This window comes from Phyllobates terribilis, unplaced genomic scaffold (assembly GCF_046119375.1).
Source record: "Phyllobates terribilis strain yellow unplaced genomic scaffold, ASM4611937v1 Scaffold_1__5_contigs__length_1240528914, whole genome shotgun sequence".
Classification (NCBI taxonomy): Eukaryota; Metazoa; Chordata; class Amphibia; order Anura; family Dendrobatidae; genus Phyllobates; species Phyllobates terribilis.
This window is the reverse complement of record NW_027362761.1, coordinates 1202501439-1202573527: the sequence shown is the minus strand read 5'-3', so window position 1 is coordinate 1202573527 and position 72089 is coordinate 1202501439. Positions and strand designations below refer to the sequence as shown.

Sequence of the window (72089 nt, the reverse complement as noted above, 5' to 3'; positions counted from 1 at the left end):
TGCAGGTGTCGGGTCCTGGTGTCGGGTCCTGATCCACACTACATCCTTACCTGAGAATGAGATATCACACCTCTGGGTGAGGTGCAATACCTCTGCAGCAACTGAGCCCTCAGGGTGATACAGTTCCATTTATCTTCAGCCTGGGTGACGTATTGCGATACAGGGCCGTGATTTTGGCTATAAAAGGGTCCCCTAGACCCCTACCCCAAGTTTTTAAGAGAATAATATATGGCGTGCCAGGAGACTCTATGGAATGCTTACTCAGCATCCAACGAGAGTATCTAATTACAAATTTTTAACTGCATCTGGCCCAGGAAATACTTTGTGCCTAGTAGCAGTGTCTGCTAGTCAGCGGATTATCCCGGCTGTTAAGCAAGCTACACCACCTGTAGTTTGGACACTTAATTTTTTCAAAGGAAATGCTTCGGGACCACGGGATACTCAGTGAAGAGCATCAGGAGGCACCCCAAGGCATAAGGGCTGGGACTGGCGGTAGGATGCCTTGCAGTGGACAGCCGAGCTTGATCCTTATAAAAGCTATTTAACTGCAACAGCTTTAGTGGACGCTACTGGAGCTGGAATTACCGCGGCTGCTGGCATGAGACTTGCCCTCCAATAGATCCTTATAAAAGGATTTAAAGTGTATTCATTCAAATTAGAGAGACAATTTAAATTAAAAAGTTTAGAGCTGCCTCCACCACAGGGGGGCTCGCTCGACCCACCAGCGGACAGGCACCAGTATTGGGAGACGGGGTCTGGCTGTCAGGGTCCACCGCGGCTCTGGCACAAACCCGGCGACACGGAGGTGGCAAGGGCAGGAACGGACTGGCCGTGTCTGCTTCTCACTTTTTGGACTTTAGAAGGCCATGACATGCCTATATCTGTGTCTCTCCCTCCTTTTACTCCTCCACCTCTTTTCTTTTTGCATGACTATATGTACTTGTCACTTTTCCATGTGTTATTTATGTCTTCTGAGCAGTTTGTCAGCTTTTGGACACCATTTTGAAGGTGTTTTCTATGTGTTTCTATGTGTTTTTGTTTGCCTTCCATTGATTTTAACGGTGTTCGAAGGTGTTCGACGAACAGTTCGACGAACAGTTCGGCGAACACACGGGTGTTCGACGAACCGAACCGAACTCGAACACAACGGCGGTGGCTCAACACTACTGATTAATTGCCCACCGGCTTATTTAAAGAGATGGGTGCATGAAAATCGGAGGGCACTAGTGTGTTCCAATTGAACTGCTATGTTTTTCATGCATCCTACTATATACCCTGCCTGCCTGTCTGCCTATATATTCTGCCTGCCTGATGTATAATTGAGCACCGTTCCCATCGATTTGGGCAATTTTTGACCATCTGCAGACCGCCGGGGGGGACCGACAGAAAAATGCTCGAGTTTCCCGTAGACTTACTTTGGGCTCGTTGCTCGGGTCGAGCACCCGAGAATTACAATGTACTCGACCCGAGCTTCGAGCACCCGAGCATTTTAGTGCTCTCTCATCACTAGTCCTTAGGGCACCATGATAGGAATCAGGATACCAGCCGGATCGTGTGAACGTATAGATTTATTCAACACTACACGTCGAATATAAGGTATTAATTTGTATTTGTTTTTTTTTCTTATTATTTGATTTGTATTCATGTAATATTATGAATTTTTTACTTTTTTACATAATCCACTAATCAACCAAATGCATCATTACATCAGTGCCGGTCTATTTAAAGTGCTGAGTAAAGTTTATGTTCTATACTCACCTGACGAGGGCGATGGATCGTCCCTGAATCCTGTAGTGTCAAATAAATCTATACGTTCACTTGATCCCTTGGGTATCCTGATTCATAGTGTTGGGCCCTAAGAATTTCAGCTGCCTACTACTTCCATCATTTTTCCTATCATACGGCTCCTGCGCTAGACACCAGGGGCAGACGGAAAGTGCTGCAGTGCCCCAGGATCGCCGGCATTCAATGTTCATTCTCAGTGTTGTGTCTTGTTTGCGCAACCACCGGAAGTGAGAGTGATACTTTTCCCTCCTTCACTTTGTCTGGGGTTACCTTCACGTTGAGGCAATAGTCATCAGTATTGTTTAGCCACCTTCTTGTTAGCCAACTGCAAAATCGTAAAGGGGTTGGCTACAACAAGAACAACACCTACTTGATCTAAATGTTTGGCACTGATAAAATAAATACACTTATAGTCACCTTCTGTGCCAGTGCCTTTCTAGTGGTGTTGGCACCCGCATTGTCGAGGTTCTCATGCAGTTGTTATGAAATGTGAGCCCTGCACCCAATGAGCCCTGACTTCACTGTCCATGCCTTCGGATGTATTGAGCATCATCAAATAGTCAGAGTTGCGGATGCTCTCTGATAGAGATGAGCGGTGTTCGAATCGAACTGTTCGCCAATCTCAAATTCGAGCTGTTTTGGGGCGGTGTTCGAGCCGTTCGGCGAATACTAGCGATTTGAAAAAAATTTGGCTGTTCGAGGCTATGTTCGATAACTGTTCATGCACCAAAATCATAACTGGATTTTTTCTCAGTAATGATGAAAATTAATGTTAATACGCAGTTTGAGTGTACAGCGGGGGGGGGGGGGCAGGGGATGGATCTCTGCAGAAATAATGAAGATCTCCATTTTTTTTTCTCTTTCCCGCATTTACAGTGGGGAGGTGGAATCTGTCAGCTTATCAGCAGCAAACACACGGAGCGAACTGCTTTTTTTCACACAAGCAAGGGCATGTGTCATTGGCAGTGTATGTCACATGTCCTTGCCCTATAAGACCCAGCCATTTTCCCCGTCGCCACCATTTTCTCACTGCTGCAGCTGCATGTTAGACGGCACCGATGTTGCGGTGTGCGATATACTTTGTTAATTTCAAGCGAATTTTCGCACAAATCTACAGATATCTTGGGAGTAGGGAATAGTTGTGATTGCAGTCCTTTTAAGGACTAGGTTACATAATTTCCTACGACTTTTATCAGGCAGGTCTGTGCTCTTAAATAGATAGGTTGGGAGTAAAGACTAATTATAATTGCAGTCCTTTTCAGGGCTTGGTTACATCAGTTCCTATCACTTTTATCGGGCAGGTCTGTGCTCTTAAATAGATAGGTTGGGAGTAAAGACTAATTGTAATTGCAGTCCTTTTGAGGGCTAGGTTACATCAGTTCCTATCACTTTTTGCCAGGCAGGTCTGTTTTAGTGTTGTGCAAGTTTTTTTCACAGCATTTGGCTAAATCTAGCAAAGCAAATCCTTTTTGGCCTCTTGCAGTGTGTGTTAGTCAGTGGAGTAGCCTATCTGTGTTGCAAGCTACACCACCTGTGTATAGAATACCAATTTTTTTACTGCACCTAGTGAAGTAAAACCTTTTGGGCTTGGCATAATTCTATTAGTCCATCTATACTAACCTCCACCAGGTTGCAAATTCAATATAATTTTTATCAGCATCTAGCTCTGAAAAAATATTTCGGCTTGTAACAGTGTGTGGGACTACTTCTATTAGTCCATCTATACTAACCTCCACCTGGTTGCAAATTCAAAATAATTTTTATCTGCATCTAGCTCTGAAAAAATATTTGGGCTTCGGCTTGTAGCAGTGTGTGGGACTTGTTCTATTAGTCCATCTATACTAACCTCCACCAGGTTGCAAATTAAAAATAATTTTTAGCTGCATCTTGCCTGTAAACTAATTTTGGGCATATTAGCTGTGTGTCGGACTCATTCTATTAGGCCATCTAAACTAAGCTCCACCAGCTTTCAAATTACTAATAATTTTTAGCTGCATCTTGCCTGGAAAATAATTTTGGGCATAGTAGCAGTGTGTGGTACTCATTGTATTACGCCATCTATACCAAGCTCCACCAGCTTTGAAATTAATAATAATTTTTAGATGCATCTAGCCCGGAAAAAAATTTTTCTTTCCAATAGTGGTAGCAATAGAAATATGGGGCGCGGTCCTGACTAACAAAAATATACGCTTCATTACAAAAAACACCAGCCAAGCGCACTGCATTAATAAGATGGCATCATTGTCTCTCCCGTCTACGCCGGCTAGCATTCCTGCGCCTTAAACACAATGCATGGGTCCGCGCTAGCCACGATGCTGAGGGGTCTAAAGCTGCTGCTAACGCTTTATCACAATTCAATTGGCAGATTATCATAGAGCTCCTCCCCAACGCCCACCCATCGGGCAACAGTTGCCCACCCACCCTATGGGATCTAGTGGCGAATAGTTGATGCCATTAATCAGAGCGTCAGTTGCCCCGTCGACATGGCAAGCATACGGTAAGGCATGGGAAGAGTTGACACGACTAGTAGCAGGCAGACGGGTTGACCAATGTGAACAAGCCAGATTACAAGTCACCATAGAATTTCTCCACCAGCTAATGATGAGGGGCATATCAGGGGCTTCAGCACAGCGGTGTCTGACCGGAGTAGCATTTCACTTCCAACTATTGAATTGGGGAGATGTGACAAAGAGATTCATCATCAGACAATCCATAAAAGGGTGGAGAGGGGTCAGCCAAGTCAGGAGTGTAGACGTCCCGTCCCGTGTCACTAAAACTGATTTCTCACATCATATCCCTAACACCATTAACATGACACTCACAATTTGAAGCAACACTACTGTCTACTGCATTTGCGATCACCTTCTTCGGGGCGCTATGCATAAGCGAATTAGTCCCTCAATCCAAAATTACCACCAGTGGAGGCTTATTACCCCAGGACGTAGTCATAGCCAATAATGCAATATGTCTACGCATACGCCAGTTGAAAACGGTTCCAGTGGGCAGGGGCACTGGGGTACTTCTACAACCCACAAACGGTACACTAAGTCAGGTGACATTAGTAAAAACATATACAACCATCAGATCACAAAGTAATTTCTTCCTATCACACATTGATGGAACGCCATTATCAAGATACCAGTTCCAAGCTATATTTAATAAATGCATAACATCGGCAGGGAACCACCCCAAAGATTACGGGACACACTCATTCCGCATTGGCACGGCCACGGAAGCAGCAAGAGCAGGTCTGTCAGAAACGGAAGTTCAGAGGATAGGGAGATGGCGATCCACGTGTTTGGCGAGATACATAAGACCGGACTTGTTATCCTAACGTGGTTTGTTTCTTTTACAGGTGACGCTAAGCCAACAGTGTGGGTGATAGGCCACTCGCATATATATTGGGTGGAAAAAAGGGCGAAAGTCCACCCAGGTGGGAGGAAATTAGAGTTTCATAACACATATTTCAACTGGAGAGGTATTAGAGGCCTGCTATGGCCACAGGTACTAATGGAGGTAATCAAGGTAGGGAGAGAGGCAAGAGGTCCGGTCATCTTAGTTATACAGGCCCGGGGAAATGACCTAGGTCAACACCAGAGCGCATAACTAATGGCAATAATGAAACTAGACACTGAGCGCTTCAGAGAATTTTTCACAAAACTAACTATAGTATGGTCAGAGATTGTGCCGATAGTGGTATGGCAAGGTGCGCGAGACATCACGGCCATCGAACGGACAAGGCGGGTAATAAATATTCCGAAGGCAAAATTTAGAAGAGACTGTGGCGGTGTAGTTATACAACACCGACAACTGGAGGGAGATAAAGCAGGCCTCATGTGGCCCGACGGTGTTTACTTAATGGATATTGGACTTGACATATTCCTGTAAGTACTCCAGGACGGAGTGGAACAAGCGTTAAGAGTGATGGATGGGGGTCAGAGTCCTGCATACGAGTACGCAGGATCCTCCATGGCCAGGAAATAGAAAGGAAATGTTGGAGAGTTACACTTATTGGCCAATTTGCTGGTGTGGAGCCCCAGGGCATGCTGCAACAAGCTGAATTATTTTAGAAATAAAATGCCTTTCTAATGGAATGAGTATAAAGAGTTAATAAAGCTGTGACTGATCCTCACCCATCCAGCTGTAAGAGTTACATTATTGTATTGTCAAGGAAAGGGGGGCGGTAGGGGGGCTGAGAGTCTGGGTTTGGTTGGGGGTCCCCACAGTCTGCCTAGGCTAGATGCATTTAAAAATTCTTATTAGATACACAGGCGGTGCAACTTGGTACGCAGCTGGGCTACTACGCCCAAAGTATTGCCTGGGCTAGTTGCAGTTAAAAATTCTACACTGAAGCTGGGGGGGGCGACCCAACCCACCTGGAATTGACGATGCCAACGTCACGTAAAACACAGCAAGGGGACTCCAAAAAGAGTCGCCATTTTTTCCAAAAATTGTGGCACAGACACCACTTAAGTGGCATCAATTGCCCCAGAGTTGCTTAAAACGGTTGGTGAAGTGATTTTACCAAATTCTCAAGCTTTTAGTCTCCCCATGATGACACAGGGGTAGAAAAGTCCTTGCGGATCCATGATTTGTTCATCTTTATGAACGTGAGTCTGTCTACATTCTCAGTGGACAGCCGCGTGCGCTTATCTGTCAGCACACGACCAGCAGCTCTGAACACACGTTCAGAGAGAACGCAGGCTGCAGGGCATAACAAGATCTCCAAGGCGTGAGTGGCGAGCTCCGGCCATTTTTCCAGATTGGAAGCCCAAAATGAGCAAGGGTCCAGTGACACAGTCATAGCTTCGATGTTCACTTGGAGATACTCCTCTACCATCCTCTCTAGGCGTTGACTATGTGTCAGACTTCTTGTCTCCTGTGGCCTTGCAAAGAATGGTCTTAAAAAGTGGTGAAACGATTCCACAAAATTGCTGTTACCAGCAGATACTGTGTTACTGTTACTGTTTGAGTGATGAAGACTCGACAGTCCCACGGTTTGCAAGTTAGAACTGTGAGATTCACTACGTGCATGACTGGTGTTTTGTGGAAATGCACATGTAAGTTTCTGCAACAGCCTCTGCAGATACTCCTGCATGCGTGAATCCCTTTCTATGGCAGGAATTATTTTGGCAAATTTACTTTTGTACCAGGGATCTAAGAGTGTGGCAACCCAGTAGTCGGGACTACTTCGAATTCTGACAATCCGAGGGTCATGTTGCAGGTAGTGCAGCAAGAAGGCACTCATGATTCTTGCGCATCCAGGAGGACCAAGTCCTTGTTGTGTTGGTAGCGAGGTAAGAATCATGCTTCCTTCCTCTGCCCTCTCCCCCCAATCTCGCACAACAGAAATGTGATCAAGATCTCCATCATCTGATGACTTTTACATGCCCATCGCCAGTTCGTCCTCCACTTCTTCCTCGTCTCCTGCACCTTCCTCAACAGTTTGACTGCTACCATGTGCCCTTGTTAATTCCTCTCCCACACCTTCCCATGCCTGACGCCTTGGTGCTGCCGACCGTCTGGACCTTGGAGATGTTATCCCTTCCGCATATGACTCCTCCTCTACTTCCTCCACCTCCTCTTGTCCCACCACCTGACTCTGAATTCTGTTTAACGTGTGCTCCAGCATGTAAATTACAAGAATAGTCACGCTGATAATGGCATCATCGTCAGCACTAAACATCTTCGTCGCCATTTCCAAACTGTGCAGAAGGGTGTGTGGTGCCCCTGAGGGTTCAGTCACTACAGAAGTACTGCATCTCACCCAGAGGTGTGGTATCTCTCCCTCAGGTAAGGAAGGAGTATGGCTCGGGACCCTAACACCTGCATCCAACACATACCTGCAGTGGGGGTAGGGCGAGATTGCTCCTAAGGGAGAGCACAGTCCCAGGTCCCTAGCTGGTGGGAGGGTCCTATGTAGTGGGTGTGGGTGGAGAAAACAGCTTAGGGGAGCACATGACAGGGAGAGTATAAATAGGAAGCCATCTTAGAAAGAGCAAGCCAGTCAGAGGAGGAGAAGTGACAGGATCAGAAGCTCTGCATGAGCTCTGCTCCAGAGGCGGGCCTAGCCTGGGAGGCCCAGGACAGAAGGAGAGAAGAGAGGAGTGGGAGCAGGAAGGCTCCAGGAACCGAAGGGACCCTAGGGGTACGGGCCATGCAGAAGGCCACCCGTACACCCGCTGCTACCAGGAGGTAGAGGGATCAGGCCAGATAAGGGGAACCGGTCCCTCAACTAGCGGAGAAACAGCAAGGCTCAACTAGAAACCGCAGGCTGCAGCATTTCATGTACTGCAGGCCAAAGTCCACACCAGTCTCACTAAGAAGGTAGCCACATAGGACCCAGGGGACGGAACACACATCGCCCGCCAAGGCCCGAGGGTACCGGATAGAAGTGTCACTGGGTGTGAGGTGCAGGGAGAAGGCCAGAGAAAGGACACACAGAAGGGGGTCCTGCTAAGTACTCCGGAGCTATCTGGGGGTGGACTGAGCCCCTCACTGAGTGCGCACAGCATGACGGGGGAGATTGCTCTGGTACCTGTAATTTGGACTGCAACAACTGTGAGTAAAGATCTTGGGACTGCATCACACGGACTCTGTGTTCATTACTGACTCCCTGCACTACAACCACCATCATCCACCTACACTGCCCTGAAGCTACACACTTCCTGTGGGGAGTAATAATATCATTGCTGAAAAACCGCCAGCTTCAGAGGACTGTTCCGCAGCGGTGGCCCCATTGGCCGCACTCCACAGGTGGCGTAGTTGGACATTATAAAACCCATATATAAAAATTACCCTTGGATTGACAGCTCTGGGTCACGGACCGGGTCACCGCCACAGTGACTACAACCCCCAGCGTCTACAGGCCCGGCTCCGGGTACCCCATGGCCCAGGGGGCACGTCAACTTCATGGGTCCCTGATCTGAGACCACTCCTGCAGCGTCATTTGCCCCACCTCTGGATCTCGTTGGCCAAGGCTATACGTCAGAACGTATTGCACCAGGGCTTGTCGGTGCTGCCACAGTCGCTGCAACATGTGCAGAGTTGAATTCCACCATGTCGGCACATCGCATTTCATCCTGTGAACTGGCAGGCCCAACGACTTCTGTAGAGATGTAAGTCATTGAGCTGTGGGATGCAAACGGCAGAAGTGAGCACACAGCAACCGTGCCCTCTGCAGAAGGCCATCTATTCCAGGATAGTGGGCTAAAAATTGCTGGACAACCAGGTTCAACACGTAAGCCATACAAGGCACGTGTGTGATATTGCCCCGGCGAAGGGCCGCACCCAGGTTTACAGCATTGTCGCACACGGCCTTCCCTGGTTGTAGGTTCAGTGGAGACAACCATTCATGAAACTGGGTCTCCAGAGCTGACCACAACTCCTCAGCTGTGTGACTCACATTTCCCAGACATTTCAAAGTAAACACCGCCTGATGCCGTTGAGCGCTGCTGCTAGCATAGTAAGGAGGTGTGCAGGATTCCTTCTGCACAGTTAGAAAGCGGGTGGCATTACCAGACAGGCTTTGGGTGCAGGTGGAGGACCGAGAGGAGGTCGAGGAGGCAGAAGCAGTGGAGGAACTTCAAGATAAAGAGGATTGACGCACAACTCGTGGGGACGGCAAGACTTGGACAGCAGCCCCTTGTCCTCCTGTCACCATAGTTACCCAGTGCCCAGTCAGCGACAAGTAACACCCCTGTCCATGCCTACTCGTCCAAGTGTCTGTGGTGAAATGCACCTTATCACACACAGAGATTCTCAAAGAAGCGGTGATGTTGTGTGTGACATGCTGGTGGAGCGCAGGCACACCTTTCTTTGAGAAGTAGTGCCGACTGGGCATCTGGTACTGGGGCACTGCGACGGACATAAGGTCTCGAAAATCCTCTGTGTCCACAATGCGGAAAGGCAGCATTTCGGTAGCCAAGAGCTTGCAGATGGTGAAATTCAACCTCTTAGCTTTGTCATGGCTGGTCAATAGAAAATGAAAGGATTCATCCAGTCTGTTCAGTTCTCCCAGGAGACAGGCACCAGGCAGAGGTATTAAAAGTCTTCAGAAATTTACTTAGATAAAAATCATCATAAAAAAAGATACATAGAACAACGTGTTTCGGCTATATACTTGTATACAATAACCTTCCTCAGGTAAGATATTGCTTGACAGTCTGATAGAGTTATATAGTCTATATAGGTTCACTTGAATAAATTAATTATGTTAAATGGTCAAGACCTGGTGGTTCTTCATTAGCTTAATTGCTGCTTGGTGGTTTTCAGTATGCAGCTTTAGCTTGTCCTTGTTTCTTTTATTGTTACAAGTATATTTGGAATACATGATAAAATATATGGTGAAAAACACACACACATAAAAAACATTACAAACATTGATTTGCGTGTATACAGCAAAAGTGGATGTATAAAAAAAAGTAAATCTATAGCATTATCCACACATACAACATATATTCAATGATCATATTAGGACTATTATATTATACTTCTTTTACTAGAAAAACTTTTCTTATGAGAGAAAACACAACACAAAAAAAAATAAAAATAAAAAAAAAAATAAAAAAAAATAAAAAAAATAAAAAATAAATAAATAAAAAAAGAATAATCATATTACATTAATCTAATCGTATTGTGAGTTCTATGTCTTTATTTGCTGTGGGAACTTTTTAGATAAGTTAGTTTTTTCTACTGGGATTGAACTCGTGTAGTCCACACTCCAGGGTCTATTGTGTTTCTCTCATTGGTATTTATCTCTATGCTGTGGATGTCCTCATGACGCTGGCTTCACTATTCAGAGGTTTATGGGCAAACCAAAGAATATATCATAAAAAATATATCTAGCCTGGGTTACCATATATTCTATTCTTTCTATACATTTCTATTGGTCAGCAACACTGTCCTGATCTAATTCGATGTTCTATATGTTCTCCAGTCTATCATTGACGCCGTTTGGATGTAGAGAGCGCAATCTGTACATCCAGAAATCCTTTTTCTTATTCAGTAGATGGATTCTGTTTGATATATTCTGAGGAATTTCTTCGACAGGAGTCAAAGTTATCTCAAAGCTCTTATTATGATTTAGTAAGAGATGTCTCGATAGGCTATGTGTTAGTAGCCCAATTTTCGAATTATGTCGGTGTGCGTTTATACGTGATCTGACCATCTGTGTCGTCCGGCCAACATATTGCATTCCGCAACTACATGTAATTACATATATAACATAGCTGCTAGTGCAAGTCAGGTGATGTTTTATGGGAAAGGTTTCTCCTGTACTATTGGAGGTGATAGATTGATGGCCATGGGTTATTGTTTGGCAGCATTGGCACTTTTTCTGGTTGCATTTAAAAGTGCCATTGAGTGTATTGGTTGTCTTTTTTGTTATAGGATTAGTAGTTTTAAATTTGGGAGACACTTGTTTTTTTCCAGAGCTTTTCACTACAGATTTTTTCAAGCGACTACGTGCTATTATGTTTCTGAGTGTTTTACCCCTTCTAAAGGTGATGCCTGGTCTCTCTGGTAGTACATCCCGTAGAAGGGGATCTTGTCTCAGTATCTACCAGTACTTTTGTAGTATTTCTCTAATTTTTTGGTTACCTTTATTATAAGTGGTGACAAAGTTGTGTGCCCATCTCCTGGGATTGTCTATTTCCTGAGCATTTCTTTTTTTGTTGTCTGGTGAGGTAAGATTCCCCAAACAATCCTTCTGAGTTTTATTTAAATTAATCCTGTATGCCTCATTGACAATTTTTTTAGGGTATTTTTTCATCATAAATCTTTCCTTTAGAAGATCAGATTGCTGTTCATAGTCCAATTCCCTCGTATTATTCTTTCTAATACGAAAGAACTGGCCATAGGGGATATTGTTCTTCCATTTGGTATAATGGGCACTCCTGTAATCCAAGTACCCATTCACATCTACTGATTTGAAATGAGTCTTGGTGATTATTCTGTTATTTTCATGCATAATTTCAAGATCTAAATAAACTGCTTTCTCTTTCTCTATATTTGTGACAAATTATATGCCCCAAGTACTATCATTCAGATCTTTTACCAATAGTTCAGCATCCTCTCGGGTACCGTTCCATATGATGATCAAATCATCAATATAGCGTCTATATAGTATTATATTCTGTGCATATCTGGAGGAGCATAGGGGTGACAGGGACTCGAATAGCCCCATGAACAAGTTAGCAAAACTTGGGGCTACCTGAGTCCCCATCGCGGTCCCGTGTCTCTGTAAGGACAACTGGCCCTCAAACTAGAACAGATTATGCTTGAGTATGAAGTCCAGAGCCGTCACAAGAAATTGGATTGGGTGGAAGACGGTTTGCAGGAAATCAAAGGCTGCGATCTCCTGATGGAACATTTTAGCAACAGACTAGTAAAAAGGCATGAAGCCTTTGCTGCTATTAACCCATATAGAGAAACATACGTTAGTACAGCACCCGTATTGAATGACATAGATTTGGAAACAAAAAAGAAGATCAGAAATGTCTTTTTTAATTTTGAGAAGAATATAAAAATGGAGATTCGCCACCATTTGGATGCTGAGTTTCTGGACTTATGCATTAAAGAGAAAATTATACCCAAAGGGCTACAGATATATTTTAATAGTACATTTCCAACGGATTTAGAGTACTCAAAAAAGTAGTGTGACACTATAGACACATGCTCTTATAACCTAATAATAAGTTTGATAGAGAAGCGCAAGGAGCTTGCACTCCTTGCAACTCAAGAATGTGAATCTTTGATCAAGGAACGTGAGATTTACAAAACGGTTCCATATTATGATGCATTAAACTCTGACACAAATATCAATCAAAAAAAATTTGAGAATAATCTCATGGAAATAAAAACTAAAAAACTAAGGAGAGATGTCTTCCTAAACAAAAATAAAAACCTTTCAGGTAAGGATGATAGCAGATCCAAAGAAGGATCTGCAAATCATTCTACCCCATTAGATTCTTTCTCCAAAAAACAAAGAATTACAGCTAATCAATTACGCACTTTTTACAACTCTAAGCTATCAAATAGTATTGAAATGAAGAAATCCCGGCACTCATGTGTATTCGATCAGTTCATTTATTCCACATGTAGGAAAACTACAACAAGACGTTTCAGCCCCTCACAGGCTTTTTTCAATTGTGAATAACAAAAAAACTTTCACAATATATAAAGGAATTCAAAGGAAATGACATCATAAAAAGTTTTTACAAAAAAATTTCAAAGGAATATACAAAAACCACAACAGAATATGACACAAAATACAACATATAATAATAAAGTATCATAAAAAACAAGTAATATCTCCATACTGATACTAAAAGGAAAATCAAGATGTCCCATTTTAAATAGTCCAATCAACCTAATCAAAATATATAAGTGAACAATCCACAAATTACTATAGATGGAATAATTTTATAGAATATTTTTATACATCACTAATTATAGTTTATATATAAAAAACTGTCTTTCCATTTTTTTATATTTTTTATATATTATTATTTTTATTAATTTTATAATTTTTATTATTAATTTTATAATGCTCACTCTATTTAATTGTTAGCCCCAACATATTAACTCCAATCGTTAAAATATTACCAATATTTAAATCATATCATATATAATATAACAAAAGAATTTCTTGGCTGAAGAATTTTTTTATTTTTTATTATTATTATTGTTATTCATCTTATGATGTTCTCTGGATTGAAAGGAGACTAATCTCTAGTATATATACTGAATAACGAAATCTTTCAATATAGAATCGAATCACAATTATGGCATCACAAATCATACTAATTATCATCCAACTACTAATCCTATTATAAGGATAAATAAGTTCCAGGTGATGGAAAGTCTCAAAAACATGTAATTTCATGTCTCAAATAATATACTAGATTACTACAGGATATAGCCGTATCAACAGATCAGCTCTTCACAATATCAATAATCAGGCAATATCATGCATAATCAAACTATGATAGTTCCATGAAGATTTTTTTGCAGATAAATACCCTTGGTTATAAAGGTTTTTTTATTATTATTTTCTATTTATTTATTAACCCTATGATGTTCTCAAAATTCAATATATGAAAAGACTGATCTTATGAAATGTCACCAATAATAAATCCTATAATAAAAATAAATTAGTTCAAAATAACAAATAATAAAAAAGTCTCAGAAACACATAATTTCATACCCCAAATAATATGTAACACTACTGCAGAGTATAGCCATATCCGCAGGTTGTTTTTTCATTGACCTCCTCCATTATTGTAATATCCAGAAAAAAATGTTCATTGATTTTGAATAGTCTAAAGAGGAGGAAAAAAAGAGTAGAGATTTTAGAACATTTGACTTACATTATAGTCCCTATTCAGATCATTAGGAAATAAACTATTAAGTGTAAAAATCCAATATGCCTCTCTCTTCAAAAGAAGTTTTTAGAGGCTTCCCCCTTTTCTAGGTGTGTGGACTTCCTTAATTACTTGGTATTTTAATTGTGCCACAGAATGGTTTTTTTCTTTAAAATGTAATGGCAATGGGAGTGTGACATCACAGCATCTAATTGTAGATTTATGCTTGTTAATGCATACACCGACAGCCTGTGTAGTCTCGCCTATATAAATAGAACCACAGGGGCATTTAATTAAATAAACGACATTGGTAGATTTACAAGTAAAAAAACCTTTTATATTAAATCTCCTCCCAGTGTGGGGATGGCAGAAATATTCTCTTCTGATGACATTATTACATTGTGCACATCCCAAACAGGGATGCGTGCCTCTATTTTTTGTACTGAGGAATGTCTGTCTGGGGATCAATAAATCACTGCCTACATCAGCATGTACTAATTTATCCCTGATGTTGGGAACCTTTTTGTTACAAATTCTGGGAAGCGTTTGAAACTCATTCACATTTGGAAAAGCTTCCTTCAAAATATGCCAATGTTTTTTAATGATTTTATCAACTTTAACATTAATCGGGTGATATTGTCTAACAAAAGATATCTGGGGCATATTGTCATCTCTTTTAACCCTGTCCAATTCCATATCTCTCTCTGCCTGATTCAGAACATGTTTTGGGTAACCACGGCGTTGAAAATTATACCTCATTTCTTTCATGCGTTGTTCATAAATTATAGGATCTGTAACAATCCTTTTAACTCTTAAAAGTTGTCATTTATGAATCGCTTGTTTCATAGAATACGGGTGGGCACTTTTAAAATGTAAAAAACTATTTCTATCTGTGTTTTTTTTGTATAGATCAATATTCACACGTCCAGTGCCAGTCTTAATAATCATTGTATCAAGAAAATTCATGTGCTGACCATCGTATGATAAAGTAAATTATAATTCTAGCCATATACCATTTAAATAACTCTGGAACTCTATGAGTGTATCATGTGGCCCCTCCCATATGCAAAAAATATCATCTATAAATCTTAACCAAATTTTAGCATGGGTTTTAAATAATTCATGACAGTAGACGAATTTTTCTTCAAAGAATGTCATATATAGATTTGCATATGGGGGGGCCACTTTAGCACCCATCGCCGATCCCCTTTTCTGTTTATAAAAAACATCTTGAAATAAGAAATAATTCTCATATAAAACAATTTCAAGTAGATCAATTATAAACTCTAGCCGTGTTTCAGGGACTTGGAATTCTTCCAATGTCCAGTTAACTGCATTTAACCCCTTCTGGTGTTCAATGGAAGTGTATAAACTAACCACATCAATAGTGGCAATAATGGCATTTTCAGAGATATCGTCAATATTTTTAATCTTTTGCAAAAAGTCGCCTGTATCAAGTAAAAAAGATTTACTTCTTTGAGTAAAAGGAGTCAAAATTCGTTCTAAAACAATCGACAAGGGGCTCAACATAGATTATGAGGAGGCAACTATTGGTCTCTCGGGGGGGTCAATTAAAGTCTTATGGACCTTAGGCAACGCATAGATCACAGGGGTAATGGGGTCCACCTTAATCAAATATTCAACCAATTTAGTATCAATAATACCCCTGGATCTATGTTTGTCAACCACATTTTTAATCTTAATTTGTATTTCAGATAATGGATTCTTTTTCAAAGGCATATATGTTTCAATATCCATCAATTGGCTTTGAATCTCACAAGTATATTTATCACGATCCATTATGACAATTGATCCCCCCTTGTCGGCAGGTTTAATTTCAATCTGTTTGTCCCCTTGCAATTGTTTCAGAGCTTCCTTCTCTTCAAATGTTAGATTACCATAAATCTCAAAATCTCCTCGCTGTACTTGGTTAAGTAAACTACTCACATCCCTTCTGACAAAATCAATATACGTTTCTATCGGGTGGTATATCTTTGGGGGTACAAAATTACTTCTGTTCCTAAGACCCAAATCAAATAACTTTAAAGGATCATTTCCACCACCTGAAGTCATCGCTGGCAAAGACGACGGAACATTAGAAAAATGTGATTTCAACCTAAGATTTCTATAAAAACGATTTAAATCAATGTTCAATTGAAAACCATTTAAATCAGTCAATATGCCGAAGGATAAACATTTTTGCAAGGTCTGAATCTGCTTCTGTGATATAGTTTTAGACAAAATGTTTATATTCAATGATTCTTCAGTACCTGAGACCTGGTGATCATTGAAGGTGTAGTGTCTCCTGTGGTGGCAGGATATAGCCGTATCAACAGATCCCCTTTTCACAATATCAATAATCAAGCAATATCATGCATAATATGACCTTTATAACTAGGGGTATATATCAGCAAAAAAATTCTTCATGGAACTATCATAATTTAATTATGCATGATATTGCTTGATTATTGATATTGTGAAGAGGGGATCTGTTGATACGGCTATATCCTGTAGTAAGGCAGTATATTATTGGAGACATGAAAATATATGTTTTTGAGACTTTCCATCACCTGGAACTTATTTATCCTTATAATAGGATTAGTAGTTGGATGATTATTAGTATGATTTGTGATGCCATAATTGTGATTCGATTCTTTATAGAAAGATTTCGCTATTCAGTATGTATACTAGAGATTAGTCTCCTTTCAGTCCAGAGAACATCATAAGATGAATAACAATAATAATAATAAAAAATAAAAAAATTCTTCAGCCAAGAAATTCTTTTGTTTTATTATATATGATATGATTTAAATCTTTGTAGTATTTTAACAATTGGAGTTAATATGTTGGGGCTAAAAATGATTTAGAGTGAGCATTAAAAAAATTAATAATAAAAATTATAAAATTAATAAAAATAATAATATATAAAAAATATAAAAAAATGGAAAGACAGTTTTTTATATATAAACTATAATTAGTGATGTATAAAAATATTCTATAAAATTATACCATCTATAGTAATTTGTGGATTGTTCACTTATATATTTTGATTAGGTTGATTGGACTATTTATAATGGGACATCTTGATTTTTGTTTTTGTATCAGTATGGAGATATTACTTGTTTTTTATGATACTTTATTATTATATGTTGTATTTTGTGTCATATTCTGTTGTTGTTTTTGTATATTCCTTTGAAATTTTTTTGTAAAAACTTTTTATGATGTCATTTCCTTTGAATTCCTTTATATATTGTGAAAGTTTTTTTGTTATCCACAATTGAAAAAAGCCTGTGAGGGGCTGAAACGTCTTGTTGTAGTTTTCCTACATGTGGAATAAATGAATTGATCGAATACACGTTAGTGCCGGGATTTCTTCATTTCATTTGTAATCTCTCCACGTGCACCACTACTATTAACGAGGACTACGGAGTGCTGACTATTTCTTTGTATTTGTATTGCTTGGAGTACGTGCACACGTTGGATATACATGGCCGCAGTGAGTAAAGCCTTTAATGATGAGGAAGGTACAAGGATTATTTCACAATCTACAATGTCTACAGACTTTTTAAAGATACCTGCAAGTGAGTTCAGAAAACGAGACTTTGATAAGGAGTCTAAGAGATTATTCTCATGTGAACTCCATGCTGTTACTTTAACAGAGTATTATCGTGAAAAATGGATCCCACGTGGATTGAGAGCACATTTAAGCCCCACACTTTTTTCTAATGATCCAGTCTTTTGTGATGAATTTGAACATATTATTAATAAATGTTCTTTGGATTTGATTCTTTTAACTATGGAGAGATTACAGAAAGCTATTATTGAATTGAAGAGCGAAATACAAAATGTTGAAATACAGCTCAGCTCCTGTATGAAACCGGATGAATTGAGTGCTTTGAAGGACTCTACTAATACTATGCTGGAGAGTTTTCGTAAGGAACTGCAAGATAAAAAGCGACGAAAGTTCACCAGAGACACTGAGGATTATTTATCCAACAGAGTTTATAGGTGGCGTGACCCGAGATCTGGCTTTGAAAGAGGATTTAAATCTTTCTCTCGGACTGGCTATTATTCATCAGACTCTGGGAGTGACACTTCCAGCTCCTGGAATCAACAGTGTATTACTTTTTTCCGAAGAGGGAGAGGACGCTACTCCACAAGAAAACGCGGAGAGGGGGCTGCCACCACAGGAGAAACTACACCTTCAATGATCACCAGGTCTCAGGTACTGAAGAATCATTGATTATAAACATTTCGTCTAAAACTATATCACAGAAGCAGATTCAGACCTTGCAAAAAGGTTTATCCTTCGGCATATTGACTGATTTAAATGGTTTTCAATTGGACATTGATTTAAATCGTTTTTATAGAAATCTTAGGTTGAAATCACATTTTTCTAATGTTCCATCGTCTTTGCCAGCGATGACTTCAGGTGGTGGAAATGATCCTTTAAAGTTATTCGATTTGGGTCTTAGGAACAGAAGTAATTTTGTACCCCCAAAGATATACCACCCGATAGAAACGTATATTGATTTTGTCAGAAGGGATGTGAGTAGTTTACTTAACCAAGTACAGCGAGGAGATTTTGAGATTTATGGTAATCTAACATTTGAAGATAAGGAAGCTCTGAAACAATTGCAAGGGGACAAACAGATTGAAATTAAACCTGCCGACAAGGGGGGATCAATTGTCATAATGGATCGTGATAAATATATTTGTGAGATTCAAAGCCAATTGATGGATATTGAAACATATATGCCTTTGAAAAAGAATCCATTATCTGAAATACAAATTAAGATTACAAATGTGGTTGACAAACATAGATCCAGGGGTTTTATTGATACTAAATTGGTTGAATATTTGATTAAGGTGGACCCCATTACCCTTGTTATCTATGCGTTGCCTAAGGTCCATAAGACTTTAATTGACCCCCCCGGGAGACCAATAGTTGCCTCCTCAGAATCTGTGTTGAGCCCCTTGTCGATTGTTTTAGAACGAATTTTAACTCATTTTACTAAAAGAAGTAAATCTTTTTTACTTGATACAGGCGACTTTTTACAAAAGATTAAAAATATTGACGATATCTCTGAAAATGTCATTATTGCCACTATTGATGTGGTTAGTTTATACACTTCCATTGAACACCAGAAGGGGTTAAATGCAGTTAACTGGACATTGGAAGAATTCCAAGTCCCTGTAACACGGTGAGAGTTTATAATTGATCTACTTGAAATTGTTTTATATGAGAATTATTTCTTATTTCAAGATGTTTTTTATAAACAGAAAAGGGGATCGGCGATGGGTGCTAATGTGGCCCCCCCATATGCAAATCTATATATGACATTCTTTGAAGAAAAATTCGTCGACTGTCATGAATTATTTAAAACCCATGCTAAAATTTGGTTAAGATTTATAGATGATATTTTTTGCATATGGGAGGGGCCACATGATACACTCATAGAGTTCCAGAATTATTTAAATGGTATATGGCTAGAATTAAAATTTACTTTATCATACGATGGTCAACGCATGAATTTTCTTGATACAATGATTATTAAGACTGGCACTGGACGTGTGGATATTGATCTATATATAAAAAAACCACAGAGAGAAACAGTTTTTTACATTTTAAAGTGCCCACCCGTATTCTATGAAACAAGCGATTCATAAATCACAACTTTTAAGAGTTAAAAGGATTGTTACAGATCCTATAATTTATGAACAACGCATGAAAGAAATAAGGTATAATTTTCAATGCCGTGGTTACCCCAAACATGTTCTGGATCAGGCAGAGAGAGATATGGAATTAGACAGGGTTAAAAGAGATGACAATATGCCCCAGATATCTTTTGTTAGACAATATCATCCGATTAATGTTAAAGTTGATAAAATCATTAAAAAACATTGGCATATTTTGAAGGAATCTTTTCCAAATGTGAATGAGTTTCAAACGCTTCCCAGAATTTGTAACAAAAAGGTTCCCAACATCAGGGATAAATTAGTACATGCTGATGTAGGCAGTGATTTATTGATCCCCAGACAGAAATTCCTAAGTACAAAAAATAGAGGCACGCATCCCTGTTTGGGATGTGCACAATGTAATAATGTCATTAGAGGAGAATATTTCTGCCATCCCCACACTGGGAGGAGATGTAATATAAAAGGTTTTTTTACTTGTAAATCTACCAATGTCGTTTATTTAATTAAATGCCCATGTGGTTCTATTTACATAGGCGAGACTACATAGGCTGTCGGTGTACGCATTAACAAGCATAAATCTACAATTAGATGCTGTGATGTCACACTCCCGTTGCCATTACATTTTAAAGAAAAAAACCATTCTGTGGCAGAATTAAAATACCAAGTAATTGAGGAAGTCCACACACCTAGAAGAGGGAGAAGCCTCAAAAAACTTCTTTTGAAGAGAGAGGCATATTGGATTTTTACACTTAATAGTTTATTTCCTAATGGTCTGAATAGGGACTATAATGTAAGTCAAATGTTCTAAAATCTCTACTCTTTTTCCTCCTCTTTAGACTATTCAAAATCAATGAACATTTTTTTCTGGATATTACAATAATGGAGGAGGTCAATGAAAAATCAACCTGCGGATATGGCTATATTCTGCAGTAGTGTTACATATTATTTGGGGTATGAAATTATGTGTTTCTGAAACTTTTTTATTATTTGTTATTTTGAACTAATTTATTTTTATTATAGGATTTATTACTGGTGACATTTCATAAGATCAGTCTTTTCATATATTGAATTTTGAGAACATAATAGGGTTAATAAATAAATAGAAAATAATAATAAAAATCCTTTATAACTAGGGGTATATATCTGCAAAAAAATTCTTCATGGAACTCTCATAATTTGATTATGCATGATATTGCTTGATTATTGATATTGTGAAGAGGGGATCTGTTGATACGGCTATATCCTGTAGTAATGTAGAATATTATTTGAGACATGAAATTATATGTTTTTGAGACTTTCCATAACCTGGAACTTATTTATCCTTATAATAGGATTAGTAGTTGGATGATTATTAGTATGATTTGTGATGCCATAATTGTGATTCGATTCTATATAGAAAGATTTCGCTATTCAGTATATATACTAGAGATTAGTCTCTTTTCAATCCAGAGAACATCATAAGATGAATAACAATAATAATAATAAAAAATAAAAATATTCTTCAGCCATGAAATTCTTTTGTTATAATATATATGATATGATTTAAATATTGGTAGTATTTTAACGATTGGAGTTAATATGTTGGGGCTAACAATTACATAGAGTGAGCATTATAAAATTAGTAATAAAAATTATAAAATTAATAAAAATAATAATTTATAAAAAAAATGGAAAGACCGTTCTTTATATATAAACTATAATTAGTGATGTATAAAAATATTCTATAAAATTATACCATCTATAGTAATTTGTGGATTGTTCACTTATATATTTTGATTAGGTTGATTGGACTATTTAAAATGGGACATCTTTATTTTTGTTTTTGTATCAGTATGGAGATATTACTTGTTTTTTATGATACTTTATTATTATATGTTGTATTTTGTGTCATATTCTGTTGTGGTTTTTGTATATTCCTTTGAAATGTTTTTGTAAAAACTATTTATTATGTCATTTCCTTTGAATTCCTTTATATATTGTGAAAGTTTTTTTATTATCCACAATTGAAAAAAGCCTGTGAGGGGCTGAAACGTGTTGTTGTAGTTTTCCTACAAGTGGAATAAATGAACTGATCGAATACACGTGAGTGCCGGGATTTCTTAATTTCATTTGTAATATCTCCACGTGCACCACTACTACTATCGAGGACTACGGAGTGCCGACTATTTCTTTGTATCAAATAATATTGAACCTAAATCTATGAGCAAATTCCCCAATAAATATCAAGGGAACACAGGAGCAATACCTAAACATAAACAAACACATGGTACACCGCTATCAACTATACATAGATGTGATAGGTTATTGACTTTGAATAAAAACAATAAGGACACAAATCATAGTCTAACTTTAAAACAAAATTTGCCTATCCATAATCCAGGATTACCATCTTTAAATATTATATCAACTAAGAAACAACAAGCTCTTTTAGAAAAAAACAACAGACAGAACTGAAAATGCAGATGAGACCAAGACTAATGACAATATTTTTTTTGATCTACATGATCTCACCACACATAGCATTGAAGATACTTCTTCAATGTTCACCACAGTGATACAGGCGTCCACCCTATCACCAATATCTTTAAGCTCACATGTCTCTTTTTTAGAGATCGGCCCCTTATGCCCACCCCCCTTGGTGGAAACAATTGTCTCCTCGATTTTAAGTCAGTCGAATCTGGCTCTAAGTATGGTCCCCAGAGGAAACACGATTACTGCTTCCCAACCTCAGATTACAAAGTATTTCACTCCAGTAACCATTCACCCCAAAAAAAGAAAAGGAGGACCCGAGGTTCTAGAGGGGGAAAAAACTCCCCAAAAAACATCAAAAGATCCAGATACCTTGGAAACAGTGGAAATACAGGGTCAAAGAATAATCTGATAGTTGAAACAGATCTAAATTGACATAATGGAAAGGTAGATAACAGAAAAAGGATTTTTAATCTCTCCAAATACCCACTAGATCCGATAGAATGAAAAGTCCTCACAAAAGGCCTCAATTTCTGTCCAAGCCAGGAGGCTAATAATTTTGTCCTCTTTATTGATTTAAACAAATTTGTGAGGAGATTAACACTTACAAGACACTTTACTCTTAAAAAGAAAAATTAAAATACCTCAAATCCGAAAACCGCTAAATGTTCAGAAACCATAGATAATAGAGCTACCACTATAGACTCTAATCTACATCTTGAATTAAAAACAAAGTCAAACTTTAATCCTGTCCATAATAGGGGGAGCTACATAGAAACGTTCCTCGCACTAACCGGCGAGGAATTTCGTACTCTTAAGTCACAAGAATTTTCAAAAAAGAAAAAGAAAAATCAAGTGACTAGAGAAACCAAAAACCCCATCCAGAAGGCTAATATAGCAAGGAAAGAACAAATGGGGATCGCTAAATTAAAAAATAATAGAGAAATTGTAATCCGTGAAGCCGATAAGGGGGGAGGGGTAGTTGTCCAAGACAGAGAAGCCAATATTAATGAAGCATACAAAATTTTATCCGATGGTAAATACTACCAAAAACTATCTACAGATCCATCAAAAATCTTCACAAAAGAATATCATGATCTAATTGATAGGGCTTTCTCCGAAGGCATTCTGAATAAAAAGGAAAGGAATTTTTTAGTTAATAAAGAGGCTTCCACTGCCTTTTTTTACCATTTGCCTAAAGTCCATAAGGACCCTATCAACCCTCCGGGACGCCCTATCATCTCAGGGATTAATTCCCTGGCTAGTCCTCTATCTCACTTCCAAGACCTTCATCTCCAAGAACATGTTAAGGAATTACATTCTTACCTTAAAGATTCTACCCAGCTAATCCATGAATTAAACACAATATCTTGGAATGAAAATTACTGGATAATCACATTGGACGTAAATGCCTTGTACTCCAATATAGATCATGAGTTAGGAAAAAATGTGACTAAATATTATTTACAAAAAAATGGAAATATGCCTGAAAAACAGGTAGAATTTCTTGTGACGGCTCTGGACTTCATACTCAAACATAATCTGTTCGAGTTTGAGGGCCAGTTGTACTTACAGAGACACGAGACCGCGATGGGGACTCGGGTAGCCCCAAGTTTTGCTAACTTGTTCATGGGGCTATTCGAGTCCCTGTCACCCCTATGCTCCTCCAGATATGCACAGAATATAATACTATATAGATGCTATATTGATGATTTGATCATCATATGGAACGGTACCCGAGAGGATGCTGAACTATTGGTAAAAGATCTGAATGATAATACTTGGGGCATATCATTTGTCACAAATATAGAGAAAGAGAAAGCAGTTTATTTAGATCTTGAAATTATGCATGAAAATAACAGAATAATCACCAAGACTCATTTCAAATCAGTAGATGTGAATGGGTACTTGGATTACAGGAGTGCCCATTAAACCAAATGGAAGAACAATATCCCCTATGGCCAGTTCTTTCAAATTAGAAAGAATAATACGAGGGAATTGGACTATGAACAGCAATCTGATCTTCTAAAGGAAAGATTTATGATGAAAAAATACCCTAAAAAAATTGTCAATGAGGCATACAGGATTAATTTAAATAAAACTCAGAAGGATTGCTTGAGGACTCTTACTTCACCAGACAACAAAAAAAGAAATGCTCAGAAAATAGACAATCCCAGGAGATGGGCACACAACTTTGTCACCACTTATAATAAAGGTAACCAAAAAATTAGGGAAATACTACAAAAATACTGGTACATACTGAGACAAGATCCCCTTCTACGGGATGTACTACCAGAGAGACCAGGCATCACCTTTAGAAGGGGTAAAACACTCAGAAACATTATAGTACCTAGTTGCTTGAAAAAATCTGTAGTGAAAAGCTCTGGAAAAAAACAAACGTCTCTCCAATTTAAAACTACTAATCCTATAACAAAAAAGACAACCAATACACTCAATGGCACTTTTAAATGCAACCAGAAAAAGTGCCAATGCTGCCAAACATTAACCCATGGCCATCAATCTATCACCTCCAATAGTACAGGAGAAACCTTTCCCATAAAACATCACCTGACTTGCACTAGCAGCTATGTTATATATGTAATTACATGTAGTTGCGGAATGTAATATGTTGGCTGGACGACACAGATGGTCAGATCACGTTTAAACCCACACCAACATAATGCGAAAATTGGGCTACTAACACATAGCCTATCGAGACATCTCTTAATAAATCATAATAAGAGCTTTGAGATAAGTTTGACTCCTGTCGAAGAAATTCCGCAGAATATATCAAACAGAATCCATCTACTGAATAAGAAAGAGGCTTTCTGGATGTACAGATTGCGCTCTCTACATCCGAACGGCCTCAATGATAGACCGGAGAACATATAGAACATCGAATTAGATCAGGACAGCGTTGCTGACCAATAGAAATATATAGAAAGAATAGAATATATGGTAACCCAGGCTAGATATATTTTTTATGATATATTCTTGGGTTTGCCCATAAACCCCTGACTAGTGAAGCCAGCATCATGATGACATCCACAGCTTAGAGGTAAATGCCAATGAGAGAAACACAATAGACCCTGGAGTGTGGACTACACGAGTTCAATCCCTGTAGAAAAAACTAACTTATCTAAAAAGTTCCCACAGCAATTAAAGACATAGAACTCACAATGTGATTAGATTAATGTAATATGATTATTCTTTTTTTTTATTTATTTTATTTTTTTTTTTTTGTGTTGTGTTTTCTCTCATAAGAAAATTTTTCTGGTAAAATAAGTATAATATAATAGTCCTAATATGATCATTGAATATATGTTGTATGTGTGGATAATGCTATAGATTTACATTTTTTTATACATCCACTCATGCTGTATACACGCAAATCAATGTTTGTAATGTTTTTTATGTGTGTGTGTGTTTTTCACCATATATTTTATCATGTATTGCAAATATACTTGTAACAAAAAAAGAAACAAGGATAAGCTAAAGCTGCATACTGAAAACCACCAAGCAGCAATTAAGCTAATGAAGAACCGCCAGGTCTTGACCATTTAACATAATTAATTTATTCAAGTGAACCTATATAGACTATATAACTCTAACAGACTGTAAAGCAATATCTTACCTGAGGAAGGCTATTCTGTACAAATATATAGCCGAAACGCGTTGTTCTATGTATCTTTTTTTATGATGATTTTTATCTAAGTAAATTTCTGAAGACTTTTAATACCTCTGCCTGGTGCCTGTCTCCTGGGAGCGCTGAACAGACTGGATGATTCCTTTCATTTTCTTCTGACCTTCATTCCACGGTCCCCTGGCTGAGAGATCCGTTGTATCCAGACTATAGCTGCACATCAAGGAGTCAAGGCATCTCAGTCAGACCTAAGAGGTCGATACGCTATGCCACAAGCTACATCAAAGGTGAGCAAATTAGCTTCTGAAAATTTGCTGAACCTAATAATCTGCACTTAGATCTGCGCCTGTGTTTTCTGTCTTTTCCCCTCTCCTAGACGCTATAGCCTTGGGGTCATATACCTCTGAGCTTTGTCATGGCTAGGAACTGAATTACAGACAAAGGGAGGACAACAAAAGGGTACCTCTTCTGGTCACATACAACCCCCACATGAACATCCTAAGGAAAATTGGTGCTGATCTCCAACCCAAATTCCACAGAGACCACAAACTGAAAGAAATATTCCCAGAAATACCACTTCTCTCCTACAAATTGCCCCCTAAGTTAAGGAATTTCCTTGTCGGAAGTGTCCTCTCATCACCATCAGTGAGGGGCACATTCCCATGTAAAAACAAAAAATGCAAAACTTGTACCCACATATTACCATCAAATACAGTCTGCATACCTAACACAAATCAGGACTACAAAATCATGGATGTCTTTTCATGTACATCCTCCAATGTGGTGTACATGATACAATGTACAAAGTGCCCAGAAGGAGTTTATATTGGAGAAACTATGCAAAGACTGCAAACCAGAATGAATTTACACAGACACACAATTAAGAATGAACTGGATACACCTGTGGGAAAACATTTCTCTGGCCGGGGACACTGTATGAAAGATCTAAAAGTTTTAATACTAAAAGGTCACTTCAAGGGCAACAGAGAAAGAAAAATTTGGGAATTCAAATTTATAAGGATGTTCAATTCACTGACAACAGGACTAAATATAACACCGGGCTTTATGAGTCACTATATGGACATAATTCACACCTTCAGATAATTAAACATTACCAAGGCCTCTCATTTTGCAACAAAAAAAAACTAATTAGCTCTCCCTAACTTATCAGTAGGAGGCATCACAACTTACACCTCATGAACAAATGTCTTGTAACATCTCTCAAATGCTGTGCCTTTTGTCTTATGAATTCATTTGTAATCTTGCCTGAAGAAGGAGCCTCTGTGCTCTGAAAGCTTGCATATATATATATTTTTTTTTTCTGGTTAGCCAATAAACGTATCACCACAGGAATACTTCTGTCATTTTTGGCATAAAAGTATTTACATCGATTTTTCTGGCTAACACGGTACCACAATATTACTTTGTATTGTACATCATCATGGTTAGGAGGAAATGGTCTTTTACATGTCCACATCTGAGGGACTGAGGGCTGGCTGTTGTGTTTAGATGGGGTTGAGAAGGGTGTCCCCGGCAAACTGCGGGTCTGTGAGGAAGATGCAGGCGGACATGTTATGTTGCCTAAATCCAAAGGTGGTGCTCTCGATGTCGGAGAGCGCTCTACACCAGCAGGTGTTTCCACTTCCTAATGAACTGACGACCTGCCAATCACACTGGCTGTTGCGGGTAAAGAGGTGGCAAGTCTGTGTCCAAAAACATGTGTGACTGCTGTCCCCCCAGTGACAGAGGATGAAGAGGCTGCGGATGCACAAGATGGGGCAGACGGTGGTTGGCCCGGCCCGCTAGGCCGCATTGCAGCACAGTGAGCTTCCCACTGTAACTTATGCTTCATATCCATGTGACGGTTCATGCATGAAGTACTCAAACTATGGATTTTTTGGCCTCTACTTAGCTTTTGGTGACAAATGTTACAGATAACATGAGTTGGGTCATCCTTATCGATCTCAAAAAATGCCCAGGCTATGCAAGGCTTAGAGCCCATGCGACCTGAAGAGCCTCCACGACTTGTGGTCATAGGCCGAGTTGTGGTTGAGGATGCAGTTGTTGACGTGCTTCCAGTACTCCGTCTCTGTCCAGGAAGGCGCAACCTAACCTCGTCGTCAATAGCATCCTCCTCCACCTCCTCTGCTGACCTCATCGACTGGCTGACTGTGGGTTCACAGTAAGTGGAATCTCCAACCTCGTTATCATCACCCTGTGTGTTCTCACACCTGTTGTCCTCAGAGCCAACCTCTTCCTGCCCTGACCAAAATGTCAAGTTGTCGCTTCAATCAGGTATCTGAGTCTCATCATCGTCTTCCTGATTGTCTCCACCAACAGGAGTTACAGTTTGGGAATGAGGGTCTACATTATGCTCAGAACCTTTTTCATCTGGGCCTGGATCCGACTCATAAACATCCTGGGCATCAGTGCAGATCATTTCCTTATCTGTATTCACAGAAGCTCTGGAGCAGACCTCTGATTCCCAGGCTATAGTATGAGCAAACAGCTCTGCAGACTCAACCATCTGTGTTACCCCATACTCAGACGGGCAGCTGGAGACTTGGGAGCTGTGAAGAAGCAAGTGCGATTGGGGTGACACCTCTGAGGACTGGAGTATTTGTGATGTTGAAGTTGAGGTGGAGGAGAGCCAACTTGAAGGAGCACTTGATATCCATTGAAGCACCTGCTGTTTTTGTGCCTCATCTGGAATTTGTAGCGATGGGCGTGTCCGTAATAAAGGGATTGTATAACATTGTCCACGAAAAGAAGTAGACATCTTAGTTTGGCTGGGAGATGATCTTTCTTCTGCAGATGTTACTCACCCCCCACCGCGGGGGGCTCGACCCACCAGCGGACAGGCACCAGTATTGGGACAGGGGGCTGGCCGTCAGGGTCCACCGCAGCTCTGGCACAAACCCGGCGACACGGAGGTCGCATGGGCAGGAACAGACTGGCGGTGTCGGCTTCGCACTCCAGCGTAGTCCCTCTGCCCGCTCGCGTCCGTAACCACAAAGGGACGCGCAAGCGTCTTTTCTTCCCAGGGCTGTTCCCCACACCCAGCAGGAACGTGGGGGAGCTCAGGTCGGCCTTCCACTGTACTCCCTTACCTCCCTCGCCCTCTTTCCTTCTCCATTCTCCATCTAACCACTCGGCTCTGTAGTGTCCGCTCTCCCTCCAGCTCTCTCCTTCTCACAGGTGGACTACCGCGTGTATTCACACTGTGGCAAATCTTTTGGGCCCAGGCATAAGAAGTTGTCGAGGTAATGGATAATATGTGGCCCCTTAGAAACGTCCAATACAACCCTTTCGAGGAAGCAACTAAATGCCTCAAATTGTGAGCAGGATCTGGAGCACCCCATGGGCAAACAGTGATCTATATAGTATGCTCCTTACCAGAAGCAGCCCAATAGGTGGACACTATTCGGAGGCACAGGTAGTAAGTAACCGGAACGCCGCTTCAATGTCTGTTTTGGCCATTAGGATGACCTTTCGCAACTTCTTGATCCGCCTGATTGCCTTGTCAAAGGATGTACAGTATATACTACTGTACTTGGTTCCGCGTCGATGTTGTCGTTTACTGACCTGCCCCTTGGATATGACAAATGGTGGATTAGTCCGAATGTATTGGGTTCCTTTTTTGGCACAACTCACAACGGGGATACCACTATGTCTTGTAAGGAAAGTGTTCTGAATGGAACCGCCATTCTACCTAAAGATATATATTTTTTAATTTTCTTGTCACGACATCTGGGTGTTGGTAGGCTGATTTTAGATTTTTACTCCAGCCTTTCTTGATTTTAGAAGGGCATGACATACCTATTTCTGTGTCTCCCCCTCCTTTTACTCCTCCACCTCTTTTCTTTTCGCATGACTATATGTACTTGTCACTTTTCCATGTGTTAGTTGTGTCTTCTGAGCAGTTTGTCAGCTTTTGGACACCTTTGAAGTGTTTTCTATGTGTTTTCTATGTGTTGTTATGTGTTTTTGTTTGCCTGCCATTGGTTTTAATGGTGTTCAAAGGTGTTCGTCGAACAGTTCGACGAACAGTTCGTCGAACACACGGGTGTTCGACGAACCGAACCGAACTCGAACACTACGGGGGTGGCTCAACACTACTCTCTGACTACCTTTTGATGTTTGGTTTGTCTGGAGTTGCAGACCGTGACATCGGCGCTGACTGGGCACAGAGCTCACGTGTCATAACAACTGCATGAGAGACCCAGGAATGCGAGTGCTGAAAGCGTTGCAACGGTGCTGGAATGGGGGGTGAATAAAAAGGTTTTTATTTTATGGACACCAAATATTCTGACCGAGAAGGTGTTGTCCAAGTAGCAATCCTTTTAACCTGTTATTTTTTAGTACATTTTATTTTTTAGTTTGACAATATTCAATCTTCAACCAAAGAAAAACCTTATTTCAGGAAACCAAAAACGTTAGGGTGAGAGGCTGCTACACATAGGTTCACATCCAGAAATCAACATGATATAAAAGCAGGGATGTTTTTTTTTAAAAGTGAAAAATAAAAGGCCAAGTGCCTTTACTAAATAGAATGGGATTAGAAAATCTAGGTAGAATCACATCATAAAGCAAGCAACTGCAATTGGCCCTGTAGTCAGAGTAATGAAGCCCACTGAAAATTATTTTAACCAACCCCCTAATTTTGGTAGATAACAGTTGTGTTTAAGGTTCAGGATTATAGATATTTCTCCTTTTTAAAGAATGCATTGCGACTCTCAAAACATAAAAATCACTCTTTCACTGATACACAAGCCTTGAATTCAGAATTTGATTTTATTTGCTAAATTAGCAATGAAGGGTTCAATACTGCCCTTCTTGCTTGCATTGTGTTAAAAATGCATCTATTTAGGTGATGTTACTGCAGGATCAACGATCATTCAATTCACATTCACAGTTACATTGAGTGGATATACAGTACATCTACAGCAGTTCCCTGTATGTCTTTTGAATCTTTGGATTAGTATTCACAGATTGAGACTATAATTTTAATTTGGTACATCACCATTGAGGTAGTACCCACAACTACATCAGGCATTTTTCTCTCCCTAAGCAGTGTGTTTGGTCCTCCTATCCCTACATAGAACAAGTGTAAAATGATGTCCATTGGCCAGCCCTAATATTTTATATTGGCTGTGATATCCCCCTTCACCCCTGATTGGCTGGGCTAGATTATTTAACTGATTGCTTAATTTTTGCATTGACATAGTAATATGCAAGCTTGTTTTAGCAGGATGAGGTGTATATTTAAATTAAACCATTTATTTTAAAATATATTATACTGAAAAACAGAGAAAAAAATGTGCAGATTAATTGCGATAAAGGAAAATTCTTTTTTTTGTGTGTTTTGATTTTAAAACAATAATTCTGAAGTAAAAATTATAGCAGTTTGATACTACAAGTCAGTATGATAACAGCAATACCAAACGTTTTGTTTTATTGTTGAAACAGTAAAAAAATGTTAAATTGGTAAAATCATAAAAAATGGTTTGTGTCGCAATTTTCCAAGACACATAACATTTTCATTTTTCTCAGTGGAGCTGGTTGACAGCCTATTTTTTACAAGGTAAGATGATGTTTTTATTTATACAATTTTGAGGCACGTATAATGTTTTAATAACTTATTGACTTTTTTGGCATAGTATATATGGCTAAAAAAAACAATTGATTCTGGAATTTCAATGTATTTATCTCTTTATTAATTTAACTGTATGGAATAATTAGTTTTATATTTTGATAGAGAATACTTTTATAAACGCAGTGAGTCCAAACATGTTTATTTTTCTATTTTATTATTTGTAATGGAGGAAAAGTGAATGATTTGAATTAGAATTTTTTTTATATTTTAGCCTTCCTGGTGGACCTTCCCCATGCGATCGCTTGTTCTACAGTGTATACTAAAACACCAAACTATTACAGTGTATGTTAAAAATCAAAAGAATAAAAAATGTACTCAAAGGGAATCATACTGTATGGGGAAGAATGTAATGGGGAGGCTTTATACTGCGTATGGGGGAATTTAATGTGGAGGTTTTATACTCAGTGTGAAGGTAAGACCTTTGGGTACATCATATTGTGTGTGGAGGAATGAACTGTGGAGGCTTCATACTGTATGGGGAAAGGTACTATGGGAATATCATACAGTGTGAGGGGAATTTATTGTTGGGATATCATACTGTATGTTGGAGAATGCACTGTGGTGACATCATACTGTGTGTGGGAGAATGTGCAGTGGGGGCATCATACTGTGTGTGGGAGAATGTGCAGTGGGGGCATCATACTGTGTGTGGGAGAATGTGCAGTGGGGCATCATACTGTGTGTGGGGAATGTACTGTGGGGCATCATACTGTGTGTGTGGGAATGTACTGTGAGAATATCATACTGTGTGTGGGGGAATGTATTGTGAGGACATCATACTGTATGTTGGAGAATGCACTGTGGGGACATCATACTGTGTGTGGGAGAATGTGCAGTGGGGGCATCATACTGTGTGTGGGGGAATGTACTATGGAGACATCATACTGTGTGTGAGAGAATGCACTGTGGGGACATCATACTGTGTGTGGGAGAATGCACTGTGAGGACATCATACTGTGTGTGGGAGAATGTGCAGTGGGGGCATCATACTATGTGTGTGAGAATGTACTGTGAGGACATCATACTGTATGTGGGGTAATATACTGTGGGACATCATACTGTGTTTATAGAATGTACTGTGGGGGCATCATACTGTGAATGGGGATGTGAATGGGGAATCTACAATGAACCTTGAAATGTACTGTGGGGACATCATAATATGTGTAGGAATGTACTGTGGAGGTATCATCTAATATAACCATAGATGTGTCCCTCTGTCTTTAGCCTCTATAAACTGCGGAGTCTGGCTCCAGACAGAAGAAAACATCTGCCGTTACGGGTGAGAGGAATGAGGACATGGCCAGGGTGAAGGACTGTGGTGCCGGAGATCGTGGTATGCGGAAACGTTCACTGCATACCGCTATCTCCTGCGCCATTAGGACACAAGCCTCGCTCTCCGGCGAGTCTGGAGGAGGAGTGTGGCGCTGGAGTTCGCACATGCGCTCAACGCAATCTCCGGCGCCATTATGTTGAAAACAAATTTGCAGTGTGCAAATTTGTCTTCAACAAAATGGTGCCAGAGATCGCGCAATGCACAGGCGTGAACCCCGGCTCCACATTCCACCTTCAGACTCGCCGGAGATCGAGGACGTGCTGCAAGGGAGAGGGGAAAAGGTGAGTAGGAATGTATTATTTTTTTGTATGGATGGGGGCAGCACATAACAGGATGGGGGAGCACATGACAGGATGCGGGCAGCACAATTACCAGGATGGTAGGCAGTACAAATACCAGGATTGGGGGCAGCACATAACAAAATGGGGGCACAGGATGGGAGCAGCACATAACGGGATGGAGGAGCACATGACAGGATGGGGGCATAGGATGGGGGCAGCACAAATACCGGGATGGGAGGAAGCACATAATGGGATGGAGGAGCACATGACAGGATGGGGGCACAAAATGGGTGCAGCACAAATAGCGGGATGGGGCAGCACAAATACCAGGATGGGGGCAGCACATAACAGGATAGGGGTACTGGATGGGGGGCAGCACATAACAGGACTGGGAAGCAGTATGGTGACGCACATAACGGGATGGGGGTGACCACAACAGGATTTGGAAGCAGGATGGGGGCGCACATAACCGGATGGGGGTGACCATAACAGGATTGAGAAGCAGGATGGGGGCAGCACATAATGGGATGGGGCAGCGGATAACAGGATGGGGGCAAACATAACAGGATTGAGAAGCAGGATGGGGGAAGCACATAATGGGATGGGGCAGCGCATAACAGGATGGGCAGCGCATAACGGGATGGGGTGCACATAACAGAATGGGGGTGCAGGATGGGGCAGCACATAACAGGATTGGGGAACAGGATGGGGGCACACATAACAGGATTGGGGAGCAGGATGGGGGTAGCACATCACAGGATGGGGCGCAGGATGGGGGCACAAGATAGGGGCAGCACATAACAGGATGGAGTCGTCAGATGGGGGCACAAGATAGGGGTAGCACATAACAGGATGAGGACGCAGGATGCAGGCAGCACAATTACCAGGATGGGGGCAGCACAAACACCTGGATGGGGGCAACACAAACACCTGGATGGGGGCAGCACAAATACCTGGATGGGGGCAACACAAATACCAGGATTGGTGCAGCACAAATACCAGGATGGCGGCTGCATATAACAGGATGGGGGGCAGCACAAATGCCAGGATGGGGGCTGCACATAACAGGAAACGGGCTGCACATAACAGGATGGGAGACCATATACTAATAAAAATGCTCGCCACCCGGGCATAGAACGAGTTCAATAGCTAGTACTATATATGAAAGGATGTACTCTAGAGGCTTCATACTGTTTGGCAGGAATGTGCTGTAGGGCATCATACTGTATGTGGGGAGTTGTACTATCAAAACATAATAATGTGTGTGGGGAATGTACTGTGGGGACATTACACTGTATGGGAGGATTGTATTGTAAAGCATCATACTGTATTTGGTGGCACTGAAGGGACCATATAACATTACCATGATGTGTTGGAACACTAATGAGCTTCACTACTAGCAATATTTATGTGTTGGCTCATATGAAAAAAACTAGGAAAGGTTAGGATAATGGATTAAAATTATTATAATTTAAAGTTGGAAGATATGCATATGTTATAACTATATATCCTGTATATATATATATATATATATATATATATATATATATATATACCGTATATTCCGGCGTATAAGACGACCTGGTGTATAAGACGACCCCCCTACTTTCCTGTTAAAATATAGAGTTTAGGATATATTCACCGTATAAGACTACCCCTTTTCCAACGCATACCAAACACCGGTAAAAATTTTAAAAAAACAGATTTGAATTTAACATGGTCCTTTTTTAATTTAAATTCTTATGACATGCAGGTATATAGCAGGAAAACTGTCACTCATAAACATATTAAAATAGGGGGGACCCCACGTCATTTTTTGGGGGGGTCCCCCATTCTAATAGCTAGTAAAGGCTAGGTATTCAGCTGGGGGCTGATATTAGTAGCCTGGGAAGCTCCGTGGGTATTACCCTCTTCCCAGACTTCAAACATCTGCCCCAGCCGTCTGCTTAACCTCCGCTAGAGACTATAATGATGGTGGATCCCACGCCAATTTTCTTTTTAAAAAATCCTTTATTTTAACACTAAATGACAATTGAGGGGTTAATAAAGATGCAGTCCCTAAATTATTAATTTTGTAATTAATTTTTCCCAAAAATGTTGACGTGGGGCTTCGCCATATTTTTGTGTCCAGCCAGGTACAGCAGGCAGGAACGGGCTGCCCCCAACCACCAGCTGCCTATTTGTACCTGGCCGGACACAACAATATAGGGAAGCCCTTTTTTTTTTAATTATTTCATGAAATAATTAAAAAAAAAAATACGTGGGGCTTCGCCCTATTTTTGTGTCCAGCCAGGTACAACTAGGCAGCTGGGGACTGGAATCTGCAGCGCAGGGAGGCCCAAGCTTTCTGGGCCCCACCCGCTGCAAATTGCAGTCCGCAGCCACCCGGAAAATGGCGCGTTCATAGAAGCGCCATCTTCTGGCGCTGTACCCAACTCATCCAGGGCCCTGGTGCGGTGGCTCACTGGGTAATAAAGGGGTTAAGGCCAGCTTGGCATTATCAGCTGGCCCTAAGCCCGAAATTCATGGGGTCACGCCAATATTAGACATGAACACCATGAATTTCTAGTAAAGTAATTAAAAAAAACACAACACCCAGAATAAAGTCCTTTAATTGAAATAAAGACACAATTTTTTAATGTTCTAAATTAAACCATACTTACCATCACACCCATTCCAGCTGAAGCCAACGATCTCCTGCAATAAAAGTAAAATAATAAAGCAACCTCATCCTTACCTTTCCATGGTTCCCAGGACAGCTTCAGCTCTGCTACATTCACATGACAGGCTGCACCGCAGCAGAACGCTGCCGTTCAGCTTGCCATGCGGCAGACACTGAGAAGCGCAGGCATGCTTGTGCTCCTCAGTGTCTGACTGTGACGGCATCCAGATGAGCCGAGATCATGTCCAATGAACTCGGCTCACCTCATGCACGTCACTGACAGCGTGGGAAAATTCTCCTGCTCCCCGCATGCGCAGTAGAAGTTTCCCACGCTGTCAGTGACGGACGTCCAGGAGGTGAGCTGAGTTCATTGTCGGCTCATCTGGATGCCGTCACAGCCAGACACTGAGGAGCGCAAGCATGCCTGCGCTTCTCAGTGTCTGCGGGATGACAGGCTGGATGGCAGCTTTCTGCTGCGGTCCAGCCTGTCATCTCGATGTAGCAGAGCTGGAGCCGTCGTGGGAACCATGGAAAGGTAAGGATGAGGTTGCTTTATTATTTTTCTTTTATTGCAGGAGATCGTTGGCTTCAGCTGGAATGGGCGTGATGGTAAGTATGGTTTAATTTAGAACAATAAAGGAATGTGTCTTTATTTCAATTAAAGGACTTTATTCTGGGTGTTTGTGTTTTTTTTAACTTTGACTATGGGGTTAGTAATGGGGGTGTCTTATAGACGCCTCTCCATTACTAACCTGGGCTTGATGTCAGCTGGCATTATAAGCTGACATCAACCCCAGCCCTATTACCCCACTGCCACCGCTACAGGGCAGTGGGAAGAGCGAGGCTAAGTGCCAGAATTGGCGCATCCTATGGATGCGCCATTCCTGGGGCGGCTGACGGCTGGTGTTTGTAGCCTGGGAGGGGGCCAATATTCATGGCTCCCTTCCTGGGCTATTAATATCAGCCTCCAGCTGTCTGCCTAGCCTTTGCTAGCTATTAAAATAGGGGGGACCCCACGTCATTTTTTTGGGATCCCCCATTTTAATAGCTAGTAAAGGCTAGGTATTCAGCTGGGGGCTGATTTTAGTAGCCTGGGAAGCTCCGTGGGTATTACCCCCTTCCCAGGCTTCAAACATCTGCCCCAGCCGTCTGCTTAACCTCCGCTAGAGACTAAAATTAAGGGGAACCCCACGCCAATTTTTTTTTTAATAAATCCGTTATTTTAACACTAGATGACAAGTACAGTAACCAACACTATCACTGTACTTCATATATATGTGACTGACATGTTTCTATCTATCTAATCTATGTGTGAAGCTCTATTCTGTCTGTTATAAATTGTCGGGTACAGATGCTGAATTGCCGGCCGGCTTTTTTAAAGAGACAGTGCATGAAAACACTATTATTTTTTTAAATAAATCCTTTACACTAAATGACAAGTACAGTAAGCAACACTGTCACTGTACTTCATATATATGTGACTGACATGTTTCTATCTATCTAATCTATGTGTGAAGCTCTATTCTTTCTATTCTAAATTGTCGGGTGCCGGCTTATGCCGCTGCTGAATTGCCGGCTTTTCATATATTGTCACAGAAGCGATGCGAACTTCCCAGCTCCGGACACAGCGCAGCGCTTCTGTGACAAGTGAAAGCTGTCGGCACAGAAGCCCTGCGCTGTGTCCAGAGCTGGGAATACGCAGCGATGTGTCCGTTTCAGCACAGAAGCGCTGACCGTCTGGACCTACCGCCACCGTATCTTAACTCCCTCCACCTTATATTAACTCCGACATGGCAGGGATACGGCCACGGCAGCTTATTAACACCCCCAGAGTATCCCCGCATGTCAATTTCTGAAAGCTCAAAAGCATTACCGGCGTATAAGACGACCCCAGACTAGACAGAAGATTTTTCAGTCTTCAAAAGTCGTCTTATACGCCAGAATATACGGATATATATATATATATATATAGATATATATATATATGTGTATATATACATATATCACAATTTTAAGTTTTGCCTATGTTTTCTTGGATAAACTACTTTTACAATTTAAATCTGGTCTCAGTAGTATAATATAACATTTTGGAAAAAATATGCAACCTAAAATGCCAATATTTGATGAAATTATAGCAAAAATTTCTACAAGAACAGTATTTTTCCCAGTAACGCTCATATAGGATGAGATAAAAGCCACCCAGACACTGCACACAACCAACATGCTGAATGTGATGTTTTTAGCTTCATTAAAACTATCTGGTAAATTTCTAACCAAGAAAGCAACAATGAAACTAATCGCCGTAAGTAACCCCACATAACCAAGGAGTATGGAAAAGGCCAGCATTGACCCCTCATTACATTGAAAAATAATTTTCTCTTTAAATAAGTGAGTGTTCATTTCTGGGAATGGAGGAGAAGTAGACAACCAAATGATATTGAGTAAAAGTTGTATAAATGAACAGAAGAAGACCACACAGATTGCAGTTTTCACACCAATAAATTTCCTCCAGGAGCTTCCTGGTTTGGTGGCTTTGAAGGCCATGTAGACCATGATGGTTTTATCCAGAACACAAGAAATAGCTACTGAGAAGATGATCCCAAATGAAGTCTGTCGAAGCATACAGGTGATATGTGTAGGTTGATGAAGGAAAAAAAATACACAAAGGTAATTAAACATAATAGAAACCAGGAGAATAAAACTTAGGGACTGATTATTTGATTGAACAATTGGAGTGTACTTAAAAAAAATGAAAATGCCAAAAATTATAGCTGTCTTGAAAAAACAAATAGCAGAAATTACAGAAATTATTAGGGCCACAGGGTCGTTCTTGTAGGACAAAAATTCAATAGGTTTCGGTACACACTGATGAAGATCATTTGGCCATTGATCTTCTGGACATTTTTGGCATGATAGAATGTCTACAAAAGAAGAAAAAATGTAAACTTATAGACAACAGAGATCTGCCCAAAAAAAGAAAATAATAAAGTGTTGGTAATATTGGTGATAATCACATAATAGGCACAGACGTCAGTTAAAGAGGTACTCTCATGTACAATGGTCCTTGAATGTTTGCAAAGCCTTTTGAATTATTCATATTTCTGCATAAATGTGACCTAAAGCTGCATTAGATTTTAACTCTAGTCCTAAAAATGGATGAGAATCAAATCAAATAAATATGTACAAATGATTAGACTTTGTATTTTTTTTTATTGTGGACGATAATCTAATTACACATGTCTGAGTGCCAAAATATGTGAACCTTTGCTTTAAGATACTTCTGTGACCCCCTTGCGCAGGACTAACTGCATATAAGCATTTCTAATGTAAGTGTTTTTTTTTATACCTGTTGCATTATCATACTGCATGTGAACATGGTTGTTCATAAACAAATGAAAAATGAAATCAAAAACTTAATTTTTATTTTTTTTTATCAAAAATGTTAAAAGGCCTTATTGTAATATTCATGCATATTGCACATTTGCACATAAAAAATATATTATTTATATAACTGGAAACTTTAATATCATCAAACTGTATGTAAATATATTTTTTTCCAAAGAATCAAAAAAAATGAAAAGTTCATTTTTTTCTATATGAAATGGTAAATAAGGTTCACGGTGCTAAATTTACTGTTTGAATTCGCCACACGTATAATTTACATGTCTTTTACATAAGTACTTTGCACAACTGCAATATATCACATTTGTTTTTTGATTACTTGATGTTGGACAGAAGGCACATTGTTTCTGTTTTAGGCTGGTTGCATTGATGGTGGAGGCCGTGGGTATCGTAGCAGTGCCGGAGGAAGCCGTTGGTTCACTTTCTTTAGCATGCTGTTGGATCCTGTGGACAATGGCTTCCGCTCCATCATCTCTGGGTGTTACTTTTCTTTCTTCGATATATGGGCTAACCAGTGATTTTCCCAACTCCTCTATAAAAATTCTACTTTTATATAGTTTATTTTTGTTCCAATTTGGGTGTATTTCATGCCATAACACAAATGCATTGTATGCCGACACATGAAGAATGTTGTAAAAAACAGCCATTGGCCGCCGATTTGTTTTGCGTTTACAGGAGTAAGTGCCTATAAGTTGATCTAGAGTATCAACTGCTCCTGTTGTGGCATTGTAATGTAAAATCATGTCCAGCTTTCTGTCGTCTCGATCACTGATTGCACTATCATGGTGCATTGTGCACATCAGAAGGACCTGTTTGTGTTTTTTGGGAACGTAAGAAACTACTGTTGTATCCTTAGTAAAATAAAACATTTATATATATAATCGTCTTATCCCGTCTGTCTGTCTGTGTGTCTGTCTGTCCAGGAAATCCCGCATCGCTCATTGGTCCGGCAGCGGCCAATCAGCGCCGCGGGATTTCTGAAAAAAGATGGCGGCCGTTAGCGGCTGATCTGCGGGACGGAGCAGAGCGGCGATGCAGCCGGGAGATGAGCGCCGCGAGGCGCTCATCTCCCGGCCGGCAACAGCAGAAGGAACCCGACCGCCGGACCCATCTGCAGGACGGAGATGCAGCCGGGAGATGAGCGGCGCGAGGTGCTTATCTCCCGGCCGGTATCAGCGGAAGGACCGCCGGCGCCGCTGACCTCCATGCGGAAGGGAGGACCGGGGAGCAGCGCTGCGGGTCGGGATACTTCTGCTGCGAGCGCCCGCTATGTCCCGGGTTCTCGCAGCATAAGTACCCGCACAGGCAGCGCCGCTCCCCGGTCCTCAGCAAGACGATTCGATGATTGGTCGCGGTCTTCGGACCCGACCAATCACTGATCTTAGTGCAAAACTTAAACACCGCTGTGCTGATTGGTTGCCGACGCTGCCCGCGACCAATCACAGATTTGGGCGCCACATTTAAATATCGGCCGCGACCAATCAGCACAGCGGTGTTTAAGTTTGGCAGCAAGATCAGTGATTGGTCGCGGGCCAAGTCCGCGACCAATCAACGATTTATGCGGCACATTTAAATAGCGGCCGCGACCAATTGGACCCGCAGCGCTGCTCCCCGGTCCTCCCTTCACTCCCTAGCCGCATGGATGTCAGCGGCGCTGCCTGTGCGGGTACTTCTGCTCCGAGAACCCGGGACATGAGCGGGCGCTCGGAGCAGAAGTATCCGGACCCGCAGCGCCGCTCCCCGGTCCTCCCTTCACACCCTAGCCGCTGATGTCCCCACAGTATCCGCATGGTGTTACAAAGGTCCGGACATTTGTGTTAAAAAACGCTGATTGGTCACTGGCGCTGCCCGCGACCAATCACCGATTTCGGCGCCAAATTTAAATATCGGCCGCGACCAATCACCGATCTTGGCTCCACATTTAAACACCGCTGTACTGATTGGTCGCGGACGCTATTTAAATGTGCCGCCCAAATCGGTGATTGGTCGCGCACAGCATCGGCGACCAATCAGCACAGCGGTGTTTAACTTTAGCGCCAAGATCACTGATTGGTTGCGTGTGGAGAGCGCGACCAATCAGCGAATTGTATTGGTGAGGAGCGGGGAGCGGAATCGTATTAGTGAGGACCGGGGAGCGCCGCTGCCTGTGCGGATACTTCCACTCCGAGAAGCTGGGACATGAGCGACTGCTCGCAGTAGAAGTATCCCGACCAGCAGCGCCGCTCCCCGGTCCTCCCTTCACACCCTAGCCGCTGATGTCCCCACAGTATCCGCATGGTGTTACAAAGATCCGGACATTTGTGTTAAAAATAGCTGATTGGTCGCTTGCGCTTCCCTTGACCAATCACCAATTTGGACGCCAAATTCAAATATCGTCTGTGACCAACCAGCACAGCGGTGTTTAAATGTGGAGCCAAGATCGGTGATTGGTCGCGACCGATATTTAAATTTGGCGCCCAAATCGGTGATTGGTCGCGGGCAGCGCCAGCGACCAATCAGCGATTTTTAAAACAAATGTCCGGACCTTTGTAACACCATGCGGATACTGTGGGGACATCAGCGGCTAGGGTGTGAAGGGAGGACTGGGGAGCGGTGCTGCGGGTCGGGATACTTCTGCTGCGAGCAGTCGCTCATCTCCCGACTTCTCGGAGTGGAAGTATCCGCACTGGCAGCGGCGCTCCCCGGTCCTCACTAATACGATTCCGCTCCCCGCTCCTCACCAATACGATTCGCTGATTGGTCGCACTCTCCACACGAGACCAATCAGTGATCTTGGCGCTAAAGTTAAACACCACTCTGCTGATTGGTCGCGGCCGCTGCCCGCCACCAATCACCGATTTGGGCGCCACATTTAAATAGCGGCCGCGACCAATCACCGATCTTGACGCGACATTTAAACACTGCTGTGCTAATTGGTCGTGGACGCCAGCCGCGACCAATCAGCGAGCTTGGCGCCAAATTTAAACAGCGCTCTGCTCATTGGTCGCGGATGCCAGACGCGTCCAATCAGCGAGATTGGCGCCAAATTTAAACAATGCTCTGCTGATTGGTCGCGGCTGCTGCCCGCCACCAATCACCGATTTGGGCGCCACATTTAAATAGCGGCCGCGACCAATCACCGATCTTGCCGCGACATTTAAACACTGCTGTGCTAATTGGTCGCGGACGCCAGCCGCGACCAATCAGCGATTTTGGCGCCAAATTTAAACACCGCTCTGCTGATTGTTCGCGGCCGCCATCCGCTACCAATCAGCGAGATTGGCGCCAAATTTTAACAACGCTCTGCTGATTGGTCGAGGCCGGCGACCGCGACCAATCAGCAGAGCGATGCAGAGCGGGGTTTTAATTTGGTCCCAAAGTCGCTGATTAGTCGCGGCTGATGGCCGCGACCAATCAGCAGAGCGTTGTTTAAATTTTGCGCCAAAATCTCTGATTGGTCGCGGCCGGCGGCCTTGACCAATCAGCAGTATTGCCGCCAAATTTAAACACCGCTCTGCTGATTGGTCGTGACTAATCAGCGATTTTGGTGCCAAATTTAAACACGCTCTCCAGTCCTCACTAACACAGTTCGCTGATTGGTCGCGGCCGCCGCCCGCGACCAATCACCAATATTGCCGCCAAATTTAAACACCGTTTTGCTGATTGGTCGCGGTAGCCGAACGCGACCAATCAGCAATTTTGGTGCAAAATTTAAACACCGCTCTGCTAATTGCGCCCGGTCAGCCGCATACCTATTCTAGAATACCCGATGCATTAGAATCGGGCCACCATCTAGTAGAACTATAAACGTCTCTCTTACTGAGGATGCCATGGGGAAGTTCTGGATTATTTTTTTAGTGCTTTTTTCAGGTCAGCATTACACAGTAATAGAACCAGCTAACACAAGGAAAATAAGAAAATCTTTTCATTTACAATGGGAAATGATGACAACTGAATTGAAATATTTCTATACGAACGGTAAATAAGATATAGCGAAAAAATGTTGCACATAACTATACCAGAAGCGAATCCATCTGCTGTATCATAATTTGAAAATGTATGTGTTAGAACCCTCCTGTTTGTTTTTTCCATCTTGTGTTTTGCGGTCATGAGACAATCTGCCTTTATATTCCAGCTCCGCCCTTTTGGCTGTGCTGGACTTCAGTGTTTGACTGTTTCTCTAGCCTGGTGCTTTGGTGACTTTCTCTGTCAGTTCGCTTGGTCATTCTGGGACCTCTAGTACCTTTTTTTCAGTTTGTCTTTTTGTGTTCTGCAACAACTTCTCTGTTTAGGAGGTGTCCCATTTTTGTCCCAGTCCTTAGTTCTTTTAGGGACCCCTCCCTTAATGCTATAGGTCTTTGTTCTGACTAGCCAAGGACTAAGACGTGTCTGTTTGCTAGGAACAGGCAGCCCGCTACATCGTAGGGATTCAGCTTAGGCTTACTGTAGGGACAGCTTTCCCCTATCTTCCCTTAGTACTTGTTGCAGATCATAACAGTATGTATGTGTAAATCTGCACGGACCAAAATGACCGAGATAAATTAATGAATAGTAGTAGATGCAATATATAGTCCAAAATTCGATTATAGCTCCTTTATTTTACTCAAAAAATGGCTGGAGATTAGAATAAATGGCTATTGGTCATTTTTGTCTGATCAGTACAAGTGTAAAAAAAAACATGAAGCAAAAAGTAAAAAATAAAAAACTTATAGTAAGAACCCCTCAAATGAGGAAAAGTCAATTTACCTCAAGTTTCAGAACCACATAATGAATATTTAAAAAAATATAAAATTTTAAATTCGGTCATTTTTATCCGAACAGAAGAGCATGATTAAGAAGCCCTCCTACTCAGCACTCACTACCTGTATTAATTGCACTTGTTTGAACTCGTTACCTGTATAAAAGACACCTGCCCACACTCTCAATCAATCACATTCCAACCTCTCCGCTATGGCCAAAACCAAAGAACTGTCTAAGGACACCAGGGACAAAATTGTAAACCTGCACAAGGCTGGTATGGGCTACTGCTTAATAGGCAAGCAGCTTGGTGAGAAGTCAACAACTGTTGGCTCAATTATTAAAAAATGGAAGAAGCACAATATATCTGTCAATCTTCCTTGGTTTGGGGCTCCATGCAAGATCTCACCTCATGGGGAGAGGATGATTCGGAGAAACGTCAGGAATAAGCCCATAACTACATGGGAGGACCTGGTTAGTGACCTGAAGAGAGCTGGGACCACAACCTCAAACATTACCATTAATAACACAGTACGCCGTCAGTCATGGATTAAAATCCTGTAGGGTATACAAGGTCCCCCTCGCATGCCACCACATGTCCAAGCCCGTTTGAAGTTCACCAATGACCATGTCAAAAGGAAAACTAGATGATGGTGCAGTCTTTGCCACCGAGGGAGATCAAGGTGCAGGAACTTTAGGTTGCTTGGAAGTAAAATTGTTTTATTCACACTAATATAAAACAAATAAAAATTATATACACAACGAGTTTTGGCTGTTTGCAGCCTTCTTCAGGTGTATGGAAAAAATCAATTTGACCTTCTTTTATAGCCCTTTGCCAGAGTAAGAGAGGGAGGGGTTACAAAAGAGGAAGAGGAGGAGTGCTTCATTCTGCATTGTTGTCAGTTTTTTTCATATATATAAACAAAAAACATAAAAACATATAAATATTATATATAAAATAACAAATAGCAAAACCTTTCTTTGTAAGAAACATGTCAATCTGATTAACATCCCATTATCTAGAAAACTAAAAATACAGATCTGTTCTTTATGTGTTAAATAATATTGAATAATAAATAAATTAAATGAAAAAAAAACATATACACATAAGTATATATTTATATATACAGTATATATTTATATATATATAAAATTTAGGGAAGAAAAAAAGATATATGCATGTGTATAAAAAAATATATAGATACAACACTTGTGGGAAAAGATACATAAACGGGGAATGTTTATATATACATTGGTACTTTGCTATTTAGCTATTTAGATGTAGGACTTTACATTACAAATACTCATATTTCTAGAAAAAACAGAGATTCATAATAAAATAGGGATCCATAATAAAAATTATTTGTAATGATGATCAAACTTGTTCTAGTTTTATCCTTCAGACCATCTGGAAATAAACATCGCAATTTAAATATCCAAAATGATTCTTTAGAATTCAATGTCTCTTTTTCTATTTAGTGATTCTATATTGATTTGTTCCAGTGGTGTAAGTTTGACCACATCAAAGTTTTTATTGTGCTTCATCACTATATGTCTAGATAGACTTTGTTTGAAAAAAACATTTGCTACATTATGTAATGCTTGTGCTCTGCAGTGTCTCTTAAGGATGACAAACTGGATGGCAGCGTTCTGCTACCATCCAACCTGCCATCTCAATGCCGTCCCAGTGTGGGAGAATTCTCCTGCTCAAGCGGTGACGTCATTTGCCGGCACCTCATGCGCAGGAGAATTCTCCCACACTGTCAGTGACGTGCATGAGGTGAGCTGAGTTCATTGGACATGAACTCGGCTCATCTGGATGCCGTCACAGCCAGACACTGAGGAGCTTCACAGAGGGGCTTCTCAGTGTCTGCGGCAAGGCAAGCTGGACGGCAGCGTTCTGCTGCAATCCAGCCTGTCATGTCAATGTAGCAGAGCTGAAGCCATCTTGGGAACCATGGAAAGGTAAGGATGAGGTTGGTTTATTATTTTATTTTACTTTACTTTTATTTCAGGAGATCGATGGCTTCAGCTGGAATGGGCGTGACGGTAAGTAGAGTTTAATTTAGAACAATATAGAATTGTGTCTTTATTTCAATTAAAATACTTTATTCTGGGTGTTTGTGTTTTTTTTAACTTTGACTATGGGGTTAGTAATGGGGGTGTCAAATAGATGCCTCTCCATTACTAACCTGGGCTTGATGTCAGCTGGAATTATAAGCTGACATCAACTCCAACCCTATTACCCCACTGCCACCTCTACAGGGCAGTGGGAAGAGCGAGGCTAAGTGCCAGAATTGGCGCATCCTATGGATGCGCCATTTCTGGGGCGGCTGACGGCTGGTATTTCTAGCCTGGGAGGGAGCCAATATTCATGGCACCCTTCCTGGGCTATTAATATCAGCCCCCAGCTGTCTGCCTAGCATTTGCTAGCTATTAAAATAGGGGGAATCCCACGTCATTTTTTTTTGGGTCCCCCATTTTAATAGCTAGTAAAGGCTAGGTATTCAGCTGGGGGCTGATATTAGTAGCCTGGGAAGCTCCGTGGGTATTACCCCCTTCCCAGGCTTCAAACATCTGCCCCAGCCGTCTGCTTAACCTCTGCTAGAGACTAAAATTAAGGGGAACCCTACTCCAATTTTTTTTTTAATAAATCCTTTATTTTAACACTAAATAACAAGCCCAGTAACCAACACTGTCACTGTACTAGTTATATATGCGACTGACATGTTTTTATCTATCTAATCTATGTGTGATGCTCTATTCTTTCTGTTCTAAATTGTCGGGTACCGGTGTATGCCGCTGCTGAATTTCCGGCTTTTCATGTTTCACTGTGAGCACTGTTCCCATCGATCTGGGCAATCACTGTAATGCCACAACCACCATGGCTGTGACATTACAATGAGTGGCAGACAATCCCTGCATGATTGGCACTCTAAATAGCGGCTAACATGCAGGACGGGGACCCGAGCTCCCGCCCGAGCATCTCGAAAGTACTCGGCGAGCTCCGAGCATCTCGAGTACCGAGCAGTGGCGAGCATGTTTGCTCATCACTATAAATAAAATATTCAGCAATATGTTAATATATCCCTTTAAAACACAGATGTGAGATAAGTTGGTGGAAGTCACTGGTTACCTGGATGATCACATTTTCCAGGTTTTTGAGATTTTCAACGAGACTAATAAGATACAGAGATAATTAATCATAATTACTAATCAGCATACTATAGTACTAGATTACCTGACAGCAAAAGTAGGGGGAATGTGTCAAATAATTCGTCCCACCTGTTGTAATTATATTGAACCTGATGGCAAACTTCAGATCAAAGCAAATATAAATAAAATAAGTGAACTTGAAGACAATTGGTCAAAACAACACAGCGCTGGGAGAAGCTGCCCACTTACTAAAGACTATGATACTTTTCCAGCAATGGACCATCATTTTGGTCAATATAATTATTGTGTTTTATTAGTGATTTAATTATGTTTTATATACAGTACAGACCAAAAGTTTGGACACACCTTCTCATTTAAAGATTTTTCTGTACTTTCCTGACTATGATAATTGTACATTCACGCTGAAGGCATCAAAACTATGAATTAACACATGTAAAATTATATACTTAACAAAAAAGTGTGAAACAACTGAAAATATGTCTTATATTTTAGGTTCTACAAAGTAGCCACCTTTTACTTTGATGACTGCTTTGCACACTCTTGCCATTCTCTTGATGAGCTTCAAGAGGTAGTCACCCGGAAATAGTTTTCACTTCACAGGTGTGCCCTGTCAGGTTTAATAAGTGGGATTTCTTGCCTTATAAATGGGGTTGGGACCATCAGTTGTGTATCCACTAGCAGAAGTCTGGTGGATACACAGCTGATAGTCCTACTGAATAGACTGTTAGAATTTGTATTAGGGCAAGAAAAAAGCAGCTAAGTAAAGAAAAACGAGTGGCCATCATTACTTTAAGAGATGAAGGTCAGTCAGTCTGAAAAATTGGGAAAACTTTGAAAGTGTCCCCAAGTGCAGTTGCAAAAATCATCAAGCGCTACAAAGAAACTGGCTCACATGAGGACCGCCCCAGGAAAGGAAGATCAAAAGTGACACCTCTGCTTCTGAGGATAAGTTTATCCGAGTCACCAGCCTCAGAAATCGCAAGTTAACAGCAGCTCAGATAAGAGACCAGGTCAATGCCACACAGAGTTCTAGCAGCAGACACATCTCTTCACCAACTTTTAAGTGGAGACTTTGTGCAGCAGGCCTTCATGGTAAAATAGCTGCTAGTAAACCACTGCTAAGGACAGGCAACAAGCAGAAGAAACTTGTTTGGACTAAAGAACACAAGGAATGGACATTAGACCAGTGGAAATCTGTGCTTTGGTCTGATGAGTCCAAATTTGAGATCTTTGCTTCCAACCACCATGTCTTTGTGAGATGCAGAAAAAATGAACGGATGGACTCTACATGCCTGGTTCCCACTGTGAAGCATGGAGGAGGAGGTGTGATGGTGTGGGGTGCTTTGCTGGTGACACTGTTGGGGATTTATTCAAAATTGAAGGCATATTGAACCAGCATGGCTACCACAGCATCTTGCAGCGGCATGCTATTCCATCCGGTTTGCATTTAGATGGACCATCATTTATTTTTCAACAGGACAATGACCCCAAACACACCTCCAGGCTGTGTAAGGGATATTTGACCAAGAAGGAGAGTTATGGGGTGCTACGATAAAATGACCTGGCCCCCACAGTCACCAGACCTGAACCCAATCGACATGGTCTGGAGTGAGATGGACCGCAGAGTGAAGGCAAAAGGGCCATCAAGTGCTAAGCATCTCTGGGAACTCCTTCAAGATTGTTGGAAGAACATTTCTGGTGACTACCTCTTGAAGCTCATCAAGAGAATGCCAAGAGTGTGCAAAGCAGTCATCAAAGCAAAAGGTGACTACTTTGAAGAAACTAGAATATAAGACATATTTTCAGTTGTTTCACACTTTTTTGTTAAGTATACAATTCCACATGTGTTAATTCATAGTTTTGTTGCCTTCAGTGTGAAAGTACAATTTTCAAAGTCAAGAAAATACAGAAAAATCTTTAACCCTAGAACGCATACCTGGGGCCTCGCAGGCCTGCTAGGTTACTTGTTTTCTATTTTCATCAAGATTACTTTAGTTAGAATTTTGAAACTCTAGGTATTCCTCAGGTATATAGTTGTCAGTAATTTCCAGTTGTTCATATATTTTTATGTTATAGGCATATCGGTAAAACAACTCTTTTTGGGGACTACCCCATATTCACATACCTGGGGCCTTTTCGGCCTGTACTTGGTTTACATGTGATCTTCAGTCTTTTTGTCTGTACTGTTACTTAGAAGGAAAACATATCGCTTCAGGAAGAAAAAAAACATGGAAAAATATAATAAAAGAGGAACTATATGGTTTTATTGCCCTTACTCTTCTGGCAGGGTGTACAAAATCGTACGATGTTCCAATCAGAGAATTATTTCTGAACCCTTTTTCAAATCCACACTACAAAGCTACAATGTCAGTCAATAGATTTGAGAATATTCGGAGAAGCCTTCATTTTGATGATAAGAGAACTCGTGCTGTGAGGTTGGAAACAGATAAATTAGCCCCTATTAGCTAAAATCTTTTCATCAAAAACTGTACAAACCTTTACCATTCTAATGACAATGTGACAGTGGATGAGTAACTTCTTGCCTTTAGGGGACGTTGCAAATTCATTCAGTACATGCCCAGTAGACCTGCCAAGTATGGCATAAAAATTTTCTGGATGTGTGATTCTGCAAGCTATTATGGCATGAATGGTCTGATTTACTGTGGAAAAGAAGCTGATGCTCCAGTCCAGAAAGTCCTATGTTCTGACATAGTAAAAAAGCTTGCAGTACCGATTTTTAATTCTGTAAAAAAATATAACAATGGACAACTACTTTACCAATCTGGAACTGGGCAAATTTTTGCTTCAGAAAAAACTCACACTTGTTGGTACTATGAGGCTAAACCGCCGTGAAATTCCTCCAATTATGAAGCACAATCCCAAGCGACCACTTTATGAGAGTGTCTTTGATTTCTGCAATCAAGAGACAATGGTATCTTATAAAGCAAAGAAATAAAAATCTGTGATATTACTAAGAACAATGCATCATGATGGAAGTATTGACACCGATGACAGGAAACAGAAACCTAAAATCATAATGCATTCTAATAAAACAAAAGGAGGTGTGGTCAAGATGGATGAAATGATTGGAGAGTATTCGTGCAAGAGGCAGACAAAACGTTGGCCTGTAGTCATTTTTTATAATATCCTTGATGTGTCAGCCCTCAATAGCTATATTGTTTATAGTGAAACTCATCCAGAATTCCATGCCAACAGGAAGGACAAGAGATATCTATTCTTGACTGAACTTTGCTATGAACTTTTGATGCCTACCATGATGAAGCGAAGCAACACGAAATGCTTGCCAAGGCAAATTACGGAAGCTATGATCCGATGTGGTATATTTTCAGGAACATCCAGAGCCAAGAGAAAAAAAAAGAAAGCACTGTTATATTTGTCCAGCAAAGAAGGAAAGGAAATCTGAGCGTTTCTGTACTACTTGTTGACAAAATGTCTGCAAGGAACAATCTTCCGAAAAAATATGTGAAAATTGTTGGGGTAATCAGTAAAGTTGAAAAGGAAAGTTTTTGAAAAAGAAATATTCCTGCACCATGTTTACTACAACTTATATATAAAAAACTTTTAGACAAAAAAATAGTTTTACATATATATATATATATATATATATATATACTGTATAAAGAATTATATAGAATGCATATATTGGGCGTTTTAAGCCGGTGTAATTATTATTTTTTGTTTTATCCACATAATTATAATATTTTGAAATATTCACATCTCAAATAAACTTTGAAAAGTATTTCTATTTGAGTTACTCCATGTTATTTGCACACAGGCCTAAAAGGCCCCAGGTATGTGAAAGTGTAGATTTCTATGGTTGCGCGTTCTAGGGTTAAATGAGGAGGTGTGTCCAAACTTTTGGTCTGTACTGTAGTTCTGCTAACTTGTCAGTATGTGCACTAGATTCACTTGTAAAATGTCCAGCAGTCCACTAATCTGTATTACAGGAGTATCTAACCATTGTTTCAAAAGCCAATAATCTCATTATGTGTGTGTAGATTGTAGGCACAGTGGAGCTGTCACCACAGGGGGTCTTACATGCAGTCTCAGATGAAGGCTTCTAGAATATTCTTCATTGTTTTAGCTAACAGTGAATGTTTAAGTGGGAGGGCGTGTTCACTTCTGACCTGGGAGGGGACTGATCCCAGTGGAAGAAAGGAGAGACATGTTTTAGAAAAAGTTGTGTGGAAGCATTTAAGGAAGAGGATCGAGACCGTGGACTTGGAAGGAAAGATGGATAAACATGTTACCATTATTGATTATGTCGGTTGGATTTAAACTTTCTTAAAAGGACTGTTGCAACTGGATACATGTGCTTTTATTGTTTTATCTGCCGTCTAGGGGATCATAGACTGTGGCTACAGACTATAATGGCTGGAGATACAAAATCTGTGGGCCAACCAAAAGTTGGGAGACAGTGAGTATGGCCTTATACAAAGGTAGTGGAACTTCTGAACTCAGATTGGGAACTTGAGGACTGAGAAAACTGTATTTTGGCCATTTACCTGGAATTGCTTTATTATCCTGGCTGTTATTAAAAAAATATTGTTTCATCGTTAACCTGTCTAGGTGATTACTTACAACCCACAACCTCAGATCTTTACAAGTGGTGGCAAGCAGGTAGTATCCCCTATCTCTGGACAGCATACCAGGGAAAGTTATTGAGAGGTGACTTGGCTGAAGAGATGGCAGACTCCATCTACAAGAGACTCAAGAAGGAGGAGCTGAGAGCCCTTTGCTCTGAGAGAGAGCTAGAGTGGCTGATGGAGGAAAATTGCGCGACTTTAATGCAACGCTTGGACGATTGGGACCAGGAACAACCATATGAAGAGGTCAGTTCAGACATGGATGAGGGACAACAGCCTAGGGCTGTCATCCAGATGGTGGAGGATTGACCAACTGAGTTGAGGTGGATGCTGGACGCGCTAGGAGATCGGGCTATGGAGATAGAGCGGGCGGCAGTGTTGAGCAAATATCTGGGTGTACAAGTAGCAGTACCCCTACCCACCCCATTGCAGAGGACAGTGGATAACAGGAGAGAGGGACCTGTATCTTTAAGGTACTGGGATATACCACAGTTCATTGAGGACTCCTCGGATATTGATGAACATCTCCGATTATTTGAGAACCTCTGTCTGCTGCATGAGTTGTCAGTCGGTGACTGGCCCAGATTTTTAAGCGTTGGCCTGACCGGAAAAGTAAGAGTAGCTTTAATAACTTGTCTTCTTGGGATCAGAGATGTTACTATACCATTCGCAGAACATTACTAGAGAGGTATTCCGTCACTCCGGAAACCTACCGGAGGAAGTTTCGTGAGACTGACAAGCCCACTGCACACACACATTGGGATTTTGCCAACACACTACGGACGGCATGCACTCGGTGGATGGAAAGACTGAGGGCTTGGAAAGCAGAACATGTAATGGATATAGTCATGCTGGAACAATTTATGTCAAAGCTCCCAGGTGATTTAAAAGAATGGGTGGCAGATAGAAAACGACTCAGCTGGCTGAGGCTGCAAGATTGGCTGTTGATTGGTCTGCTTATCGACCAGAGCAACGTGGAAGTACAGCCCCAGTGAGTCGAGAACGGAAGCTTACAGGGAGGCCATTGACACCCAATGACTGGCCAGAGGAGGAATGGCAGGGAGTTCGGACTGCACAAAGAGGGGGAGGTTGCCTAAGCCCCTAAGTTGGGACGAGGAGGGCTTACTGCCATAACTATGAACACATGGGACACTTTGCCAGGGAATGCCAGGAACGTTCTAGTCCACATCATCCGCGTCCCCAACCTTTGAAAACTGTCTTGCAATGGTGCTGGAATCCTGAGGAAGAGAGGATCCCACTACCCCGACCGGAAGAAGAAGATGCATATGTGGTACAAGGAGAAGTGTCCCGGACTAGATGGGATGCCTCAGAGTCTATTAACCAGCATCTGCAGTCGGTCAGGGTAGAGGGTGTTGAGGCTATGGGATTTCGTGACTCCGGAGCCTCAGTCACATTGATAAAAGACCTTTTATTACCGGACCAATATATTGTCCCTGGCAGCCGTATGTTAGCCAATATAGCCGGAGGAGAATCTTTGAATATTCGTAGGGCCCGACTACATTTAGACTGGGGTCACAGCCATGGAATGGTGGATGAAGGAGTAGTGCAGCACCTACCAGTAGATGTGTTGCTGGGAAACAATCTGGGAGCAGGATTGGTGTGCCACTGGGCCAATGTCGTAACCGGAAGCCAAGGACCGGTTCACACTGCATCAGCCGATAGGGAAAGGAGCAATATCAACATGTCAGCCGTGAGTGATACACAAAATGCAATGACTGTCACAATGAAGGAATGTCATCTGGGGGAGGTAAATTGCATCAGGGAGGAGGCCCAGTGACTTCGGGACACTGGATCTCCAATCACCCTGGTCAGCGGAGATACTGTCCCCCCAGAGCACCCTTTACCAGGCCTCCAAGTGACCATCCCCTAACTGGGTGTTAGTACTCTGGGGTTGGTCGCAATGGATACAAGTTTGGTTCTCATTGGGCACATGGGGAGTTTCCCAGAACAAACCGGAGATCAGGGGGGGGATATGGATGACCCCGCCGAAGGGACAGACCCCTGATACAGCAAACTAACTACAGAGTCCTCATTTCAGGGCTTCCCCCAACGGGAAGTTGGCAGGTTCTAAAAGACCATATGAGAGAAGCTGGAGAAGTCTATTACACTGACGTATACCAGGGTGCAATGGGGACTGTGGAGTATATTCACAAGGGCGACGTGGAATATGCTTTGAGGAAACTGGATGATGCAAAGTTTCGTTCTCATAAAGGCCAGACCTCTTACATTCGTGTCCGTGCTGAAAAACTGGGGGAAGTATCTGAGGAGCTGCACACTTTCTAAAGACTGTGATACTTTTCCAGCAAAGGACCACCATTTTGATCAATATAATTATTGTGTTTTATTAGTGATTTACTTATGTTTTAAATAGTTCTTCTAACTTGTCAGTATGTGCACTAGATTCACTTCTAAAATGTCCAGCAGTCCAATAATCTGTATCTCAGGAGTATCTAACCATTGTTCCAACAGCCAATAGTCATATTCTCTAGCAACATTTTTCCATGGTATTTAATTCATCCATCCGTTTGTGTGCTGTCTGATAAGTGTGAACAGAGTCATATTCTCTAGCAACATTTTTCCATGGTATTTAATTCCTTGGTCCTGTGTATTTTTGTCTTTTTTGTTTTTGTTGTCTTGTTTCTATTTTAAAATGTTCAAAGCCATCTAATTCACTGTTTTATGGCCTCTGTGTTTATCTTACATAGAATTGCCTGCTCTAGCCCTGTGCTAATTGGTTAATTACTCAGTATGACCAACTGGTGCTGGACTCTAGCAGGCATTTCATTTCATATATATTCAGCTCTTTCTCGGGAAAGCACGCGTGCTGGGTCACGCGTGCAATAGATTTTAAGTGCAACAGTAAAAAGTGCAGTTATACAATGGCAGTTGGACAGGGCAGGAGACAGGCAAATTGCATAGGATATTCATACAAACATGCTTCTCGGTCTCTCATACTGCATTATGCATTAGTCTTATCAATCTGCTTTTTATTTGTTTTCACTTCTGCTTTCTCACAACTCGCCCACCCTTCAACACATTCTGTGCACTCTCTCTATGTCAACCCATCCCTTCTCCCCTCTCCCATGTATAACTCTGACGCTCTACTGACATTCCTCACCCACTGCAAACCATCCTCTACCTCTATACAGCACTCAAAACGTTCATACAAATCATTAGACCACCTGCTCTTTCTCTTCATTCTCTTTTTACTAGTCGCAGGCGACATCTCCCCCAACCCTGTGCCCTCCTCCACTAGCATACATTACTCTCCTCCAGCTGCATATAGAAACCCTGCTAATCTTACTAACGTTCAGTGCATGCCCTCTCCTATTGATTTCCATTGTGCTCTCTGGAACGCACGGTCTGTGTGTAACAAACTAACTTACATCCATTATTTTTTCCTCTCTAAAACCCTTAACCTTCTGGCTATCACAGAAACCTGGATTCAGCAGCCAGACACCACCGCTGCTGCTGCTCTCTCGTTTGGTGGGCTGAAATTTTCACATACCGCCAGACCCGGCAACAGACAGGGTGGAGGTGTTGGTCTGCTCCTTTCGTCACAATGTGCTTTCCAGGTCATCCCCCCGGTTCCCTCACTTATGTTTCCTTCCTTTGAAGTCCACACCATCAGACTCTTTAAACCCTTCTCCCTGTGAGTGGCAGTTGTGTATCGCCCTCCAGGCTCCTCCCGCCAGTTCTTGGATCACTTTGCCACCTGGCTTCCTCACTTTTTATCCTGTGACATCCCCACCCTCATCATGGGCGACTTTAACATCCCCATCGATGATCCCCTCTCCCAATCTGCCTCTCATCTACTTTCTCTAACCTCTTCATTCCGTCTCTCACAGTTTACTAATTCTCCTACCCATGAAGACGGGAATACTCTGGACCTGTTTTTTTCCAGTCTCTGCTTGCTGGACGACTTTACCAACTCTCCTCTCCCGCTCTCGGACCACAACCTTCTTTCCTTCTCTGTTAAGAATTGTCTCCTCACCCGGGACACCCCCACTTACCACACTTATAGGAATACACGTACCATTAATACACAGCAGCTTATGGACAATCTCCACACATCTTTACCCCCATCTCCTCCTTCTCCTGTCCAGACTTAGCATTGTCACACTACAATAATGTACTGAAGAGTGCCCTAGATGAAGCAGCTCCTTCTACTCGCAGAAAGATCCGACACAGACAATGGCAGCCCTGGCACACGATGCAAACACGTTTTCTTCAACGTTGCTCAAGGTGTGCTGAGCGTCAGAGGAGAAAATCTCTATTAGCAGAGGACTTCATCCACTATAAATTCATGCTCAAAACCTATAACTCTGCCCTTCATCTGGCCAAACAATCCTACTTCACCACCCTCATCACTTCAATATCCAACAATCCAAAACCTCTTTTTGAAACCTTAAACTCCCTCCTGAAACCTAAAGCACAGGCCCTCACCACCAACCTCAGCGGGGAGGATCTGGCCACTTATTTATTTGAAATAATCAACCACATCCATCAGGACATCTCAGCCCAATCTCCTCAGTGCCTGGATCCCCTTCCCTGCCGCACTTCAAGCTCACTTGCCATCTTTGAGCCTGTCACAGAAGAAGAAGTTACCCAGCTCCTCGCTTCTTCTAGGCCTACAACCTGCAACAGTGACCCCATTCCTTCACATCTCCTGCAGTCCCTCTCACCTGTGGTCACCACTCACCTTACTAAAATATTTAACCTCTCTCTTTCTTCGGGTATCTTTCCCTCCTCATTTAAACAAGTCATCATAACCCCTTTACTTAAAAAGCCATCCCTGGACCAGAACTGCGCTGCTAACTACAGACCTGTCTCTAACGTTCCTTTCATCTCTAAATTCCTGGAACGCTTGGTCCACTCCCGTCTAATCCGCTATCTCTCAGATAACTCTCTCCTCAACCCTCTACAATCTGGTTTCGGCTCCTTACACTGCACTGAAACTGCCCTCACTAAAGTCTCTAATGATCTACTAACAGCCAAATCCAAAGGTCACTGCTCCCTGCTGATTCTCCTGGATCTCTCTGCAGCATTTGACACTGTGGATCACCAGCTCCTCCTCACTATGCTCCGCTCTATAGGCCTCAAGGAAGTCGTTCTCTCCTGGTTCTCCTCCTACCACTCTGACCGCTCCTTCACTGTATCTTTTGCCAGCTCCTCTTCCCCTCCTTATCCCCTTACTATCGGGGTTCCGCAGGGCTCAGTCCTAGGCCCCCTCCTCTTCTCTCTATTCACTGCCCCTATTGGAGAAACAATCAGCAGATTTGGGTTCCAGTATCATCTCTATGCTGACGACACCCAATTATACACTTCTTCCTCTGACATCACCCCTACCCTAATACAAAATACCAAGAATTGTTTTTCTGCTGTGTCTAGCATCATGTCCTCCCTCTATCTTAAACTGAATCTCTCCAAAACTAAACTTCTTGTGTTTCCCCCCTCTACTAACCTAACTCTACCTAACATCGAAATTACCTTGGAGGGTTCAACCATAACTCCCAAGCAGCACGCCCGCTGCCTTGGGGTCATATTCAACACTAACTTTTCCTTTACTCCCTATGTGACGGGTCTGGGAGGCGGAACCTCTGAGCAACTATACAAGGGGGCGGTCCTTGTAAGGAAGCGGGTGGCTCCCAGGGAAGACGGGCAGGTAGTCACGGCAAGTGACAGGGACAGTCTCTGGGTAGAAAGGCAGGTAGTCGCGGCAAGTGACAGGGACAGTCTCTGGGTAGAAGGGCAGGTAGTCACGGCAAGTGACAGGGACAGTCTCTGGGTAGAAGGACGGGTACTCACGGGAAGTGACGGCAGAGCCTCCAGGTAGGCTAGCAGGGAGGTAGCAGGTGAGTGCTCCCAGGTGAGCAGGCAACAGTCTCTGGACAGGCAGGTGGTCACGGCAAGTGACGGCGGAGCCTCCAGGTAGGCTAGCAGGCAGGTAGCAGGTGAGCGCTCCCATGTGAGCAGGCAAGAGTCTCTGGACAGGCAGGTGGTCACGGCAAGTGACGGCGGAGCCTCCAGGTAGGCTAGCAGGCAGGTAGCAGGTGAGCGCTCCCAGGTGAGCGGGCAGGCTGGTCCATAGACAGACTGACAGGTGTCGGAAGGCAGACCGTCGGACCGCAGGCTTGCAAGCAGGTAAACGGATATCAGGCAGGTATCAAGCAGGAATCTGACAGGTGACTGGCAGGTAACTGGTAACGGGACCTGAGGGCTGAAGCAGAGTGAAGGCTTTGCAACAACATTGCTCGGGCACCTCCATTTTGGAGGAGGTGCCTTAAATATGGTGAGGTCCTCCGGCCATTGGCCGTGGACTCCTTAGGACGGCGCGCGCGGCCCCTTTAAGAGAGGGGGAGCACGCGCGCGCGCGCCCTAAGCACAGTGGCCGGGAAGCAGCGCGCGCTGCCAGCAGAGCGGGAGGAGGACGCCGGGCACGGAGTGGAGAGGTGAGGGGAACAGCGTCCCTGCCTAACAGGAGGCAGGGACCCCGATGCTACACCCTATAGCCGATCACTCACTCGCTCTTGTCACCTGCATCTTAAAAACATCTCCAGAATCCGATCTTTTCTCACTTTGGAAACTGCTAAAACTCTTACTGTCGCTCTTATTCACTCTCGCCTGGACTACTGCAACTCTCTTCTGATCGGTCTCCCTCTTACCAAAATTTCCCCTCTCCAATCTGTCCTGAATGCGTCAGCCAGGGTCGTATTTCTGTCCATCCGCTTCACCGATGCCTCCACCTTGTGCCAGTCATTACACTGGTTACCCATTTACTACAGGGTCCAATATAAACTCATTGCTCTCACCCACAAAGCTCTCCACAGTTCTGCACCACCTTATATCTCCTCTATCATCTCAGTCTATCATCCTACACGTGCCCTCCGTTCCACAAATGACCTAAGACTAACATCCCCCACAATCCGAACCTCGCACCTCCGTTTCCAAGAATTCTCTCATGCTGCAGTTCTCTGGAATGCTCTACCCCAGACCATCCGATTGATGCCTAGCCCCGATGTCTTCAAGTGCGCTTTAAAAACCAATCTCTTTAAACAAGCCTACCACCTCAAATACCCAGTAAACTAACTTTCCCCTGTTCCCTCCTAAATACTATTCAGAATCTGCCCTCTACTGTTCATCTGTCTCTACACCCTCCATGCACATGATAACTGCACTCGGTAATTGAGTATTGCACTTGAACATACAGGCTGATGACCGGATCATACAGCTTTATATGATAATCCCGACTTATTATTATTGTCTGACCTGAAATAACAAGCACTTTCCACCTATTGTGTCCCCCATTTCCGTGTTGAATGTAAGCTTTTGAGCAGGGACCTCATTCCTGATGTAACTTATTGTTTGTACATGTCCCCGCTTAATTGTAAAGTGCTGCGGAATATGTTGGCGCTATGTAAATAATAATTATTATTATTATTATAATCTCATTATATGTGTGTATATTGTATGCACAGTGGAGCTGTCACCACAGGGGGTCTTACACGCAGTCTCAGATAAAGGCTTCTAGAATATTCTTCATTGTTTTAGCTAACAGTGAATATTTAAGGGGGAGGGCATGATCACTTCTAACCTGGGAGGGGACTGATCCCAGTGAAAGAAAGGAGAGACATGTTTTAGAAAAAATTGTGTGGAAGGATTGAAGGAAGAGGATCGAGACCGTGGACTTGGAAGGATGGATGAATAAACATGTTACCATTATGGATTATCTCGGTTGGATTTAAACTTTCTTAAAAGGACTGTTGGAACTGGATACATGTGCTTTCATCATTTTATCTGCTGTCTAGAGAATCATGGACTGTGGCTACAGACTATACTGGCTGGAGATACGAAATCTGTGGGCCAACCAAAAGTTGGGAGACAGTGAGTATGGCTTTATACAAAGGTAGTGGAACTTCTGAACCCAGATTGGGAACTTGAGGACTGAGAGAACTGTATTTTGGCCATTTACCTGGAATTGCTTTATTACCCTGGCTGTGATTAAAAAAATATTGTTGCATCGTTAACCTGCCTAGGTGATTACTTACAACCCACAACCTCAGATCTTTATAAGCGCAAACAGAAACTCCTGGTGGGGGAATAAATTCTCCTTTTTAAATCCAGCCAATTAGTTCAGTGGCCTAGTGGGTTGGATTTCTGGTATTGTACAGACTTGCATGCAGATTTTATTGTTTTGTTTACTGCTCTGTGTAACTGTTAGAACGCTGATATATATTTTCCAAGCTATTGAATAATGTATGTGTTAAGAAATCTTATGCTGAACCCTCCGTAGTGTATCATAGACCACCCATAATCACTAATTATGGGGAAAGTGGGGGTACAAACTGAGGGTGGTTGGGCGAAGCAGGTAGGAAGCCCCTTTATGGGTACAAAAGCCATGAGACAGTAGCTCCTCTGTTGACACCAACTAACCCTGTAGTAGAGTTAATATATAACATTTACTAAAGGGGGGATTGATATAGAAGGCTTAATGTTTTTCCTCCTTTTCTGACAATGCTATATTTCTCTGTCTTGCTTTTCTTGTCTATATTCTTGTTTAGAATCACCCAGCCTCATAGTCTCATAATCAAGGACTTTTATGCTTCTTATCTCATATGCAATATTCTTATGATTTCTAGAAAAACATGTTACAGGTACAGAGTGTATAAAATTGTCATGACCTGGGTAGCACGGGGGGGTGCTACATGAGCTACATTGAGTTGCATTGCTTGTAAATGGTATAAGAGATATTATTTTTGTGTGAATAAACAAAAATTGATTTGCTCACGACCAGTGTGCAGCACTTTCTCTGAGCGCTTGTTATATTCGAGGGCCTATGATCTAAATTTGATCTCATTGGCGATCCGGCATATCTGACTTTGGGTCAGAACAAAAATAGCTACAACAATGACTGAAAACATCAGACACTATTTGTTCTTTCAAATTTACTTGCTAATCATAAAGTCTCACAAACTTTTGCCACTCACAAAAAAGACACAGTTTTATATTTTTGACATTTTTTTTTATTTGGTTCTCCTTTTCTACTTTTAGAATGTGAGTGAAAATTTGATGTACTTTATGTTAAATTTATGCAGAAATATTGAAAATTCGGTAGATTTCCCAAACTTTTAAGCATTACTGTATATTCAGCATTTACATCATTGCTCTTTCTATGATTCCAAGTCCAGTAGGTGGTCCTTTTTAGTTATTAACAGCTATCTCTGAATGCTCTATCACAGTGAAGACACATATAGTAAATATGACTTTCCACTCTACTCCAAAAGAGCTGAGCAGGTGGTCCTATTAAGTATTTAACCACTAGTGATCACCTCTCTGTTCGCTTTCGTACATGGAGAATTATGTCAATTACTGAAAAGGACTGCTTATTAGGCTTTAAAGCATTAGTGATGAACTACACAAGATTGATGGAGCCAGTGCTTGAATCAAGTCACTCCAGTGGGTTTATAGGCATGTTTATGCTGCAACACCATAAACAAAAACTGGAGGAGAACATTAGAGAAACAGTGCTACTCTGCTTCTTCAGCTCTTCAAGCAAACTGCATGCAGATCAGACATCTTGTTTCAAATGACTGACTCACATCAACCCATGTTACAGAACTTTTTTCATTTTTTAATAAAAAAATTATTTTGAAACACACTATCAATTTAATGGTGTTTAAGTTAGAAGACACATGTTAAGATTCTTTACCTGTTTCATTGGATACTTCACCCTCTAAACATTTCAAACATTCAAAGCAGCATTTATGTATTCCCAGCTTTAAAATACTTTTATAACCTGGAGGACACTGTTCCGAGCAAGTAGAGACTGGAATCTGAAACACAAAATGAGAAATACAAGATGCGACAGTGAAATCATTGTATTAGTATTTTTACTTTAAAGAAACAAAACTATTAAATGGATGATTTAAAAAATGTTGAAAGAAAGTGGTATTATATTAATAGAAGTTTGTTTTACTTTTTTAATTCATTCTTTATTTTTATTTTTTTTCGATTTAACCCCTTTCTGACGTGATCAGTAATAGTATGTCCCTGGTACCTGGGTCTATTGGACTAGGTACATCGTATTGTGAATCACGGGATCGCGCCCGCACACAAGTGGTGAGGGGCGATCACCGCAGGATGTCAGCTGATTGTCACAGCTGACACCCAGTGCTATGTGCTAGCAGCAGTCCCGCACCGATCCCAGCACATTAACCCCTTGAAATGCTGCAACCGAAGTTGATCGCAGCATTCCAGGAGCAAGTGGAGATAAAGGCTGCTGCATACCTCTTCTCTGGCATCCCGCGTAGTCTGTGCCGGGTCCCGGTAGTTGCCTTTTTGACCCGATGTCGTCATGACGACATCCGGGTCACCAGGCATCAGCAAGTTAGCTAGATCGTGCTCAGTGCAGGGGCTGCATAGCACTTGTGTGTGTAGGGGCTGCATAGAGAGACTGCTGCAGCATTTCTATGCTATGCATGTGATCTGCCTTCAAAAAGTGAAAATCCCATAGTGGGAAAGAGTGTAAAAGTAAAGAAAAGTGTCAAAAAGTGAAATTTAAAATTGCAAAAATATAAAGAACATGAAAAAATAATTTAAAAAAATATATACGGTACCCATAAAAAAATATTATTATGAAAAAAAAAAACACATTAAAAGTACACATATTTGGTATCAACGCCTCCAGAATGACGGGACCTATAAAATTGTCCCACTAATTAAGCCTTTTAATGAACAAGGTCTAAAGCTCCTGCACCTCATCCTCTTCAGCCTCCTCCTCCTCTTCAGCCTCCATCTCTGAAATAACCACATCAGTCACAAGCTGGAAGCACTGAAGCACTGCCTCAGCCAAGTGGCAACAGGCTGTGATGAAGCTAATATGCTTAGGTGACAAAACGCACAATGCTGAAGAGTTGTGAAAAGCTCTAAAAGAGCAGGCAGATCTGTGGCTCACACCGCTGAACCTACAGCCAGGCATGGTCGGGTGTGACAATGGTCCGATCCTGGTGGTGACTCTATGGCAAGGCAAGCTCCCACACGTACCATGCCTGGCCCATGTGCTTAACCTCATGGTTCAACGGTTTCTCAAATTCTACCCAGAGCTGCCGGATCTGCTTGTTAAAGTACACCGCCTGTGTGCCCATTTTAGAAAGTCAGCTATAGCTTACGCTGCCCTTTATTGTTTGCAGCTTCCGGATGTCCCCATGTGTTGGAACTCTACACTGCAGATGTTGGGAAGGTTTTGTGAGCAGAAGAGGGCAGTTGTTGACTACCATCATCAACAAGGCCGTCGGTATTCAGTTCAGACTCCACTCATAAGACCTCAGGAGTGGACATGGATGTCAGACATATGTACCATCTTCCAAAACTTTGAGGACTCCACCAAGATGGTGAGCGGCAATGACGCCATAATTAGCATCACCATCCCACTTCTCTGTCTTCAGAAATGCTCTCTGTTCACAATCAAAGAGGAAGCATTGCAGGCGGAGCACGATGAGATTGAGCAAGGAAACATACAGGGTGATTACACACAGCCAAGCCTCATCTCATCCCAACATGGATTGGGTGACAATGAGGAAGAGGAGGAGGAGGAGGAAGGACAGAAGCTAGTTTCATGCACTATAGATGGTACTACCTGCACATTTGTCATACCGTCTGTTCAGCGTGGATGGCCAGAGGACAGAGAGGAGGAGAGCATGGTCAGTCATCGTCTTGGTGAGGACACGGAAGTCTTGCCTGTAGTAGAAGCACGCATGGCTGAGTTTATGTTACGCTGCATTTCCCATGACCTTCGCGTTCTCAAAATTTTGGGTGACAGTCATTACTGGTTGGTGACACTTCTAGACCAACGCTACAAGGAGAACTTTATATCTGTTATTCCTGAGGCGGACAGGTCTACAAAAATGGGGCTGTACCAGAAGGCCCTTGTTGCGGAACTATAAAGAAAATTCCCATCTGAAAACGCTGGTGGCAGAGGGCACACTTCGTTGGACAACAAAAGAGTACAGGCGAGAGAGACACAACTTCAATCCAGCAGAGGCAGGGGAACACTGTCAAAATTCTGGGAGAGTTTTCTCAGCCCCTCTCATCGAACAGGCCCTGAGGCACGGGGTACTCTCACAAGCAGTGCAAATTTTGGGAGATGCTGAGGGAGTACCTTGCCGACCGTACCAACGTCCTCCGTGATTCCGCTGTGCCTTATGATTATTGGGTATCCAAGATAGATACGTGGAATGAACTGCCTCTCTATGCCTTGGAGGTTAGCGTTTTGTCAGAGCGGGTTTTAGTGCTGCTGGTGGAATTATAACTGATAAGCGCATTCGCCTGTCAACTGAAAATGCTGACAGGCTGACTCTTATAAAATTGAGCAAGGGCTGGATTGGGCCTGACTTCTCAACATCACCGAATGATAGCAGCATAACATAAACTCAAATCTAGTGTCTTTTCTTGGGAGGTGTATTCCCACGCACCTTTTCACACCCACACATGGGTATACGCTTCCTGATTTTGGCTATTTTCTCTTGTCCTCCTCCTTCTCCTCATCCTCCAGCACCATATCACCACCGTGACCGTGGTCCGTCATGCAACACCCACATAATTTTTTTAAAGGGTGTTTATGATGGCTGTAAAAAAAAATTTTTATACAGTTAGTTCATGTATACCCCCCAGGGGTAAATTTTTGTCAGCCCATACACTTAGTGCATGGGCATTACAAGTATAGGAGGACTGCTCCTTTCTAATGGGAACATTTTTTTATGAGGCCCTCCTCCATGTATCTTCCAAGGGGCATTGAAGTGCCTCCAAATTTTTAGCAGCTCTTGCATTCACTGCATAGGCCAACACTATGGGAGACTTTCTCCTTTCTAATGGGAATTTGTCATTACTGTGGCTCTGCTCTATGTGTCTTTAAATTCTTAGTGGGGTTTTTCCTAAAACTGGTCAGTCGTTGGACTCACTGCATACCCTATAACTGTATAGCAGACCCTCTCCTTTCTAAAGGGAACATGTCATACTTATTACTGTGGCCCTGCTCTGTGTGTCTTTAAATTCTTAGTGGGGTTATTACTAAAATTGGTCAGCCGTTGGACTCACTGCATACCCTATAACTGTATGGCAGACTCTCTCCTTTCTAAGTGGAATTTGTCGTTACTGTGGCCCTGCTCTATGTGTCTTTAAATTCTTAGTTTGTTTTTTTCCAAATTTTGGCAGCCCTTGGAGTCACAGCATGGGCATTACCACTATAGGAAACCCGCTCCTTTCTAATGGGAACATTTTTTTTACTGAGACCCTCCTCTATGTCTCTTCAAAGGGGTATTGGGTTACGTCCAAATTTTTGGCAGCCCTTGCAGTCACTGGATAAGCAATCACAGAATAGGAGACCTACTTGTTAATAATGGGAACAACAAAGCATAGCCGGCAGATGACTCTCTAACAATAGCGAGGGCCGACTGCTGGCCTTTTAAGATGAGCAGTCCCTCCATAATAAATAAAACAGGATGTGTCTGATGATGTGTCACACACCACATTGCCAGATAAGGTTGTAAAATATTAAAATTACATTTCCCGGTGAATGCATTTGTCTTAAAAATTAATGTAAAAAAAACAAAACAATAGGATCTTTCTTTAGTATAAAAAACAGTGTCACCAATTTAACCTCAATGCAATCTCATTGTTCAGCTCCTGCACCTCCTCCTCCATCTCTGAAATGACCACATCAGTCACAAGCTGACAGCAGTGCATCACTGCCTTGGCCAGGCGGCAACAGGCTGTGCTGAAGATAACATGCTTAATGCTTAAATGACAAACCGCCCAGCGCTGCAGAGTTGTTGAAAGCTGTAACACAGAAGCCTGATCTATGGCTCTCACCGCTGAACATACAGCCAGGCATGGTCGTGTGTGACAATGGGCGGAACCTGGTGACGGAGAAATGACAGCCGGAGTAGATATGGTTTCCCTCTATGCCAGCACTTTCACAGAGCTAAATACAACTCTCAGCAAAAAAAGCTGTGGACTGGCTCCATACCGTTCCTGGCCACATTCACCTCTCCATGTGTTTGTGGGTAGGCGGTCCTTCCCAGTTAGTGCACTGGGGAGGGCACGGGTAATGTTGTGGGACCCGTGCTTGTGGAAGGCGGAGTTGATACTGGGAGAAATAGTGGCTGCTGGGGACCGAGTATGGAAAGCTTCCGCCTACACAAGCCTAATAGGCCATATTTCAAGTGCAAGCGGCTGCCCAGAAATCTGACAGTTTAGTGTTCCGGCCTGTGGGTGGGTGGCTGGCTGTATACTTGCGCTTGAATTCTAAGTAACAGAAAGCTAAGCAGATGGTGGCCTCTATCATCATCATGGCCTCACCTCGGCACTATGAACTCACCTGAAGGAGAAGCCAGGGCCCACCGGAGGAGTCTCCGGTTCTCTGGTGGGCCCATCCAACCCTTCCGAGAAGCAGCCCTGGCTAAGAAAAGTGTGGGGGAAGGTTCCTCGACACTCTATGGCTGTTTTTTTAATGTGGATCGGGCATGCTTATACATGTTATTTCTTAAACCTCATTGCAGATCAGGCCATTATCCAACTCTGTATTCATGAAATTAAATGCACAAAGAAAGATGTTTGTGTGTCAAAGCACAACCGACAAGTGCGAATTGATGTTGGACAAGCTGCCATTGCTTCTGCAACAAGCTGAATTAGAGGACTTCCTGGGAGAAATGACACCCAGGGAAGATATGGTTTCCCTCTATGCCAGTCCTTTCACCGAGCTAAATACAACTCTCAGCAAGAAAAGCTGTGGACCGACTCTGTACTGTCCCTGGCCACATTCACCTGTCCACATGTTTGTGGTTAGGCGGTCCTTCGCAGTAAGTGCACTGGGGAGGGCACGGGTAATGTTGTGGGACCCGTGCTTGTGGAAGGCAGAGATGATACCGGGAGAAATAGTGGTGGCTGGGGAAAAAGTTTGGACACCCGGCCGCTGCCAGCATGAGGTTATGAAAAGCTTCCGCCTCCATGAGCCTAAAAAGCCACATTTCAAGTGCAAGCAGCTGTCAAAAATTTGGCAGCAGAGTATTGCAGCCTGTTGGTGGGTAGGTGGCTGTCTGCATACTTGCTCTTGCATTCCAAGGAATGGGGTAGGGACAACTAAACGCTGCACTGGGACAAGGACGTGGATGGTGATTGTTACAAGTATGCAATGGCAATTGCATGGCGGGAGGCATCTTCGCATGCGCCAAGGATCACTTATGATGGGCACACTTTTAGGCAGTGACCTGGGAGTCAGAAATGCTTCCAGAGGTCTTCACCATGCTGTTCCCATGTCCTTTCAGCACTGTATGCATGTGTCTGATGATGTGTCACACACCACATGGCCAGATAAGGTTGTAAGCTGATAAAATAACATTTCCCAGTGAATGCATTTGTCTTTGTTGAAAGCAATGCAAAAGTGCAAAAATGCATCAAAAATGCTACGTGTGAACTAGTGTTGAGCCACCCCCGTAGTGTTCGAGTTCGGTTCGGTTCGTCGAACACCCGTGTGTTCGCCGAACTGTTCGTCGAACTGTTCGTCGAACACCTTCGAACACCGTTAAAACCAATGGCAGGCAAACAAAAACACATAGAAACACATAGAAAACACCTTCAAAGGTGTCCAAAAGCTGACAAACTGCTCAGAAGACATAACTAACACATGGAAAAGTGACAAGTACATATAGTCATGCGAAAATAAAAGAGGTGGAGGAGTAAAAGGAGGGGGAGACACAGATATAGGCATGTCATGCCCTTCTAAAATCCAAAAAGTGAGAAGCCGACACGGCCAATCCGCTACTGCCCGTGCCACCTCCGTGTCGCCGGGTTTGTGCCAGAGCCGCGGTGAACCCTGACGGCCAGCCCCCCTCTCCCAATACTGGTGCCTGTCCGCTGGTGGGTCGAGCGAGCCCCCCTGTGGTGGAGGCAGCTCTCAGCTTTTTAATTTAAATTGTCTCTCTAATTTGAATGAATACACTTTAAATCCATTTACAAGGATCTATTGGAGGGCAAGTCTCATGCCAGCAGCCGCGGTAATTCCAGCTCCAGTAGCGTCCACTAAAGCTGCTGCAGTTAAAAAGCTTTTATAAGGATCAAGCTCGGCTGTCCACCGCAAGGCATCCTACTGCCAGTCCCAGCCCCTATGCCTTGGGGTGCCTCCTGATGCTCTTCACTAAGTATCCCATGGTCCCGAAGCATTTCCTTTGAAAAAATTAAGTGTCTAAACTACACGTGGTGCAGCTTGCTTAACAGCTGGGATAATCCGCTGACTAGCAGACACTGCTACTAGGCACAAAGTATTTCCTGGGCTAGATGCAGTTAAAAATTTGTAATTAGATACTCTCGTTGGATGCTGAGAAAGCATTCCATAGAGTCTCCTGGCACGCCATATATGATTCTCTTAAAAAGCTTGGGGTAGGGGTCTAGGGGACCCTTTTATAGCCAAAATCACGGCCCTGTATCGCAATACGTCACCTAGGCTGAAGATAAATGGAACTGTAGCACCCTGAGGGCTCGGTTGCTACAGACGTATTGCACCTCACCGAGAGGTGTGATATCTCACTCTCAGGTAAGGATGGAGTGTGGATCAGGACCCGACACCTGCATGCATTACACCACATTGCCGTGGGGCAGGGCGACCAATATGCCCCTGAGATGGGCACGACAGTCCCTGTCCCTGGCTGGAGTGGGGGGAGGGAACACTGAGGAAGGGGAACCCTGTAGTGCAGGAGCAGGGAGGAAGCAGTTCCTGGGTGCATTGAGAAGGGAGTATAAAAGGTGGGCACCATCTTAGTTCAGTGCAGAGAAGTCTGAGCAGAAGTGGCAGGGAGCAGGGGCTCTGCATGAGCTCTGCTCCGGAGGCGGGCCTAGTAACAGAGGCCCAGGCCTGGAAGAGGGAGAAGGAAGGAAGAGGAGCGGAGAAGGCTCCAGGAACGAGGAATGAAGGGATCCCAGGGGTGCGGACGGGCGAGTCGCCACCGCACGCCCGAATCCACCTGCGTGGAGGGGTCAGGCCAAAGGGGGAGACCGGTCCCCGAACTAGTGGAGGCAGGAAACGACCCTCAGCTAGAAACCGGAGGCTCTGACATTTTATGTGGCGCAGCCCCTCGCTACACCCGCTAGGAAGGCACCACATAGGGTCAGGGAAACTGGCGCCAAGTTTACCAAGAGGAGGCCCGAGGCAGCCGGACAGAAGTGTTGGTAAGAAAGGCCAGACAAAGGACACACAAAGGGGGTCCTGTGAAGTGCTCCAAAGTTATCTGGGAGTTGTCTGAGCCCCTCACCTGGTGAGCACAGTACGACGTGGGCAGCCGTTACCTGCAGACGTGGTCTGGATAATAAGAACCGTGAGTAAAGGCCCTGAACTGCATCACTGACTCCGTGTCGTTACTGCTGCTGCCCTGCACCATCACCCCCATCCTCCGCATACACTGCCCTAAGGCTATACTCCTCCCGTGGGGAGTTATGCTACGCTCTGCTGCACCCACAACACCAGCCTCAGCGGTCTGCCCTGTAGCGGCGGTTCACTCTGACCGCAATCCACGGGTGGCGTAGTCGGACATTTAAACATCAAAACCACATTAATAGTTCCGCCACTGGTTTGACCGCCCTGAGCCACGGAACCGGGTCGCCGCCACGAAGACTACAACCACTAGCATCCACCAAAAAGGGTCCGGCTCCGGGTGTCCCAAGGACCAGGGGGTGCGTCAGAACATTTTCATCACCTTTCACAATCACCAATGGGACAAGGCAGTGATGTCCTCTGTCCCCTCTCTTATACATCCTAGTGACGGAGCACCTGCTCTCATCAATTCGCCATAACCCCAATATTAGGTGGAATGAGGTGGGAGGCACCGAGTACAAGTGCTCTCTATTTGCTGATGATGTCCTAGTATATATCACTCAATCACATATATCCATCCATGCTGTTATGGCTGAAATAGATCACTTTGTTACATGGTAAAATTTTAAAATCAATGCAGCGAAGTCTGAGGCCCTCGATGTCTCCCTCCCCAAATCCATATAGGAATCTATCCAGTCCAACTTTCCCTTTGCCTGGCCCTCACAGGGTATCAAATACTTAGGAATTCCTATTCATAGAGACCTCTCCCATCTATGTTATCTTAATTTTGGGCCCTTTATTGAACAACTCCATACAGACCACGGTTGGCAAGTTAGAACTGTAAGATTCACTACGTGAACCACTGGTGTTTTGTGGAAAAGCACATGTACACTGCGTTCCAAATTATTATGCAAACAGTGTTTAGGAGTGATAAGGGAAGAATTTGTTTGTTTGTCAGTTAAACTCATTGATGGTGATGTGTGTCAGGGCTCTTTATATCACTGTAAGCAATTGCAGACACCTGTGCTAATTAGTTTGGCAGGTGTGTCCAATGAAAGGCAAGACTACTTAAGAAGGCTCTCTCACATTATTAAGCAGCCTACATTTTCTGCCAAAATGGGAAAGAAAAAGGATGTGTCGGCTGCTGAGAAACAACAAATTGTGGAGTGTTTAGGTCAAGGCATGACTACAATCAACATTGTGCGATGATCAGGATGAAGTGTCTTGGCAATCAAGAAGTATGTAGCTGATTCACAGTACACACGTGTGCGTGCTGATAAGGGCAAATTGAGGACTCTTTCCTACAGGCAATTACGTCAGGTTGAAAGAGCAGCGGCAAAAAAGCCTTGTCATAGCAGCAGACAAGTTTTTGAAGCTGCTTGTGCCTCCAACGTCCCCCGAACAACAAGATGCAGGGTCCTTCAGAGGTTTGCAGCTGTGCATGCGCCATCCTGTCGACCTCCTCTATCCACTTCACACAAGCAGAATCGGCTCCAGTGGGCCAAACATTACATGAAGACTGATTTCAAAACTGTTTTGTTCACGGATGAGTGCCGTGCAGCGCTCGATGGTCCAGATGGATGGAGTGGAGGATGGCTGGTTGATGGACACCCCACGCAAACACGGCTACAGCGACAACAATGAGGAGGTGGAGTAATGTTTTGGGCTGGAATCATGGGGAGATAGATTGTCGGCCCCTTTAGGATCCCTGAAGGCGCTAAAGATGAACTCCATAATGTATGTGGATTTTCTCAAACAGCACTTCCTGCCATGGTTCAAGAAGAAGAACCGTGTATTTCACAGCAAGATCATTTTTCTGCATGATAATGCACCATCTCATGCTGCACATAAAACATCTGCATCTCTGGCTGATATGGGCATAAAAGGGGACAAACTTATGGTGTGACCCCCATGCTCCCCTGACCTCTACCCCATTCAGAACCTTTGGAGCATCATTAAAAGGAGTGTCTATGATGGCGGTAGGCAGTTCACATCTAAGCAACAGCTCTGGGAGGGTATTCTGTCCTCATGCAAAACAATTGAAGCAGAAACCATCCAAAACCTGACAAATTCAATGGACGAGAGAGTTCAGAAGCTCCTTTCGAACAAGGGGTCCTATGTGAAAATGTAACATCACCTAGAATAAAGTTTTGAGTTGAAAACTGTTTGATTTCAGTTTCTAACAACCTGCTAATGCTTATAATTTCAAAAATGACCATTTTTTTGGTCTTTATTAAAATGAAAAGGTTGATCGAAAAGTTTGGGGGATCTAAGAGTGTGGCAACCCAGTAGTCATGATTACTTCGAATTCTGACAATATGAGGGTCATGCTGCAAGTAGTGCAGCAAGAAGGCACTTATGTGCCTTGCGCATCTCGGAGCCCCAAAATTATTTTCCGGGCTAGATGCAGCTAAAAATTATTTTTAATTTTAAATCTGGTGAAGCTTTAGTATAGATGGCCTAATAGGATCAGTGCTGCACACTGCTACAAAGCCCAAATTATTTTCCAGTCAAGATACAGATAAACATGATTAGTAATTTGAAAGCTTAAAACGGTTGGTAGGGTGATTTTAACCAATCATCAAGCTTTTACTCTCCCCAGGATGACACAGGGGTATAAAAGTCGTTTCGGATCCATGATTTGTTCATCTTTATGAACGTGAGTCTGTCTACATTATCAGTGGAGAGCCGCGTGCGCTTATCTGTCAGCACACCACCAGCAGCGCTGAACACACGTTCAGACAGAACGCTGGCTGCGGGGAATGACAAGATCTCCAAGGCGTAAGTGGCTAGCTCCGGCCATTTATCCAGATTGGAAGCCCAAAAAGAGCAAGGGTCCAGTGACACAGTCGTGGCTTCAATGTGTACTTGGAGATACTCCTGTACCATCGTCTCTAGGCGTTGACTATGTGT

General features: G+C 42.4%; 1 protein-coding gene across 1 annotated transcript; it reads right to left on the bottom strand.

Annotated features, from left to right (window-relative positions):
* Window positions 1–33120: 33120 nt before the first annotated feature.
* Window positions 33121–62173, bottom strand: LOC141219273 (vomeronasal type-2 receptor 26-like). The gene is made up of 5 exons (XM_073666073.1): window positions 62105–62173; window positions 61527–61650; window positions 38697–38815; window positions 38116–38633; window positions 33121–33211 (listed from the first exon to the last, which is right to left on the bottom strand). Exons 1-5 carry the CDS (start codon window positions 62171–62173, stop codon window positions 33121–33123), a joined length of 921 nt encoding a protein of 306 aa, XP_073522174.1.
* Window positions 62174–72089: the final 9916 nt, after the last annotated feature.

Coding starts and splice junctions, on each gene's coding strand:
- LOC141219273 (XM_073666073.1), bottom strand. CDS start 62,173: ATGACGACATCGGGTCAAAAAGGCAACTACCGGGACCCGGCACAGACT. Junction 38,634..38,696: donor CTGTGGCCCTAATAATTTCT/GTAATTTCTGCT, acceptor ATTTTTTTTAAG/TACACTCCAATTGTTCAATC. Junction 33,212..38,115: donor AAAAACATCACATTCAGCAT/GTTGGTTGTGTG, acceptor TCTCCCTTGCAG/CACGTCCTCGATCTCCGGCG.